The sequence below is a fragment of the Centrocercus urophasianus genome, unplaced genomic scaffold (genome assembly GCF_019232065.1).
Source record: "Centrocercus urophasianus isolate 14NV4802_14NV808 unplaced genomic scaffold, USGS_Curo_1.0 seq_28, whole genome shotgun sequence".
Lineage (NCBI taxonomy): Eukaryota > Metazoa > Chordata > Aves > Galliformes > Phasianidae > Centrocercus > Centrocercus urophasianus.
This window is the reverse complement of record NW_024884844.1, coordinates 6096477-6166112: the sequence shown is the minus strand read 5'-3', so window position 1 is coordinate 6166112 and position 69636 is coordinate 6096477. Positions and strand designations below refer to the sequence as shown.

Genomic DNA, 69636 nt, shown 5'->3' with positions numbered 1-69636 from the left:
AAGATCCTTTGTTGTGCACAACTGGCTACACCATAGAGACAGACTTTTCTTTATTTCAAAGGATATTCCTTCACTAATTTTAAAATGGACATTCACTTCCACAGAAAACACTGCTATTGCATAGCACTAAACCACTAACATTCTGTAAATAAGCAGAGATGGCAGAACAAAGGAAGGGGATGTGGCAGGGAAAAAAACAAAGTGTGTCTGCTTCTCCAACATCGTGGTAAGAAAGTAAATAGCGGGAAAAAAATCAGTGCCTTCTTAACATGAAGAGTGGCAAAATTATCTACTGGTCATATTTGCTCGATTCATTACTCATTTGCAAATCCTTGCCCTGTAGTGCTATGAGAAGGAAATCCTGGAAGGAAGATCTGGTGCCAAGTGGTGCCAGACAGCAAGGCTGAGCTCAGTCCAACAAACTGTTCAATAAGCAGAAGTGTGCAAGTTGCCTTAAGCATTTTTAATGCCTCCAGCCAGCTGCCAGTGCCTCTAAAGCCAAGATCGTATCAGTCAAATGAGACCAAGAATGAGTATCAGATGTTCTGTTTTCTCATTCTAGTTCTTTGAACATTCAAGATTTCTTAGCTCCCAAGGACAGAGCCCACAAATGTCCTGTCATCACTGTGTCAAATGATGCACTGTGACCTGCAAGTTCATTTTTAAGTGAACGATCCATGGGGATGTGCTGAATACTCAGAATGAAAGAGAAACATCACAGCTTACAGCTTATCTCTGGATCAACTCTGAGAACGTTTTCATCAGATAAAGCAATTGCACAACTTTAATGGTGGTGATCTCTGAGGACTCTTCTGTGTCACTGGCAGCATTTCATTCAGCTGTGCCAAGTTCTTAACTCTCGCATCTTCAAGGAGCAACTTGAATATATGCAGACAGAAAACTACACCAAAGCAGCAGCATGCAGAAATATACCAGAGCCAGAAAAAAACCAGCACACATCATACATCCATTTCTGCATTCAATTCTAAAAAATGATTGAAATGCATAACGATACAAAAAAACCATTTTCATACCCTTACTGGTATAAAAATCAGCACTATTCCAGTGGCATATATAAGCCACTAGAGCTGTACATACAAGATTTTCTGTGTCTACTCACTCACAAATACCTCTTATCCCTCCTCATGGTAATTCCTTTCACCATTTCTTCTCCTTTAGCAGCTATTCACCCATGCCTCCTAACCAAAACTCCAATCTCTGAAGCAGTTTTCATTCTCTGAGAAGCATGGTAGTTCCCCAACTCCCAGTTTGACCACTTTTCCCTGCTACATTTCTATAACCAAGGAGAAGATGCCTCTTAGTTCAGCATCCACCCTGGATACTGCTCTTTTTGTTCATAATAAGGGTGGTGAAATGTTCCAAGGATGTCACATAGTGAAATGAATCCTTATTAACCCCACAATGTCAAAGAATAAGAGTAAAATTATACGATCTATCCCACTATACATTGAGCAGAAGTCACCTTTTATCAACAGTTATTGTGAACTAACACTGTTCATGGCCTTCTGCCAGGTTAACAAAGTTTGGTATCAACTATGTGGGTGGTTTCCTTTAATATACAGAGGATTTCATAACAACACATCTCAGACTTCAGTAATTTATTAGCCCATGTTCCCAGATTTCATTCAGTGTACAACAATCTTGGAATCAAACCAATTTTGAAACACGCATTGCTACACCATATCCCAACCAAAGTGTTGGAACAGAATCAATCTTTAAAAGTTCTCTGTTATTATCTATGGTTTCGTGGTGGCTTGAGGGTATTTTGGTTTTGTTTGTTTGTTTGTTTTGTAAAAAGTATTATTAAAAAAAGTAGAAACTCGCTTCAGGAAGAATCCAGATTACAAGTATGGTCATGGACAACATTACAAAAGGCTCTACTGTGCTGCTGCAGAAAGGAGCCAGCAAAGTGCCACTGCAAGGAAGAACAGAGCTCAGAGAGCACTGCTTTAACTCTTCCTTTGGAAAGAGAAACTCATCTAGAGCAACAGACACAATTCTTCATTTGCATTAAGACATTTACAGTTTTCTTGCTGATGTTGTAGAATTGCTCCTTCACTGCAACATGCTCAGTGACACGCTGAACTCCCGTACTGTACAAGCTGTAACTACAGAAAGGACATTGACATTTCTTTCAAACATCAGTTCTTTAAAGAGAAGGGATCACAAAACCAATCCAAATCTGTTTGAGAGGGTTGGAGACCAAATTAGAATTCCCACAACAGAAGCAAAGAGTTTCACTCAGTGAAGAGCTTCACTCAGTGAGCCTGGACATGCTGAAAGCTATCATCGAGATGCCGTGGTAGGACAGTCCAAGACACTGCTTTCTCTGGTATGCCATCTACTTCCCACACAGCTACAGTCAATACTGTAAATCTGTCAGACAAACCTCATTAGGGGAGCAGGGACCAGCAAGAGAAAGAGGCTTGGACTGAAAGATGATGGATGTGTTAAACGTTTTCCATAAATTCATCAGAGCATGCACATCAGCATTTAAATGTCAAGAGAACACAGTAACATAGGTGTGCTTACAAGATAAATACACTATCTCCTTTTTAATAGCAGACCTCTTTCACAGAAGAATAACACTGTTTGAAGCAACACTGTTGGCTAGTGGAAATGCTAAGTCACAGCCTGAACCAGTGATTGAGCACCTGGTGGGAAGGCAGGGCCAACCCAGGGGAACTCAGATGCACGCAATGTACCTGAGTGAGTGGAAGGGGCAGGTCCTGGCTCCATCCCTTCCCAGACATCATTTAAGGGTTGGCAGGGGGAAAGATAAGGACATTTTGTCTGAAGATCCCTGTCTGCTTGAGGACTTTACAGGCCTTGTGAAGGTAAGCAGCTTCTTTCTCTTATTTTCTGTTCCCCCTGCTGTCGTGTCTGAGTGCACTGTCACTTGCTGCGATCTGGGATCTTGTTGCTCTGCTGTCATGTTGCACTTTCCATTGCTTTAATGTAACTAATAGTAGCTACCTGAAAGGTCTCCAGTTTAAGCCACAGAGTTGTCAGGAAGGATGGAGAAAATGAGGTGGGAACAATGCATCAGCCCTACATCTAAAGCAAAAAGAACTTTTATTTAGAAGCTTTGGAAGTCATACATCTGTTTTCACTATCATGCCAATAAAAAATTAACAATCAAGGTTCTAGAAAACTGTAAGTTTACTTCTCTCGAGAGTCTCTAGTGGAAATGGTGCTGTCAGCTCTGACCCAGAACTGAGGGTAGATGTATGGGCCTAAAGCAATTGCACAAGATCTCATTTGATTTAGCAGAACAAAGGCAGAGAGCCAGAATCATTTCTATTTCAGTGAAGAAAGGCTTAAAGACACAGTCCCAACTTGGCAAGCCCCTAGAAAGCAGTTTTGTAACTGTCTTTCTAAACTAGATACATGATTGTTTCTTTCTTCTTGTTCTTAATTTATTGTTCTTAATTTGGTTAATTCCAGGAAAGTCTGGAAATACCAAGAACTACCAGATAGCAACAGAGCATTTGGTGCTTGGAAAGCAGGAAAGAATCAATCCCATCTGTTGTCAGACTAAGCCTCTCCTTGCAAAAATGCAATCACTTGGGTTTTATTCTTAAAACTGAAACCTTGATCCTTGAGACTACTTGTAACAATGCCCAACTCCCATTTCTGCACAGTGAAGCCCTGGCGTAACTCTGGTTTCTACCTTGGATGAGAAGGTATTCTCATAAAGCAGTGTAGTAACAAGCAAGCTTGTTCCTGGAACACAAATGCCTCTAAACAGTTATTTTCTGTTTCAGCATGCTAAGGAGGGCTGGAAGGAAGTATAAAGAAAAGCTTTCACCAGCAGAGAGCCTGAAACACTTGCCAGTCTGCACCATTCAAACAAAAGAACCTAAACAAAGTGAGTGGAGTAAATCTGTTACTTGAAATACAGAGTTTCTCTTGTCAAGCTCTCTGAAACAGTCACAAAAACATCAGTTTTCATTACAAGTTACTACTGAGAGGGGTTTTTACTGTGTGGTGTATATTCTCAATATGAAGCTGACATAATACTGCAGGATCGTACTGGGAATGTGTGCCACAGGTCAGAGCATTTGCACTGCCTCCATTGTGAAAGAAAAGCAAAGGGAAAAGAAATGTGAGAGGAAGGAGGCAAAAAACCCATGCACGTTCCCCAGCCTTCCCTCTCTAAGTCTCAGCATATTGGCAGAAATTAATTTCTATAGGAAGGGAATTGCACTGTTTGCAAAGCAATCCTCGAGGATTTATTGATCTTTTAAAGAAAAAGTCATTAAGCAGGGCAAGGAAGATTTACAACAAGTATGGGAAAACAAAACAATCTCTTGGGATCTTCACCAGGCCGAAACAGGATTAGCTTTGTAGTTTCTGTAATCTTCCTCACAGAAGAATGCTAATTCGGTCTCATTTGCTAGAACAAATAAAAAATTAAAGATTTAGCACACCAGGTAATGAACCACCACAAACAACAAGCAGCTACTTGGAGCCTTAGAAGACAACTGATGACTTGTTGGTCAAAGCCAATTATAAATCACCAAACATTTCCTTCCTCCCACCACCTCATATTTTTACTGAAGAGATTCCAGTACTAAATGCACAGCTTTACTGTGTTAGAAGAACAAGAACCTGAATACATACAAGCACATAAACGAGAAGATTTGTTTAATGTAGGCTACAGAATTGTCTGTTTTGCATTCAGCGAATTAAGTGATTGTATTTCTAATGCCTTCAAATGCCAGAAAAATAATGAAGTGTAACTTTTTCTTTTTTGTGCATTTGTCTTTTAGGGAAGAAAAAGAAACTATTTTCTTCCATGAAATTAGCCTGTAGGTATAATAATCTAATACTTAGAGGATCAGTAGAATATTTTACAGATCACTTTACGCTCTCCCTTATGACCCATCAAAATATGTGTCTGAAGAAGTCAATTTTTTGCCCTGCTGATGATTAATTCATGAGGCTTCAACAATATGCAAAGTGAAAGACACAAATTGGCTTCTCCAGCAATACCTTCAAATACCTCTAATTATTCACAGGGGATATGGCAGAGCTAAAGGACCCACAAAGGTTCAGAGCAGTCACAATTCTTTCAACCCAGTAGGTCAAGGACTTCCTCTTCTAAAACAATAAGTCAGCAACATTACTAATTCAGAACAGAGACAAATCTGATGGAAAGCCTTCACAATTATTAAACATGGACTTCTTTAAGCTGCTGAGCCAATAAGTTCCACACTCATTTTTCAAATTAAACCTGAAGTTAATGAAGACTGCTTGTCTTGTTAAAAAAAAAAAAAAGGGGGGGGGGGGAGGGGAAAATAGCAGAAGGGGTTTTAGAATCTCAACTAGAAAACAGACAAGACTGTTAGCAATGAATCCCGAATGCTTTATTTACATACACCCTACTTCAAAAAAAAGAGCACTAACTTTGCTGACTAGATCATAGCTGTAACAATAACCACAACCACAGAGGCTTTTACAAGGATACCTATCTAATGCCCTCAAACTTGCAATTTCCTAACCTAACCCTGTTAAGTGTCAAAGATGATCAAATGCAGCTTAGAAAAAAACATCTGCCAGTCTCCAAATTTCCCAGGTTTTCTAACAGAAATTGTTTTATTCTAGAAAATCTTATCCAGACTAAATAATGGAAAAAGACATAATATGCCCATAGGAGGTTTCAAGTCTTTCTGCTGTAAGTGTACAAAATGATAAGTAATGGTACTTGCTATCATGCTTCACTTTGTTGATTTCCTATCTTCTACTTCTCATGGAAGGATTGCTAGAAGATTTTACTACAAAGACTCCATGCCTAACTTGGCTAATTTTCTGGTCAATACATGCTGGAACATATCAAAATTGTAGAATACCCTAAATTGTTTCCTTCTCTTAATAAGCCACCAAACTCTTTATACATATGCACAGAGCAGTCGGCTCTTCTCTAGCCTCAATGTTCTGATACTTGTTTTGAGATCACATTGAACCATTTCAGCACTGTAGCTACAGTCTCAGTTGCAAAGATGTGTACAAATATTTGTTAATGCCTTTTTGAATGTGGACAGCTCTGGATACTACCAACTCCAGTGTAACACTCAGTGCTGTCATCAGTCTCTCTTCTGAGCTGTATTGCCTTTTGCATCTTAGGTAGATGAGAATCATGCTTAAACGAAGCTTCTGCTAGCTAAACTACAAATCTATAAGGCTTAAGTGCCAATAATCCTCCTTCCTGAGGAATTACTTTTCTCCTATCTGAAAAGCTCTGGGTTAGTTTAAAAAAAGCCAAAGATGACAATGACTTTTGGGAAAGGCATACTGAGGCAGCTGTGGTACGTCCCAGAGAAAAGCAATGAAGAAACCCCTTCCCCTCATGTCATCAAAAAGTAAATGGCCAAATGGCAGCAGCTCTACTTTTTGAAACCTTTCACACTAAATGAGATAAAAGAGCCAAGAAATCCATAAGGAAAAAAAATACATGTATTATTTCTGGGAAGCAATCAGAGGACTTCAGGAGCAGGAGGGAGCTTTCTTTGACACCTCTGCACTTAGAGTGCAGGGAGTTATGCACCACAGCTAGGCAAAGCACAATCAAACGAGTGTGTGTCCATATCAAGGTGGAATGTGACTACATTCCCTGAAGTGCCCTGCTGCCACAAAGCCATTCAGCCACATTTATGAGAAGCCCAAAGGACATCCAGGGACCATCAATTTCATCATGACAGACATTTCTTTACATTATTACCAAATGACATGCCCTATATGCAATCCCCTGTCAAAATGTGAGAAATCAGGTCAAGCTTCAACTTCATGCTACGTTCAGCACATTCTCTAAATGACATTACTTGAGTTTTCCATGCAATCTGACTATCAGGAACCGTACGTTGCACACTAAAACAAATCTAATCTTGTTTCATTATTCCATATTGGTTCCACTACTTACATTACTAACCAAAACATCAGTTTAAATGTTACTGGTAAGACTAAGCAGGCATGGTACTAATAACCTATCTGCCAATCATTTAAAATTGCTCTCTGCAGAATTATAAGCATACCTTCTAAAATCACAATTTGTATTCTGAACATTTGGAGTGCAGATACCCACTGCCCTCAGTTCAATGATTTGAATGTATATTATCCTGCCTTCTTCCCAGAATAATTATCAAGTAGTGTAAAGAGCATCAGGAATACCATTTACTTTTCAGCAGGCTATCCAAACAATCAGCCAGTTATCAGTTTAATGACAACCACAATGAACAGCACCTTCAGTCAATATAAGTGTCCTCATACCTACTCCAGCTGCTTTCAGTGTGCTGTCTTCTTTCAAAATCAGTTTGTCATCATCTTCCAAACTCACTACTAGATCACCAGTCTACAAATTAGAGAACAGGAACACAAAGATAAGAATTTACTGTCTTTGTTCCAGTCCTGTTTTACAGTGCAGAGGTCTGCCTGCATTAAAACGTGTAAAAAGGAAGAAAGCAGCAGATAGCCATACCTTAGATTTGTGAGCTTGGTGAATAATCTTCATTGTATCTGAAAGAAAATACAGTGTTTTCCTAAAATAAGGCTTATTATGCAGGCAATGCTGGAAGTTATACTTAGGGAAGAAAAAAGTAACAAAGGGCTATGATTGAAAAATTCTTTATTATTAACAATTGTCTGAAATTGTCTTTATTACTAACAATTCAGTCTGAAAGAGAAAACCTTTTGGTTTCCCAATCTTGCAGCCAGTCTTACACCAGTCATTCCAGCATTAAGGCACTACGACTTAAGGATCTTCTGTCTACTGCTTGAATTACAATAACTAAGTAGCCATCCCAACTGCCAGCAAAATATACGTATGTCAAAATACCAGTTAGGGTGTTCTAACCAAACAGGTTTTACACATGCAATGGGGCAGGACAAACAGTATTAATGTGCTTGCACCTACTGCAGCTCAGTGGATAAGAAGCAAGTGATGAAGGCACAGCAACCTGATCACTTCAGATCATTCCTCAAGATCTTCCTTCCCATGAAGAAAGTACCCATGGTAGAAATTGTTGAGCAAGCTCTTTCTCCATTAACGTGCACAATTTCTCTTTTCTTTCTACACTCTCTTTGTATCTCTGTGATATTTTTATGCAGTGTTGAATTAAAGTGTTGCAACCAGACCAAGTAATCATGGCAAAAACATATAGTGATCATGAAACCATTCTACCACAGCAAATGCAATCCTCCAAGTTTTAAGCTTCTAGGTGTACTTTGCCACATTTCCTCTTTCACTGTTTTTGGCACAGTTGTTCTCTGATCTATTGACTATATTTTATTTACATCTTTACCACTGGCATCCAGTAAGTTATTGTGTTCTCATTTGAGTTATTAAATGCTTTCTCTAACTGTCACTGAGATGAAACTGCACTTTCTTCTCATCATAGCTGCATCCTCTCAATTGTTTTTGTTGTTTCATCTCAATTTAGTTCCACTCTATTGTGTTCCCAGCTTTTTCTTCTTTTTTTTTTTTTTTTTTTTTTATCTTGTAGTGGATCCTTCATGGCAGTAAATATGAAGTGGCCTTCTGTGTCAGAAATATCACCCATACTGTTCCATATTTATGGGAGGAAAAAGTGGAGAAGCTGTCAATGGGACAAGATGGCACTCAGGCCAGCATCATCAGCAAAAAGGAGGTAATGTTGGGGTGGAAAGTTGAGAAGATGGCCTAGAATTCTTCTCAGTCTAATGATGTGTAACTTCTACTAGCACTGTTCATGCAGAAGTCTTCCTGCCCTTTCATCACCAAAATACAATAGAGATAATAGAACACACAAGAGATGCCAAAAATCAAGAACCTGGAGGTATGCTTCACAGCCTATGGGGAAGGTGAGGAACTCGGGCTTTTTTTTGTGAAAATTTCAGCATAGCTGGTACCATCCCACAGAAATAGGCCCTCTCCAACTTGCCTAACAGGTTGTGAAGTTCTGTGATGTTTTTTATCCACATTATGCACAGTCCTATGCAACACAATCAGGTGCTCAGCCACAACATTTGCTCTGGGCAAAACTAAAAGTGAAGAAAGAACAAACAGCAGGGACAGGCAGCATCAGGCATGTAACTGCAGTCCTAGATGGACTCCCTCATCCATGCAAAGCAAGAGATATCGGGGGGAGGAAGGGCACCTCCAAATTCAAGCTATTAGGACATCAAGTATTACATTAAAAACAATGATCTTCAATTCCTTGTTGCTGACAATTGCAAATCTTAATCCCTAACTTCTTCTGTTTCCATCTCACGCCATCAGCTATCAGAATGACATGCTTGGCTTTTTTTTTAATAGGCCAATAGAGTCAACTGCTATTTGCATGTATTAAGTTGGTTTCTCAGTCAGTTTTTAAAATCACTGAAGAGAAAGAAGCTTGTAACTCCAGAACATGGGAGACAGGTGATCACTTGTAACAAACCTCCAAGGGAACTTACAGAATTGTTGAACTGAGGAGAAGGTATGTGACTGACATCTGAGTTACCACGCTCCAAGATTTGAGATAATTTAGTTTATTTTGAAAGTATGTTCCATCCCAAATTGATGATAGCACACAATCATGCAAAACTTCATACAAAGAAACACAAACATTGTTTCACATTAGAAGATAGACTGAGCCTAAATTTGATACCAGGCTATTTCACTCTGCCAGCTGTTATTTAAGAGCTTTCTTATCTACTTTGAGTGATGTTCCCCTGCTCCTCTCATATTATGTAAATTATTTACGAATATGAGTTTTATGCATTTTCCTTCTACTGCCATAAGCTCCTGCTTCAGGATCCTTTTTGATCTCACAATTAGTAAAAACATACCCAAATACATATGCACAAATGGAACTACAGTTTCAAAGTGTTTGAGGTCACAAGCTGTTCTGTAAAGTAAAAATAGAGCTGAAAGGTGCTTATAAAAGTAATAAAAATATTAATATCAAAAAATATTGCTACCTATTAGCAAAGAACATACAGCATGCAGCCTAATTCAAAGATAAATACAGAAGCTCAAAACAATGGTCAGGTTCTTCAGATCCTGGAGGTATAATCATCCCAACTACAAGAGCTGCAAATATAGGCAGGCACTGCAACCAGCATGATTATGCTAAAATAGCAGTCTCCTAAACTGTCTAAATTGGTATGAAAGATTACAGCTGCATTTTGCTAGAGATAAATTAAGAAAAAATACCCACCGTATTTGTAAGCTTTAAAAGGAGGAGGAAGACCTGTTCTTGAAGGCACATCTGTTAAAGAAAATCACAAAGAATGAAGTTATCTTCCTATATTTCTAGTAATGCATGTGAGTGCATTGCATACACCCTGGACATCAAAATAAATCCTCGGCACAGGAGAGTCGTTAGAGTATTAAATACTGAAATATAGCCTTTGGCTCAGATTCTGCAGTTAGTCCGTATTGGCTTAACTTCACTCGAGCATGAAGTCCCTCTGAACTGAATGATCCATGCAGACAGCAATTCAGTGCAATTAGGTTGTGATCACAGGAGTCTGATCCTTCAGAAATCTCCCAGAAACATCCTGTTAATGGTTCGCATGGTTCAAAGTTCAGCATCTCTCACTATCTTACACTCCAGCATCCTAACAACTATCATTACTAACTGAATTGTTCAGGAAACACAGCTCTGCTAACCAGTCACAGCAAGGAAGCCAAACAGTAGAAAATAACTCTTTAGATACATACAATACACAGCCTCCCTGGTGCCAGTGTCCCCAGCGACATCTAGGTTTTTACCCAGGCCTTGTGAGGCCCAGCTGCTATCAGTTACTTGGCAACAATGCGGCTGAAAGCAAAAATCCAGTTTAGAAACTTATCTCAAACTCCTCCTTCAAAACAGATTACAGAAAAGGAAGGAAACATGGATTTTGGACCAGAAACAGTAATACCCATCTGTGAAACACAGCTGGCACCAGTTTTGTCTCAACAATGAATTACAATACCGCACACATCAAAAGCAAGAAGTTTTTGTGTGTGTGTGTGTTTTTTAATTTTCTTTTTCATAACTGCAGCTGTACCATATGCTCTGAAAGTGCTTGTCGTTCTCTAAAAGCATCCTAAGATCTAGCCATGCCAATCACTGTCTACTAGAAAGGAAGTTGCTGAAAACACAGTACAGCTGTGACGCTCAGGGCAATATCCCAGAAGTTGCTCAAATGCAATCAGTTGCAACAGTTCCAGACTTGTTTAAGCTGACATCATGCAAAATAAATAAATGAATCAAAGCCTGTTGATCTCCACACTTTGAATGTCTCAATTTAGATGTGAAGAAATATACCTGCAAGATTAGTTAACACCCTAACTAATGAGTTGCTACGTGGGCTGGTCTGCATCTATTACTCTTTAGATACACTGTCACTTTCAGACAGGCTCTGGAAACATAATGTCCATAGAGGAGTAAATCTGTACCACAAAGCTCAAGACGAGGACAGAAACTCAGAAGCGAGCAGGCAGATCTCACAGTGTCAAAAACAATTTTTCACAATCCCCTCTCCTTTCACAAATAGCAAACAGATTTTCATTCCCACATTCCACACAGTGGTGCAACTCCTATGGATCAAAAGCTCCTTAAAATCTATTTATTTCCCCCAGTTAATTTCTGAATAGCTGCCTGACAGCACCGCCCAAGGAGCCCGAGGCATGGAGCCAAGTGTAGCAATGCCCTTGTCTGGCAGTCAAAAAGGATGGAGCACTGGGAGGATTTAGGCAGACATAGCAGTGCACTCAAATGCAGGCATGGCACAGTGGAAGCTCTCATTAGGGGCAGACCTCTCATCCAAGGGAGGAGAGCACAGGGGACAAAATACAAATCTGGCATCTCTTCCAAAGCCACAGAATTCCCACATTTTTTTCCACTTTGCTTTCTAGTATAGGGTTGACAACAAAAAGGACAAGCAAATAAATAACAATCCCTTACCCTTCTGCACAAAAGCAATGAACTGCTTCACTGTCTGATCCAAGTTAACTCCATGATAAACCACAGGCCTGAAATTCCGGTGCTCAAAGGAGCGAACAAGGCGAACTGTGATGGTTGAGCTTTCTGCTGACATGAGAATTAATTTTAAATAACCTGGAAAACATCAAAGAGAGGAACTATTGACTTTCCTCTGTGCATGGGCACAGCTGGAAAACAAGGTGCAGGTAAGCCTCAGTGATAGACTCACACACATGAGGAGACTTTTCATAGCAGAGTGCCTCTCAGGGCTTTGTTTTCAGTAGTTCTACAGAAGCAGCAATGGAATCTCAAGCAGTTACCCAGGGTTTTATTGGCCCTGCAAGTGAAGCAGCCCATGTGTGCACTGTGTACTGCGGCACCCGACTCTGCTAAGCAGACAAGAATGTTATGGATAAATGCAAGTGATCAATTTGTCGTTTGGGTGATTTTACCTGCCGTACCCTTGTGCTCTAAAAGAACGTACTGGTGCGATCAAAAGCAAACCTTTTTAAATGTATTTATGTTGTACATTAATATCCCAAAAAGATCCCCGGGCTGTTACACAATGCTCCTTCTCACCTCCTTTCAGGGACTGAAAACTCCCCTCCACTTACATGCAAATAATTCTCATGGGATACTAGCAGAATTCTACTAGCAGAATTAATGGGGTTAATTCGTAATGACATGAATGGAGAACGGCTCCACGTGCTTCACACTCCTTTGATAGAGAGCAGAATTTTCAACTGCTCTGTTTTACCAGCCCAAGCCCCTCTTCAAACAAGCCCACCCCCAGCCTCCCCTCACGCACCCAGGGACAAATGGCGACTGCCCCACACCCCGGAAGAGGAGCGTGAGCAGCTCCCAACCTTACCGCAAGGCCGCAGCCGTTACTTCCGGGTTTCGCCCTCCGCCCCGCCCCCTTGCGCAGTCTCACCAATCACATCTGACGGGTGATACGGATCCTGAACAAACCGAGCCGCGGGATTGGCTGCGATGCGCCCCGTCCCCGCCCCTCAATCCTGGCCGCCTCGTTGTCGGGCAATGTCCAAGCCCCGTGCCGAGGTGGGCAGACTCCCCATAGCTCTCCCATGCGGCGCTGCTTTTCCATTGGTTCTTTCCCCGAATTTTCCCCTCCCCCCGCGAGCGCCGATTGGCGCGTTGTTAGCCGCGGCGCCGGGATTGGCCAGCGGGCTCGGTGGCGAGGGCTGAGGCGGCAGAGCGGCCGGGGCGGTGCGGCAGAGTTGCGGAGCGCGGTGTTAGGGGTTCGTCGCCATGTCTGAGGTAGGGGCGGCGGCGGCGGGGCCGCGGGGCCGCGGGGCGGGCGTCCCTTTCTTCCTTCTCGGTGCTGACCCACGTCCTGCTATGGGGCCTTTTCCCCCAGGCCGCGTTCCAGAAGGCAGCTGAGGAGGTGAAGCAGCTCAAGTCGCAGCCTACGGACCAGGAGATGCTCGACGTGTACAGCCATTACAAGCAGGCCACGGTGGGCGACGTGAACACGGGTACGTGCTGCGGGATTGCTGGGCACCTCCGTCAGTGGGGGGCTGCTAGGGCAGGGATGCTGCTCAGTGTGAGCACGTTTGGTCAGGTGTGGGCAGCACTAGGAAGAGTGATAAACTAGAGCGCTAAAAGTAGTACTGGAAAACTAAAGCAGGAAAATAACCCGGGATGCGTACAGGAGAAGGAATACTTAGAAAAGCTGCAGTCAAATATCAAGCTGCAATCAAATATCATGGAAGAACTGCAGCAGAAATACTTCTGCAGAAGCGCTGTGCCAAATCCCTGCTGCTGCTTGTGATGCCACTAAAGCTCAGACTGTGACCAGCATTTAGAATGAACCCTGTCTTTAGTGACCTTGTGTAGCACTTGAGAAACCAGAGCTAGGAAGAAAAGGGGTGTTGCGATGGGGCTCTGGCCTCCTGAACTGGTTGTTTCCGAAGGTTTCTGAGTGTTGACTGAATCCAGAGCAGGCAAGGAAATGTACTGGAAATGATAAGTGTGGGTGTATGTAGTTGTTTATTCCCCCTATGACAGACAGCACTGGGGGGTGAAAGAACTGAGCTTGATTTCAAGATGTAATCCTTTTGTCATGGTTGGAGCTCAGTGTTTTAGTTTACCAAAGTGAAGTGGTGCTGTAGAGCTGTTAATGTACCAGCATGTCTGTAAGTGGTTGCATTGCAGTGAAGCAATAAGCAATAGCTGAGTTGTCTGGGAAAGCAATCTAAGAGTAAGCTGATAGGTTTTTGTGCTGGAGAGAAGTACAGCTGCCAGCTATTTCTGTGCACAGCACAAAAGGACCTCTGTGGCTAATGGTTAGGCTACTTACCAGTGCTGTTTAATTGATAATCTCAGGAACTGTATTTATTGAGACAGAGGAAGTGAAAACAGAATAGATGTCAAATGAAGACTGATCATATACACATCCACACCTAACCCTGTTCTCTGTTTGGCTACAGTGTGGCTTGTAATGAGATGAGTTAGAATTCAGTGCCTATACTCATAGGATGACAGAACAAAAGGAAGTACTTCGTTAGAAACATACTATTAACTTGATGATAAGATGTTCTAAGCTTTATATTACTGGCTTTTGATTTCTTGTCTTTGGGCATTTCATGACCTAAGGACATTTCTGCTTCACTTTAGAGCTGATGTTCTTTAATCAGCTTGTTTTTATGCTGCAGTATTCTTTTCAAAAAGTGCAGTGAGAGACCAAATGGCACCATTTGATGCTCTTCTGTTCAGATGCTGCTGTCTTAAAGGAATTTGACAGAGAGCTTTTCTACTGCTACCAGTAGCATGTGTGCTTCTGACTGCAGGTTAGAAAGGGGTAGCTGCTAAGGTGAACCAGAGTATTTTATCATGGTTAAGAACTAAATAGGCTTCAGGAAAAGAGTCAGAATTATCTACAGCCAGGCCACGCAAACTAACTGTGCTGCTTATCCTTTCTCCTAGATCGCCCTGGTATGCTTGACTTCAAAGGCAAAGCAAAGTGGGATGCCTGGAATGCGTTGAAAGGTAAGTGTCTACTTAAAAATTAAAAGTGAATAAATAAAACTAAGGGAAACTACTCAGAGAACCACATGTGGTTCAGCAAGAAATCAAATGGTGTTGCCTTGTAGGAGCTTTAGGAGTATAAAATCATAATTCTTATTCTCTGCAAGGGAGAAATAGTTCTGAAAAATGTAGGCTGTCTATCAGAAGAAGATTTAAGATATAAGTTGCCCAGCTGGATGAAAATGTTACACAAAGGCAAACTGTAGCAGCAGCAGAAACTTAAATCTCCTTTCTGAGTCCCAGCCTAGCAGTACCTCACAGTGATCTGCTCCTCCAGTTCCTTCCAGTTGTTCTTTTTCTTCTAGAGTTTTTCTAATCAGAATATCTGGGATATTTGCTGAGGAGCATAACAAGGAGTCTAAGCTATGAAAATGTGGTTTTTCTAGTGTTTCAACCAAGCCAGCATACATCTAAATGCAGTCTGAGTTGTTTGAATAGCTTTCCTACAGTAAATGGGAACTGAGTTAATAGAGTTAAAGCACTGTCTAGTTGTTGTCCATACAAATATAGCTTTGCTGTAAAACCGTTGAGCAATTTTGTTCAAAACTTTGATACTGGATTCATAGCCAAGTGACCCTATTAAGCTTCTCTGCTATGCTGTGAAGTAGTATAGCAGGGAGCTGTGACTTGCATGTAAATACTATCCTAATGCTGAAGGCTGTTTTAATTCCTAACTCAGAACTGAGTGACTCTACGCTTGTGGCAGGTACTTTAACAAAGGCTCATGGATCTTTTATGTAATGCGATTGTACAGGTGCAGGCTGAGATACTGAAAAAGATGCCTGCTAAGGGAGTTATTCTATTGCTGATCATGTTTCTTCTGTCCAGCTACAGTAGGGAAATGTTTTATTGAATGTGGAGAACTTGGCAGTGATTCTAGCTGAGAGAAAGGCAAAACAGATGCGCTGCAGTAAGTAACACGTCAGAAAGTTGTTCCTTTAATAGTGACTTGAGAATGCATATGTAAATCAGCAACATCCATATAGAAGGGAGTCAAAACTGAAAAATGTTCAAAGATCTATCTCTGAATAGTCAACAGAACAGTGCATAAGGGAGCATTAAAATTGTCTGATCAGGCAAATAAACAGTGATGAATATAGCATGGATGTATTTGTAGATGAGCAGGCTCATGAATCTTGCAGGGTAGAGGAACAGGAAGAACAGCTGTTGTGAATCAAACTCTGAGTTGATGAAGCGGAGACACTGTTGTCACCAGGCTTCAGTTGTCTCTGCATTTATGTGTCCCTGCTCAAAGAAAAGCTGCCTCGGGGCATTTTGTTGAGCCACTGTATGTATTCTGACTGCTTCCTCTGTTTGTCTTTCAGGAATGTCCAAAGAAGATGCAATGAAAGCTTATGTAGCAAAAGTGGAAGAGCTAAAGGGCAAATATGGTATCTGAGGACTGGATAGAGCATCTGTTTGCACATCTGAAACATGCCTTATTTCTAATACTGTGGAAAACTATGATTTATGATGCTGATGGTTTTAAATATGAAGTATACTGTAGCCTGTTCTTGTGATGATTGTAGTTCAGGGGGAGGTCACATACCTGTGTAATGTACTGACACCATTTGAATTTTGAGAACAAAACAATCTGGAACTCATTAAAGTGCATTTGATACTTTAGCTGTTGTGATGGTCGTCCCCTAGGAATTATTCTGAGCTCATTCACGAGTGGCTGTGTCACAGCTTTTAAACGCTAAGGTTAAAGCGGTGGTTAGCGCTCACCTCTCCAGTCGTGCCGCCAGGGGGCCTTAGTAATCTGTTTCACTTGTATCCAAACCAAACCGGTGATGTTAGGTGCTGCTTTGGGAATTTCTTGTGGATAAATTGGAACTGACAAAAGCTGGAGCACAGAGATTACCACTGAGGCTGTGTCTGGTGCTTTGTATGCTTAGAACACGGTGCTTGGTCGTTGTTGCCTGAGGTGTTCAGATTGATTCAACAACTGCCAAATGATCTTCCATACAGTGCTTCTTGGAGATGTTATCCCTGAACAGCAGTGTTAGATATGGCAGATTCTCAGGATCTGAACACAAAGCGTCCTCTGTGAAAGAAAGAGTTCTGCAGACAGATGAGCTGTTGATACCCCCTATGCCTTACCACTGTAGATACAGAGCTTTGGTGTTGCCATGTACTGCAGCTACAGTGAGGGGTGAATCACTGGTTTAACACTTACATGGCTCTTCATGAAAAACTTGAAAGTCAGCAGAAGTTTACGAAGCCCACAGTTGTAACAATCTGAAATAGCTCCTTAGCTAGTCTGTCTGCATAGCATGACCTGGTGCAGTTGCAGCTGTCAGAAAGCGTGCTTAAAATGTGACACTGAACCAGCTTAGCATAGGGCATGTGAGAATGAAGTATCCACCTTGTACAGGAATAAGGCATACTAATTGCTGCTGTCCTGAATAACATCAGAATGGATGAAGATTTGAAATAATAGCACCTTCTGGAAAGCGACTGGGTTTGTTCTGTGTTCTCCTGAGGATCACTCACTTGAATTCCTGTTGTTGGTTTGCTTTTTTTTTTTCCCCTCGGTAAGTGGTATAAACGTTTTGGAGATTTCAACTTCCTCTTGCAGCCTCTGTTAGTTACTTGACATAAGTGAAATATTCACCTTGCAAAACACAGGTGAAAGCAGACATTCAGCAGAAGGGATTCTTAGCTCCTTGCCAACCCTGAATTTCACAGCAGGCTCTGTTTGCAGCTGCATTTTGTCATGCTGGCTAGCAGTGGAAGATTGTGCCAGCTTGTAGTAGAATGCAACTCTCAGTGGCAAATGCTTCCACTTCTGCTCGTTTGCTGGCAGCTTATGTACTTGAACATGCTTTGCCAACATGCTTTCTATCAAAACTAGGATTGATTTTTCAGAAACACCTGAGTTTTGAGGACAGTAACATCAGTGGTCTTCATATCTAGTCTGCCCATTGGTAATCAGCTGTACAACTCAGAAGCTGCAGAGTATGAGTTGTTACAGAAGCAAGAGCTCTGCAGTAAGAGGTGGAAGGTACTGATGACTGTAAGCAGTGTTGGGATGAGAAGCAGCACACAAATATTGATTGCGTGGCCTTTAACTGGAGAAATCGTTACTGAATGAAGCGCTGAGTGCTGTTTGTGAGCTGACCTCCTGCAGGCGCTCTCTCTCCAGGAATGCTGCATTGTTTACGGATGCTACAGCTTGAAAAAGGCTGTGAACTCAATCAAGGTGCTGGTGGTCTGGCAGCAGGGTGAATGTCTTGTAAACATGTGGGCTGTGTGGCTATTCTGAATATATTGCTGACTTATAGGCTGCACAGTGTGTGCTGGATGGGGGGGAGTGAGGTACAATGCCTTGGCAGTAGCAATGCCACAGCAGGAATGGTCTCAGGACATCTGAAGGCAAATTTGAAGGTAGAGGTAATTGCTTTTATTAATCTAAAACAGTGGTAAAAATAGACAACCGTAAAGGAATACAGCCCTTGATATTGAAACAGAAGCAGCAGCAAGTCTCAAACCAAAATATAATTTCAGAATCACTGCTCTGCCTCAAATAAGACATGCTTGGAGGAGCAGATGTTTCTGGGCAGTGATGCGAAACAGGAGGTTGTTCTGTACCCATTCAGGGAGTTGCTGCTATTTCATCTGTGTTAGATGAAAGAAAGGACAGCAACACCCCAATCCTTGCTGTGTTTGTGGAAGGAAAAGACATGCTCTGGAACAAGCCTAACACGCCACAGGTCAGAGGCCAGCTGGCATACATGCTCTCAGATCTGCTTTGCTGAGTTTGCAGTGCGTGCAGAACGGAATCTGGACTTTGGATAAGGCAATAATAAATGCTAACTTGCGTGTGTGATAAGACTTCTGTCTATTGCACTTCTACTGTTAGTTCTTGCATAGACTGGTACCCAGTGCAATTAAAGAAGCTATAGGGGGGTGTTTGTTTTCCACATTGTTTTTTTTCTCATGGGTTTTGCTTGCTCTTACCAAAAACTTGAAGGTGCAATCCTCCTTCTGTAGCTCTAACAAATCCCTATCATTATGCTGCTTTAGGTTCACAACAAATTGTTCCATACCAAGAAGCTGTTTCCTATTTGATTAAAAGGCAGTCTGAGGGGAACTGCAGAACGTGACCATCTTTCTATCAAAATTCTCCAGTCCTAATCTGGAGTGACCATGTTTCCTAATACCACTGTTTTAACCTTTCAACTTATTTCACCCCGATGATAGTGCTTGCTAAGAATAAGTGACAATTGTGTTTGCTGTTTAAAATACAGGCATCTATCTGCAATGCCAGTTTGAAGTGAGTGAGCATCTGAGCTGTGCAGTGCATGCTGGTGGGATTGATTATTAATGGAAGGCTTGGATATGTTTCTGAATGCCACAGCTAATTCCAGAAGTTACTCTGTCTTGCAAGTTGTCAGTGCTGTGAACTAAGACGAGTTGATATCACATAGACACAGCATGTTTGAAAGAGTCCAGTAATAAACTAGGAAGGGTAGAAGTTGATAGAACAGAAATACAGCAAAAGAAGACTGATTTTTTTTTTTTTCCCTCTCATTCACAAGTATAAGCACCTTTAAACTCAGATAAGTGCTCTATAGATTAACTAGTATTCAGCTGTTGACTTGAGCAAATAATGTCTCTCCACCCTAGGTGTGAGTCTGTCTCCTTTACAAAATGAGCTTATATTTCCACTGGAAGGGGCATATCTGTCAAAACTGAAACACAACATGGGTGGTTTTCTAGAATAGTAACATAGAGCTTTTGTGTGAAGCGTCACTGCAGTAGTATTTTAGCTTTCATTTCCTTTTCTGTCTGTGGCTTCAGGATGTTTGTTTGTTCCCAGTGCTTGTACATTTATTTGTCAAGGTCTGGCCCTCTTGCCACTCGGTAGAACTGATTCATCTCTTAACAACCATGTTGCCATCCAGTTTTAGAGCAATCCTTTGCTCTATCAAGAGTACATGACAGTGTACAGAGGGGTTTTGAAAACTTCAGTGTGTCCTGCCTCTGTTTGCAAACCTACCAATACGTGAGACTGTTCACAAAAATGGAGAAGCTGTTGAAAAGTTTGATGTGGTCAATAAGCATGGGCCTGAGGAGAAGACACCTTGCAGTCCTGGTACCTCTGGTCCAAATACTTGAGCTCAGTAAGTCTATGAAAGCAGTGATATGAAAAACAGCCTGAACACAGAATCGGTGGCTCAGCAGCTCCCTTCTGCAATAGTACTTGTGTTAGCAAAGATTATTGTAGCTCCAACTACTGCCACTGCAGTGAGAAGTTCCTCATTGTCGTGAAGCCCAAAGTCCTGACAAATTGGGATGTTGTATAATCTCTGCCCATTGGATTCTAAGTCGCACATTTTTTTCTGTTTGCAAGTCTGGATTGCCTCGGGCAGGTAATTCCACACCCTGACAAGCATCAAAATGACACTGCTTAGCTGCCATAGCCAGAGACACCTTGCTCATCTCCACCCAAGAGTGCAAGACATGGTGTTCCCCACATAGCAGTGCTGGGAGGAGAAGGCACGCTGCTTTTCTGAATTGAGCTCTGAATCAGAAACGTATGCCCACTACTTCAGTGTACTTGGCATTTATAACTTTGACTATGTAGCTGCAGTGAATTTGCAATGTGTCCTAAGCCAGCGAGTTCTTGGTGGTCACGAGAAAGAGCTGAGCCTTGATGTTGAGTCTCTGTAGTGCAATGCTGCAGTAGGTCCAATAACCAATGAAAATGAGAAAAACTTTTTTGTTCCAGAATACAAAATGTACTCCTTTAAGTCTGTCCTTCTCTTTAAAGTTTCTCCTCTCACTTTTAGATAGATTTAGTCTGGGAGGGATCTGGGAGTCGCTGTGACGGGCAGCACATTTACAACGTTTTTCTGCAAGTTACGAGAACCTCAACAGCTGCTGCATCATTTGGATGAACGATCCCAAAGCTCTGCAGCGGGATATCGGCGATGCGTGATGCCCCCGGCTGGCTGTGTGCAGTAAGGACGTTGGCAGCAGGGAGGCGCGCAGCCAAGAGGCAAAGCGAAACCATCTGGCCCAGGAGCCATCTCCTCTTTACACGCTTCACTACGTCCCTGTGCGTGTGAGGGCTGCCCTGTCAGCTGCAGGGATTTGCAGCCATGTGAGGAAAACCGTGAGCTGAAGCGTTTGTGACAAGGGGTTGGTGTGAGCTGTAGGGCCCTGGTACAGCCCCAAACCTCCTTCTGTTACATCCATCGCCTGGGGCACGTTTTGCTGAGTATAACTGCTGAGTTCTCTGAAGCTGCCAGACTCGAGAACTTCCTGCCAGCAACTAGCTGACTTGTTACCCCATTCCAGAAGCTGGTTTTGGGTAGAACCCAGCCTGAGCTGGACACAGCTTCTTGAGCTTGTATTTTCTATCTACTGGAAGGAAAAAAGAAAAAAAAAAAAACCAAAAACACAATGAGGCAAGACAACTTCTTCCTCCTCATAAAACTCCCTCTGTTCACATTTTTGGGCAGATGTGAAGGAAATCATCTTGTCTTTCATACAGCCCTTGGCATCTCCCAAAGGGCCAGCCCACAAAGTGCCGAGGATCAATTTGTCTCCAAGATCAGCTCTATTTCTGGCTGGGAGCTCACCTTGAGATAGCCATATGATAGAAACAAAGATAGAAATTCCCAGCCAGGTCAGTTGCCACCTCAAGAGTTATAAAGACATAATTGGAAAGAATTTCTCTTTTTAACAGACAAATGAAATCTTACAAGTAATTTTGAGCTTCAGTGTTTGTTCTTTTTTCTTCTGCAGGAGAAAAGCTGGAGAAGGCTCTTCGATGTTGAAGTTATTAAGCTAACGGAGCCAGATGAAGCTATTCCCATGTTTTACAGTGAGCTCTGGTAATTTCCATTATTTATGAACACGTTTCCCTGAAAATTTTCTCTCCAGGGAGAGGATGTGAAATACCCACTCGAACAATGGAGAAATGGGACTTTATAAACAGAATAATGAAACTGGCACTGTCCCAAGCCCAAGTGAATTAACACAGCTGCAACAAAAATACATTGGAAGAGTTTTAAAGGTCGTTTGCCATACTGTTGCGATGCAGTTAACATCTCTGCAGACAAAAATATCAATTTCTTGTTTTTTCCTTTTTAGGCATAGATCTCTTGTTATTGTAAAGCACTTTTCATACAGAGCTTTCCAAAATAATCGTCCTGAGACACTTTCCCACAATCTGTCTTTTGAGCAGCCCTGATGTTTTATCTGGAAAAGGCAGAAAGTAGAATTGGTTCCCTTTGTTCCAAGGGGAAATTTGTTCTGTGTGAGAAAGATGTGCGGTTCCGGCAGGTTTATAAATCCCACATCTCTACCAGCAGGAATCTCCGGCCCAGCAACAAGGAGAGACACTGCTGGTAACTAATTAACACACCACTATTATCTGCGTCCTCCTTTGGCAACTTCTGCAAAGAGCGAATCCAAAAGGACGAATTACATCCCAGTGTTAATTGCATTGCAATTTCTGGTTTGCAGTTTGTATTTGGGGGAAACCAAATTAAAGGCAGGACTTGAAACTGACTTTGGGTTTGCACAAATGCCACCTCCAGCCTGTCCTTTTCCCTGCTGAACCAGCACGGCACGTAACTTTGTGTCTGCTCAGGAACCCAAGCGTGCAATGGAGCATTTTGGTTTCCAAAATAGTCACTGTAAGTTCCTCCTTCTGCAGAGCTGATGCACATGTTTACTCACGTGTGCCTTCCCGCTGCTGCTCCCTGACGTGCCCTTGCTCAGCAGGAAGCGCCTCTCATCACAGAATAGGTGGCTGAAGCCATTAGGAAAACACAAGTGTTAAAGTTAGATCTACACTTAATTATTTTGTTAATTAGGAGTCCAAGTGCTTTGCAGAACCTATGGTACAGAAGCATCAGGCCTATGAGGTTTTTGCCACTGAGTGTGGATGCATTCTGTCTGGCTGCACCCTCATGTGCAAGCAGGGTTTGTCCATTTTGTGCAGCAAAGCATGCAATGTCCTGAGTCAGAGGGGCCCATAAGGGTCACTGAGTCCAACTTCAGGCTCCAGAATGGACCACCCAAAATTCAGGCCCTATGAAACAGCACAGCCTATGTGAGATTCCAAACCACAGTAAGTATTGTTAAATCTAGAACTCTAAAGCTGGAAATACAACAGCAACTGTACCAGCAAGTGTAGTCAGTGCAGCTGTGGAAATACTGTTCAACTTGTATAACAAATAGCACACTCATGGTGAACATGAAATGAAAGGGACATAGCAAGCATCAGCTTCGCTTGGAAACAAGTTCAGGAAGCAAAAACTGGCACAGAGCGCAAGGCCACATAGGAAGCTTTAACAGCAGACCCTGCACAAATCCACCACGTGTTGCAGAAAAAGAAAATCCCAAAGCAGAGTTTGATAAAAATATAATGCAATTATGTACATGGCTTGGAAGAGAAACAAGTAAGTAAAAGCTTTTGTAGGACAAGAGGTCAGAATTATCATTAAAATGTGAACTGCAAAACCCAACGTAAACATGTTTTTCAGAATGCCTTTCTCTAGAAGAAAAAATACTAGAAATAATGCTCCAGGAAACAGCCCAAGCCAAATCCCAGCAGCGAGAGATACCTATTGCCTGTGTCCAACCGCCATCAGTCTGCATGCAGACCATCAGCACAGGACGGCTGGCTTGCCCCAGCAAGGACCTGGAGCAGGGCTGCGGGCAGAGACACTCCTACACCCATGGAGCGGGCACAGCTGGTGCTACTGCTGCAGAAAGGGATCGGTAATTCAGAAGATAACAAACCACGCGTAAGAAAAAGAACCGGGGCATAAAACTTTACGAGCAGAGCCTTTTTGCTGACAGCACAGGTGGAGACAGGTAACGAGAAGTGCACCGGAATCTGATAAGAGCGAGCACAGCCCCAGGTTGCGCGTGGAGAGGCTCTCCGAGCGGGGACGCGGGGCACAGCCCGGATCCGAGGTCCCGGAGCGCTGAGCTGAGCTCCGCCCGCCGCTGCCGCGCTGACTCAGCCGCGGGAGGGCTTGGAGGGCGCCCCGGCCCCGCGGGCGTGGCGGAGCGGGCGGGCAGCTCACCGCCCCCGGGGCCATAAAGAGCCGCGGCCGCAGCCCGCCCCAGCGGCTTGGCGGCGAGCTGTGCCGGCAGCATGACGGCCATCGGGGCGCAGGTACGGCCGGGCGGGGGGAAGGCGGGAGGGGCCGCCAGGGTGCGGTACTCGTTGCCCCGACGGGGGGCTCTTGCTCCGGGCGGACTTCTCGGGTTTCCCCGTTGTCGGTACTGGTTCCCGTTGATGGGGCTGCTTGGGATCTTCAGCGGCACCGTGGACACCCTTGGTGGGATTCAGTGTGCAATGTTCTAGAGCAGAGCCCCAAACCCGGGGGTGCAGAGCCAGGCTTAGAGCTGCCAGCTCCCAGCCATCATCCTCTGTCCTCCTGGGGGCTCTTTGCTCACCCAGTCCTGCTAGGAGGCAGCTCAGTGTGGGACAAGCCATGCAAAGCTGGGTCCTGGCATGCAAGCACCCCTGATGATGCCAGGGAGCCTGAAGGCAGCGTCGCCTTCTTATGCCGTAGGTGCAACCTGTCACTACGTTGTGGCATGGTGTGGCCAACCTATGGCACTTTGACCACTGGCATCATTCCTATAAATTCCTGAACTTCATCCTTCTGGCCTCATTTCAGCTTAATGCAGCTCTCATAACTCTCATTTTGCTCCTTCCCTTCCTCCCCCTCAGGCACAGAGGCTGCTGGCACACAGGAGGCCCCAGAAAGCTTTCTTTGAGACCTTCATCCGGAGCCTGATCATCCTGTGCTTGGCCATCGCTGTGGTCCTCTCATCCATCTCTGTCTGTGACGGCCGCTGGCTCTTGACAAAGGGAGAGCTCTTTGGCCTGTGGCACTTCTGTGCCATCGGCAATGACAGCGCCCCACGGTGTGTCACTGATCTGCGCCTGGCCCATGTGGAAGGACTCAATGTGGGCATGATCCTCATCCGCAGCACGGTGTCCTCCGCAGTGGCCGTGGCTATCTTCGGCCTGGAGCTCCTCATGGTCTCCCAAGTCTGCGAAGATGCTAGCTCAAGAAGGAAGTGGTCCATGGGCTCGGTGCTCATCCTCGTCTCGTTTCTACTGTCAGCCACTGGGGTTCTGAGCTTCCTGATCCTCATGAAGGATCATCTCACCTTCACAGGCTTCACGCTGACGTACTGGTGTGAGTTCATTGCCGCCTTCCTCTTCTTCCTCAATGGGATCAGCGGGCTCCACATCAACAGCATAACGCACCCCCGAAACGGGGCAGGGAAGATTTAGGTGCAAAGGGTATGCTCTGCCATTGCATAATCAGCTTTGCCAATTAGACTGGAAGAAAAGGGAGCCTAATGAAGTTTGAAAAGGACACGGTGCCTTACGTTGCATGAGCAGCATGGCAGGCACGGACTAGGGCTGGCTGCCGGCGGCACGTGGCTCTCTGGAAGGGTGAACAGAGGAGGAAACCTCCACTGAGCATGCCGAGGACAGCAGGCTGTAGCCTACACCGGCGGGCACAGCCCTGGGCCTTACCCAGCCTGTGCTGCTGTGGTGCAGTACTGCTGGACTTTTCCCCACACTCTGGAGCTCACATGTGATCCAACTCCAGTGTACCTCATGGCTTTGTTATATCTCAGGGATGTGCTTGTGCCTGGCTGTGCGTACTGGCACAGCTTACTGAAAATCTTTGCTGGGTCCTGCTCCTTCTTTTCTATTCTGAAAGAGAAGGCGTGCAGACCTCAATCTGATCCCATGTTGCATGCTGCTGCATTCCTTGCATCTGTCCTATCTATAGATTGGTGGCCACCCCACAGCCCCATATATAGTTTGCTGTGATGGGACTTTGCTCATCCTGGGTTCTTTTCTAACTCCCTGGTTGGGTGGGCACTGTGGCTGGGCAGGTCACGTCCTGTCATACACCACTTTGCTGGGATGTTTCAATCATCAGACTCGATATGCAATGAGCTCATCCTCTAGGCGAGTCTTCTATCACATTTCTTCTGGGCAGAGAGAACTGTAGGTCCTCCTGGTCGGAACAAGCCCTTGATTAACCTTGGAGGAAGAGATGATTAGAGGAGCTCTGGCCTGCCGCAGCTGGTGGAAGTCCATGGAGGCTGGTTGCTCCCTGCCAGTGCCCCAGTTAATCCCTGAAACTTCTGCAGCTTTGAAGTTCCCCATGTTGTCTGATGAAGACCTCAGCAAAAGACCTCATCGGTTTTTTGCTCCAAATGCATTCAGCCCTTCCCAAGTACACTGCTGTTGATTCTGAGATAAATGTGCTCAGAGTATTTGAGGGGCTCTGATTGAATGACTTCTGTATCTGCTGCTAGAACAGCTTGTATTTCATTTTAGGACAAGTGATTCTATGTGTTTTCATCTCTGTAGTTTGATAGCTGTTGAGCAAGATTCTTACTTTCCATGCAATTGAACCCAATTTTATACCTGAGACAAAAACATTACAGCAGGAAGGCCATGGGAGGCACAAATGAGCAGCTTTGAGTTGGAACTGTTTGTAAGCAGTCTCAAGCCTTAGGACTTCTTCTGGGTTCTTGCCCCAGAGTTGGCAAGATCGAGTCCCAGGTGGCTGCACCCCGTGGTTATGGGGTGGCTGAATGGCTGAAGTCACTGTGCACCAGTTCTGGGGTGCCTGTGCTGGGCAGGATAATCCCCCCCTGTCCAGAATCCTGGGTGTGTCCTCACTGAATGCCTTCCTGGTGGCATTTGCTATTAGAACTGAACTGTCTGTGGGACGCTGCCTGCAGCCCTGGTCCTGGGGAAGGGTGAAGTGTGCCCCAGCTGGTGCCTTCTGCCTCATAGGGGGAGAAATGTCAATTGGCCTTTATGTTCTTGCAAGACTTTTTGCAATTGAGAGTGATTTGAAGATGTCCTCTGCTCCCTGCAGAAGAGCTCTTTTGTTGGGGGTAGGAATCCTCAAGGGAAAATACCAAAACTTTTTTTTCTGACTGTTTTTGTATAATACTGCTTGACTTAGCAGTGCAGGGTGAATGTGCATTTTGGTGGCAAAACGCTACGAAACAGGGCTGATTGTCTCACAGCTGTCCTTACACACAGGAACCTGCAGAGCAGTTGGTGACTGTTCATTTTCTGAAGCCTGTGGAAGTGCTGAGCAATAATCCTGAATTTTGTTTAATAAATGTCTTTGAAATAATGGAATTGTCATTCCCTCTTTATAGCTAGAGGTTGGAATGCAGGTTTAAGGGCTGGGAGGGGTGAGCAGGGCTAATGTAGCATCCAGGTACAGTTCTGTGTGTTTACTCAGGAAACATATCAGCCTGATGCTTTCCCAGAAGGAGATGTGGCTGCACAGCCATTGAACACCCCTTTCCATTCCCCTCCGTCTCAAACACCAACCCACGCAGCCTGCTTGCTTGTATTATGAAACGAGGAGAGGTTGGCTGTGTTTTGTGGGAGACAGAGATAACCTCACAGGCCTGAATGACTTCCTGCTGCATGTGGTATGTTTACCAGCTAAAGAGCTCCTTCCTGTGTCCTCTGTTTCCCTTTTCCCACACCGCACCCTGTGTCTAGAGCATCCTCCTTCTTTCTCCAGCTGTGCTCATTTGGCCCAGAGAAGTGGTAACTGAGTACAGATGTATTCACACAGGTTTTATTTAAGGTTTGCAGTGCTAATAGGTTTAGCTAAATGCAAGGAATATAAGTTTCCAGCATCATCACTGCATTGCTTTGTATAATCTCAAGCAAGTTAATTATCACCTGGTGCTGTCCTGATGGGAGAGGCCATTGATTTATCTTGTAAGGTTTAGTATCTCTTAAAAGCAAAGCAATGAACACTGCCTCCTTTTAATGAGCTGTTCTGACTTTCTGTGTTTCCAATTTTAATTGGAAACTTGTGCACAAAAAGTTGCTAGCAGATAAGAATGAAGAAATGATGGTCTAAGCCATACCAGCTAGGAATGTATCCTGGACTGCTAGTGCCACTTTTATTTTCAGCCCACATCAGCTCTGTGGGCTGTGCGTTGAGGGATGCCTGGTTTGTGGGCTGAGCATTGTTTGGCTTTGTGTTCTCTGGAGAACCCTTGCCTGAATTTCCCTTCCCAGTGCTGAGTAGGTAGAGGCCCTTCTAACCTGTCTCCTTCATGTGGTTTCACTTGTTTTCCAGCCAGGGCTCCAACCCCTGTGAACTGGCACAACCCCTCTTCTGAAACAGTTCACTGCAGCTCCCTCAGTGCTCAGCGAAACATTGTGCAACTCACTGCAAAGCAGTACTGCTTTTTGGCTTCTGACAGTTCTGTTGGGAACTTCCTTGTTGCTGTGTTGGGAGGAAAAAAAAGAATCATCAATCGCTTCCTCTTAAATTCAGCCTTACATTTCACTGTGCTGCTGTTAGGGCTGAAGGAGCTGCTGCCTGTGGTGCTGCACAGCCTCTTGAGTGACTTGGAGTGAATAGCCAGAAGTTGTTACAGGCTTTGCACCAGCATCCTAGGAGGATGTTAAACTGCTTGCCTGAAAGAGGGCACGCTGATAACAAATGCCTTCTGTGCACTGAATACTGAGGAGCAAGTATTGAGAAGGGGAAAATCAGTGAATGCAGAATATGGAGTTCATGCTCAGCCTTTGTGTTGGTAATTTCAGGGCATTGAAGCTGGAGTCTTTGTGCTCTGAACCCAAATGGTGGTTTTTATCTCTTGGTTTTTGCATTGCTCACTGAAATTTACTTCCCTGTTACTGTTCATTTATGTGCAGTCATCTCAGAGATCCCATAGATCAGTGTCTCTTCTTTCCTGTTCATAGAATTATGGAATGTGGAAGAGACCTCTAAAATCACCCAGTCCAACTGCTGACCCATTGTAGCAGAAATGCTAAGTCACAGCTTGAAGCAGTGATTGAGCACCTGGTGGGATTGCAGGGCCAACCCAGGGGAGCTCAGGTGCAAGCAGTGCACTGAGTGACCAGAAGGGGTGGAGCCAGGATCCTTCTTATCCCTTCATTTAAGGGTTGGCAGCAAAGGTGAGGGTATTTTGCTGTAGATCCCTGCCTACTAAAGGTCTTCTAGAGGTAAGCTAATTTTTCTTCGTTTGTTTTTGCTGCTGCTGCATTTGGGTTTGTCCCCACTGGCTGCAGCCTAAGACTGCCAACCTACTGTTATTGCTGTGCTTTCTATCACATTATAGCATTTCACACACTCCCACTATGCTCACTGACCACATTCCTCAGTGCCACATCTTCATGGTTCTTGAACACCTGCTGGGTCAGTCACTCCACCACCTCCCTGGGCAGCCTGTGCCAGTGCATCACCATTCTTTCTGAGAAGAAAGTTTTCCTAATAACCGACTTTGAGATTCTCTGGTACAACTTAAGACCATTACCACTCATCTATTAGTGCGGCTCATCACAGAGATCCCCAGTAGGGGAGAATACTTTTACGTTGTCCATGCAGAAGGTTGGTGAGGTGCCACCACCTACTATGCAGTGCCAGGGATGGGGCCACCCGCTTCTGGCTCCTGCCATTATGGATCTGCTCTTCCCAAAGCTCTGAGGACTGCCAACACCAGCTGATATCAGTGAGGTTTTATGGAGATGCAGTTCTCCATCTCCATCCAACCTTGTGCCATCACTGCTGGGCCAGGCTCTAGGATAGCAAATAATTGCATCAGAACTGCAAAATTACACCTGATTAGATCTCTGGATATGTATTTCTTCACTCCAGAAGACGGCACTTATGTTTAAAACAAGCAGCTGCTCTGGCTTGAGTTGCAAATATTCAATTCTCAGACAGGGAATGTAGAGGTTGTTTCACTCTGCTTGGTCATATTGCAGCTTTTCTGGGCTAGTCAGAAAATAAGGCTAATGGTTGTCCCTTTTTGGACACATCTGTCTTAGAAAATGACCTGGGACTGAGTAAAAGCCTCAGAACTAGAAGGGTTTACTTGACTTCAGAAAGTCAGTGAGAAGCAGGAGCTTTTACCTTTAAGTGGGGTCTCACTTCTCACTCACAGGACTGATCTAGTTTCTGCTGTTCCTTCCACTCATTTTGTCTGAGTTTTAAAGGACAAAGTTGACACAAATCCTTGCTGTTTTCAAGCTTAAAATTAATTCCTGGAAACCAGTTCACCCCTTTATATTTGATTCTTTTTTTTTTTTTCCCTTCTGCTTTTGAGGACACCCGGCTCTCCCATTGATGCAGGTGACCTGTTTTGGCAAAGCAGTTGGGGAATGCCTCTTGTCAGCACTTGGCAGAGCTGTGTCTGTTTTGATGATGTCTTATGTGTGACCACCAGCAGGGAGAAAGTGACAGATGGAATTTCGCTCATTCATCTTTGCCCTCAAGGAATGCCTGGTAAGGACTGCCTCAAAGGGGTAAAGATACAGAAACAAATAGCAGACCTGACTGCATTGGTAGCTGAATTCTTTTATCTTTTTGAGGTTCAAACAAGGGCAATTTTCATGGCCATTCTTGGTCTTTGCTAAAATAGCTCCTTCTATCTTAAAAAAAAAAAAAAATTAAAAAAAAAAAAAAAATCACAATTGTATAAAAAAACCACTGGTTTTTCTGGACCACTGTTATTTTTGAGATCTCCATTGTTAGACAAAGGAAGAAAACTCCATCACTGGAATGTACCCACGCAATGCACATGCAGTCACAGCTGAAGCAAAAGCCTGACTGTGGTTTGTATTCACTGTGTCTGTCACTGTCCACCACAACTGAAGGACTTGGGACTCTGGTAAATTCTAGGTGTAAATTGGCTTGCATATCAAACCCATGGGCTTTGTCAAAGAATGGTTTGTAACTACCATCTTGCAAAGCTGAATATCTTTCTAGCTTCAACAGCGGAAGAAGGGCAAAACATCTGAAACCCACCAGCCTGGCCTAGGATTGGAAGGGAGCCACACAGAAAACAAGGAGCTACATTTAAGGTACAAATAGTAACTTAAAAATATCAGTATGGACAGAAACATAAATGACTATGGTCAGAAACCCAAATAAGAGAATAACGTTTTGGCCCATTTTGCCTTGCAAAGTAACTCTGGTGCTACACAGGATATAGACAAACAGATGTGCTTCAAGAAGTGCTGTTCTACAGCCAAGTCGCACTGTGGGATATATACACAAGGCTCCCAGCACAGTCCATGAGGTTTAACCACATGTATCTGAGCATGGAGGTGTCCCTTAAGAATGCAGTGTTAAAGCATGCTTGATCTTTGGGGAGTTGCCTTCCTGTCCTTTGGTGGACTCACTTTGGTCACCTGCATCTCTTGAGTTAGGCCGCTTCCTCCGTTACTCGCTGAGGTGCTGAGCTGCTGACGCAGGTGTTTGTTTAAGTGCCACTGTCTCCATTTTCTCTGAACTTCCAGCTGAACCTAGGTAGAAAGACCACAAAATGCTTGGTTTGGCTGGTTTACCTTGGAGCCCTGCACCAAGAAGAGCAGTGTAACAGAAAAGGGAGAGACTGTCACCTTTGGCAAGGTCTGGATTTGTTTATGTAAGCCGCATTTAAGGGACGAGGGCAGGGCCTGTGTCTTGTCACTTCTGGAGATAATGCTGCTGTAGATACGTGATTTTCTGTCAACCTGTTTTTCTGTTTAATTATTGGTGAAGCTGTTTACCGAGACTAGCTGGCCTTAGTTAAGTGTCTGGTTTGGATTTGTCAAGGATTCTTGTATAATTTACAAAACAGGACGTTTTGACACTAAGGGTAAAAAATAAGTGCAGATTATCTTTTCTGAGCCACTTTTTCTGAAACCCTGTTAAAGCACCATTCAAAGCATTTCAAGCCTCGTTCCTTTCAAAGAGACTTTTCCTTCCGACCTTCTAGACACTAACAGTTTGGTTTTTCAATTCCCCTCCACTAACCTCTGGATCTCCCAGATCTGGATGACATTTTCCCCTGCCTCTACCAGCACCAGGAGCTGGGAATTATGCATCAACAAAGGCAACAGTCATCTTCCGAAGGCTTTGCTTTGTGAGAGTCCTAATAAATCTAGACCTGATACAGCTTTTTCTGAATTCCTTCCCCAAGGTTCAAGCAGAGAAAACACATGGTATGACAGATGATGACATCATACATGAGGACTGGGCTCTGATTTTCAGTGTGACAGTGTGTGGGGTAGTACTGCCATCTTGTACTGCCAGATGGTAATAATGCCATCTGGTTTAGGAAAGGGCTGCAGTAGTTAAGCAGTGAAGTTTGCATCTGGCATATGATGACCTAGGTTTGCCTGGGAGGCATTTTGGGGGTGATGTTAAGTATCTGGGAAGAAAATCCTCAAATAAAATGTGTAACTCATGGGGGAACATATCCTACTAATTCATGAGATATACTTGAGCAACAGAAAAGAATGTTATTTATACAAAACTCACCTCACCGTTAAGAAAACAATAAAGTACAGCCACGACAAAACCCTGAAAGATAAAAAGAACTGTGGTCACAGAATTAGAACTGCAGTTTCCGCTTTTAAATTTGGAGGAGATATCTGAAAGGAAATCAGGCAGCTTGTTGTTGCCACTAGGACTCTGTTCTGTGCAGAGCTTCACGTTATTCCTCTTACTGCCTTAAAAAGAGTAGCATGTCAAATATTACCTGGAATGATCCAAGAGCCAACTCAAAAAACAGCTGGATTTCCATTGTGCCACTACTTGCGTCTTCGGGGAAGAAAGCAAAGATGATGTAGTGAACCCCAAAGAGTGGGATGAGGAGAAGTGTTGACTTGGCAAGTCTCCTGAGAGTAGAAACAAAGGGGAAAGCTGGTGTAGAAGGGGCAGAAGGAGCCAAGGAGGGCTGACATGGTATAAAGTCGCAGTGTGCAGCACTAACTTGTACTGGTTGAAATCGCTGCTCCGTCCTTCAGGTGAGCTGAGCTTCCTCATCAAGATCCTTAAAATGTCGACAAAGAGAATGAAATTAACCTGGAGGAAAAAAAAAAAAAAATAGAAGAAGAAAATGAAAGATATTACTAAAAAATCAAGCCAACAGTAATGTCCCATGACTACAAACGCAGCTGCCAGGCCTCAGCAGAGCCACTGGGTTGTAGTTGAGCAGGGAGAATGGAGGGGCTGGGGCTGACATGTAGAATTAGTAGCTGTCACTGTGTCCATCCCTGTCTCACGTCTCCCAGCCTTCCCGGCCTCTAGGGGCTTCCCTAGTGTTTGCTAGCTGTGTCCACGAAGGAAAGGCAGGGAAATACAGTGGGGGTGTTGAGATAAATGGGGTTCAGGCCTGAGGATTCTGTGGTGTTGTTTGTTGGTGTTTTTGTTTTTTTTTTTAAACTCAGAAGATCAGATCTCAGCCGTATCAGCTTTTTACTGATGACAATCTGCTGGGAATAGGAGGATTCCCCCTGGAAGGAATTGCCAGTGAGTAGCGCAGTAACACTCATTAGTCAGGGAGCACAAAGGAGCTTATCAGTGTTGATTTTCTGCCCTTTGAACTGCTAAGGACCGTGTGCCAAGAGGAATAAAGAGATTAGATCTGAATTCTCAAGGTCTGGCTGTTTGTTTGCCTATGTGGCTTATGGGCTTGAGAAAAGCCTCTGCTAGGTGAGCAGGCAGGAGCATGCAGATGGCTCCGCCTGAGGCAGATTAGGGCTTCGAGGAGATGGAGGTGAACTCTCAGAGATGAACGAGGACTGGGGTTTCACCTTGCAGTCATTAGGAAAAATGAATGCCAGGGCTTCGTTGACCCTGAATCCCTGTGTGCTCCGCAGCTTTTGTGAGGGTGAAAGGACTGCTTAGTGGTAAATGAGCCCAGGGTTGAACCCACCACCTCTGACTTGGGTTTCTGTGAATGTGCAAGAGTTGCAGTTTATGTTTTGAAAACATAATGGCGCCTGCTGGCAACATGGAAACCTCCACAAACCTCTGGATTCTGGCTTGGAGTGCCAGAAGGCTGCTAGACTAGCAGCTCTCACCTTCCTCTACTGCAGCTTTACATTAATCATTGCAGACCCCCAGGGCACCACACTTGGATGAACAACTATCTCCAAGCAGCAGTTCCAGGGCCTCGGTACCCGAAGCTACAAAGGTGAGCACAAGCAATTGCTCACACTATAGACGTAAAGTATTATTTGTGCCAAAGTGTTCTTTACATCAGCTCTGCCTTTCACCCAGCAGGTTCACACTGGTTTTCAATGCCTATATCTCATTTCAGTGAGTAATGCCTTAACAGTTTAATTGCTGTCTACTGACCTACAGTGTGTGAAACCTGTGAGCTGCTTTCATTGCTGAAAACAAAAGTTAATGATCGTGTGTCAGGCAAGTTGTTTTTGGCTTTGCTAAAAGGGGCAGTGACCAGGAGACAGAAAAGCTATTGTACTGGAATGTATAGCATCTCGGTTTCTCCTCCAAAGCCTTCCTTGAAACAGTCCAAAACAAGCTTCCACAAGCCAGCCAAGTTCATATGAAATCAACAGGATGTGGAAACCTGATCTTCAGGCTCTTGCTTCTTGGGAGGACGCTCTAGCGTTCCCTTGCAACTTGGCTTCAGGGCATTGGTCATTGACTAATACCTGCTGTGCAGAAGTTGCTTAAGCAGTAATTCATGTGTCACACCAGTTCAGGCACATGTCTAAGACTGGTTCATTAACACACTTCTGAAGTATGTTGAGTAGATGATGTCTAACTTGACAATATTTGAAAATACAGTTTGAATGTGCTTGTTCCAGAAAAGACTTACAAAAATAGACAGAACTACAGGGCCTCTAATGATCCACCAGGTATTGGCATTTGTGTTAATGTCCCAACACCTGCAAAAATAGAAGAGAAGGTGCATTCGGTTATCAAAACACTGGTCTGTTTTCAAAGGGATTTGGTCTGTATTGCACTTCGGGTAGGTCCCTACTTCCTCTTCTACAATATGAATTTCCTGTTCCCACCTATCTGGTACAGCATTTTTGGGAAAGCAGAAAACTGTCCACCTGCACTGGACAAGAAGTATATCCTGCTCTTAAAGCAGGATGTTTTTCCTGCTTCAAAACTTTCCAAAACTTTGCAAGGGAGAAAAGAACAAAGCTTCACTGATCAAGTGCAGGTGTTTCAAACTTTACAAGATGAATACATACTTGAAAGTCATCTCCCACCCCTAGAAATGCTCAAATGAAATTTGAGTCTCTCAGCTTGCTTAGCTGGACTTTTCCTCTTCCCCTGTGCTTTGATCCAGTTGTGCACCACAATTAAGTGGCAATTGATTTGCTTGGCTGCCAGTGGTGTGGAATGAGCAAGAAATCCCCACAGCAATCTGCACAACTTGGCCCTTTCCAAGCAGCTTACCCAATATTTTCACTGAGCTGTCTTGCGGTTGCCCAAGCAGCAACAAAGATAGTTGGGGCACCTGCAATTGAAAAAGCCAGTCACTGCTCCACAAATCCACCCCAAAGGCAGAAAAGACTGACAATTATTCTTACTAAAAGGAGAACCATTACCCCATCCAAGGGTGATGAACCACCAAAGGAACTTCTTTTCTGAGAAGAAGGAAATGACCAGGAGAGAGTGGAGGTACAGTCCCTCCACAAGGAGCCAGCTGTAGTTAGACATGATGCAGTACTGAAAGAAGACCATGGTAAGCTTACAGCCAGCCTGAGGAAACAGAGGGTAATTAACTTTTTCTGTCATTTGTATCTGTTTTCAAGAAAGTTTAAAGCATTGAACATGTTTTCCAAGGCCCTGATCCCAAATATCTTCAAGATATTTTGTTGCCAATTAAAAGAAGAGGAAAAAAAGTTTCCAAATTTATGTGATTCTTTTCCAGAACCTGAGGCTGCAAACTTGCATCTTATTAACAGCTCTCAAACTGTAGTACAAGTCAGCAATATTTAATGTGTTCTCCTATTTTCCCTCTGAGCACCATTTACCAGGATCTATGATTCATGTAAGAATCTCCACCCTGGTTTATCTCATGTTTACAGGCCGTGGCAGCCATATTTATGTGCCTCTGTGTCCATGTACTGAACACTGGGTGCCTTCTGTGGACACCAGTCACTGCTGGCCAGCAGATGAATGCAGACATCTACTTCTGAGCAACTTGGATGCCCTCTGCTCCAATACTTGGTGGGATCATAGATACCTACAAATGGGCATCTGTAGCCATGAGAAAGCACGCCTGAGTTTCTGTGTGTTTGCTCCAGCTTGGGCTCCTTTATCATCCTCATACCTCTCTCAGTATGATAAATAGAAAGCTAGGACAGAGATTTCCTTCCCTGCATGCTAACTACAGATGAGATCCTGCTGGGAGGCTGAAGCATGGAGCAAGCTGGAAGGCAGAGGGTTACCGTGTATGCCTCACAGTAGTTTGTGTCTTCAGAGGAAAACAAAACATTATCTTTGATGAAATTTGATGAGGCTCGCAAAATGAACGATGTGAAGAGATGCATGTGGATGTAGTTCCTCGTACAGCGAAGTCTCCTGTAACAAAGACAGAACTCCTATGAAGTAACATTCCTGTGAAATAATATTCCTAGACAACGCATGTCAGTTTTTTAATGCTGAGCTGAGAAATTAAAACACAACTTTTTTTTGTCTCTGGAAAGAAGATTTGTGCATTTCCAAAGAAGGACACCCTAAAGAAGGCCTTAAAAAGCTAAAGTCACATCTGCTCCACTCAGGTACTAAAAAAAGGCAAACACTGCTAGAAGAACTAGGATTTCATGCCAATACGCTTGGTCTAGCGTACTGGTCACTGAATAAGGACTAAAGTGCAAATTCCAGGTTATAAAGATGCATTAAGATAAGCTGTCTGTCAGGTCACTGCTGTAAACATGCAATGCTTTCCCAGAATTCAACACAGCGGTGTTTAGAGCAAAGTTTTAGTCTCCAGTGAGGAGAAGAGCAGCAGGAGGAAAGAGAGCCTGCCCAGGGACACTGACACATGGCAAAATCTTATCATGGAAGTGGTGCAAACCTCAGCCTGCAAACTATGTTCAGCTACATTTTGGAGAAGGCAGGAGAACATAATATGAAGAAAATCTCTCACATTTTTTGGGGAAACAGAACTCAGCTCATTCCTATCACCGATTTATGTGAAGCTTTTCAGAAATATTTACAATGTTTAACTTGCTGTGAAAGACACCAGAAGTGTCTGTGTTTGCTGAGATGACCAGAGGTCCTGATCAAACCCAACCAGTGATGCTTCTCCTCACCTTAAAGAGGCCAGGACCACCAAGGCAATTGTCAGCGTCACCAGGGAGGTGCAGTACCCAACGGTGTACATGGTCTTCAGAGTCATGAAATAGGAGCGCTGCAGGGGAACAGATATTCTCATCTTCACCTTTGATCATCTGTTAGAAATCAGCCCGTAGCAAGAGAAGGCTGCCCTGGTTTCTTAACAAGTAGATTTTCTTGTAAAATCAGCTGCTGAAGTTTTAATCTCAGTGAGCCTTTGAAGAAACATTGGTGCTGAAGAAAACCTATACACAACCCTGCCTGGGGTAAATCACATTATTCAGTCTCTATTTATCAGATTGAGCACATCCCTCCCCCAGGGCTCTAAAGAAGCAATGCTAGATCACAGGCACTCAGACTCACTCTCGCCTCGTTTGTTGTGTCATTGACATTGTAGCCACAAGCAATATCTGGTCTTGGATATGGATGGGACCAACCTTCGCTGGTGCAGTTTCGATACACAAAACCTGTGTGTTAACAACAAAAAAAGGCAAAACCAGGTGTAACCATTTTAAATTGTACCTTTGTTAGTCAGTCACAAATGAGTAGGGTTGCTCCAAGAGCAATGGAACACTTTCTCCCCAGGCAGTGATCTCTGCATAGCTGGAGGTGAAATGCAGCTGAGCTGATTATGTTGATACTTGCCCAGTGTGTTTGTGTGGGTCATAATATTGTTTGCCAACTCAGGGATGACTGTGATGGATGTGTTTTTATTAATTGCAACATAAATAATACTGTTCAGTACATCTGGTGTTTCTTGGCCAGCGTTCCAAGATCAGCAAACATACGATTTGTTCAATCACGGATTCATATTCCATACAAATTACTCAGATGTTCCCAACTCAGGTTTGCACCATGTTTTGTCACAGTCTGAAAAGAATGCAAAATGTTAGACCAGCACAGTTTTTATTGATAGGATTTAAATGGAAAGCAAAAAGCTTGCCCTCACTGTCAGATCCAGGCATCATCTTGCACTTAATGGAAATCAGAGGCTAGGCTAACTCAGTTAAGTTAGACTTCGGAAAGGAAAACACTTAGGTTCATTGAGTCCTTCGTGTCTTCTCAGTCCATGGAGAAAAAGAGGCTTTCGCAGAATTCATCTCATTTTCAGACAGATGTCTGTAGAGGGCAGTTTTCTCACCTATTTGGGCATCCAACTCCCCAAGTCAAGTGTGACTTGAGCCACCAAGATGCACATGGTTAAGCAGGACAGGTGTGAATGTGCTCACATTCATGTCCTGCGCTAATCGTGGAAGCAGGCAGTCCTGCCCTAAACATCTCGTGATCTCACTGGCAGAGAATGGCCCTACCATGCAGGTATAGGCTATAGGCTGAAGAGAAGCTTTCACAAAGACATAACACCACTGCCTGCTGTCCTAATCACATGCATCTGTCCAGTAGGAGACACCCTTTACAGTGTCCTGTTTCACCGCTGTTTGGAATGAAAACCTGAAATCGGCAGCCCTTCTTAGTGGAAATCTTGACAGAAGACACTTTGAAAGTCTATTTTTGTGTACACAACTAGCCACAGGGACTCTGAGGCATCCAGTTTCTGCAAAACATCCCTGCAGTGTTCAGAGAACAGAGGGAGATATGCACACAGTGTTGTCTGACAGTGGTTTATGTTTTTTGGAGCCCTGCTGGGGCTGTCAGGACAGTCAGGGGCTCCTGCTGCCTAACTAATCCTGGTGACCTGAGAACGTGCCCTCACTTGCTTTGCACCCACCTCTGTACAACTGCAAAGCACTGCAAACATGCTGAGATCTCCATGTGGGAAGAGCTCAGGGTGTGTCAGTACTGACACAATTAGTACAGTACTGACACTACTACTCGCTTTTATGAACATCTTGTTCCAGCTTAAGATCACTGGAAAGGCCAGGATTGTTTTCAAACAGGTTTTTTGTATTCTGCTGCAGTATACAGCAACAACAAAAGCAAGAGAAAGAGCTCTCCCAAACATCTCTCCCCACTGTTCTGTCTTCATGGGGCCACAAAGATGAGCAAGACACAGGAGAACTTATATGAGAATGCTGGGACTGCTCAGCTTGGAGAACTTCTGTTTTGAATGCTGTCACTTTGATTAATGCTTATCAGAAGTAGCTCAGCTCTCAGCTTCTCAGTCAGGAGAGCAACTAAAGTTTAAAGCTGTTAGCCTATCTGTCTCCAAGATAATGCAATGCTCATTTAACATGTAGCTATGACCTTTGGATGTCCAAATTCCTGTTTTCCTCCCAAGCCGATTCTGGCTGCTTGGGCAGAGGCAGGGAGCGGATCCCTCTAGTGGCTGCACCAGCACGGATTGCACTGTACACATTTAAGGCTCACTATTGCTGTGCTGGAGATTTGTGAGCACGTGCCCGAGAGAAGACTGTGACTTTGTATAGTGTTTCCTCTGTCCCTATGCAAGATGACAGGATTCAGTGGGTAGCTGCTGTCTGTATGTACAGAAAGCAGCGTGGTATTTCTTTCGATGCAAACAGTTTGTGCCTGATTTTATTTAGAGTGCTAAATGCTTATCCTCCTAGTTATCTAATCCTTATTAGACAATCTGATATGTTGTCTCCTGTTTCTCCTTCCACAAAATCAATGCCTGCTTTTCTGTAAGCACTGGACCTCATTAATTCACATTCTATAACTAAAGCCGACCTCTCCTGATTTGAATCATTAACTCACAGAGAGAAATGGAAGCACATTTCTCAGACATTGTTCAAAAGCAGAAATGAGCAGAAAGCAGGTAGAAACTACTACTTACTGGCTTGCGATTACTGTACTGTACTGTACTGAGAATAAATTTCACTTGGTTTCTAACTGAAAAATACATTAAAAAAAAAAAAAATAGTTGCTTGAGCCCATCTCTTTTTGAGCAAGGAGTTTGGTGAGCCATGGGGATCATGAAACCTGAGTTCTGTGCACTTTTGCCACTTCTTTGTATGGAGACTGTCACAGCTAACAGGTGAACCCCAGAGCAGATTTCCTCTTGAGGGAGGCACAAAAGAGGACCTTTCCCCCTACCTGGCTGGTTGTTTCTGCCAAAGCTTGCATAAACTTAATGCTGTGCGAACTTTCGCTCTCGTCAAGCTTGGTTGAGACCAGCCAGAGTTATTTGGAAGAAAAGACAGACTGACTGAAGAAAGCTCCCTTCCCTTAAGAAATTAAGTGAAAAAGCTGCTTTACATGACAGCATTTATTTCCTCCACTTTTCTTTGACTGACTAAGAAAAACAAACTCTTGCAACATCTTACTACTTTCTCACCTTTAGCTTAGTGATGGAAATGGAGCTGCTAGGTGGCCATCCGGCTTTAAAAGGACAGAATTTCCTTCAAGTTCAGATCTGAGGGTGACATCTCTCTCAACACCACATTGAACAAAAAACACTCAGTGTACTTTTAGTGTTACCTTGTTTCCCAGTCAGCATCTGGAAGAATTTGGGGCAGTGAGCACTGACAGTGTATCCCACAGCAGACGAAGGCCAGCAGCTCATGTTATCCCACATCCCAGCACATCTGCCTGGGGGCAACAACAACACGCCATGGAACTTCTCCCAGCAATGAGACACCATACAATATTACACACCAATGAAACATCATGCAGCATCTCCCAGAAATGAAGCACCATACCACCTCCCTCAGCAAAGCACAGTGCAGCATCACCCAAGGGCTAAAGAAGCTATGGTAACAGGGATGCTCTGCTGAGTGAGACAGAGCGAGTCCTTCTGGGTAGTGCTGAGAACTGGATGGGACAGAGCAGGTCCTTCTGGTTTCAGACCAACCCCAGCATCCCATTCTGGTCTCTGAGAGCCAGACACAGAGCAAACTGGGCTGTGTTGAGCCTTACATCAGGACCTCCTCTGCTCCCTGTCCTCCCAGTTTGGGAACTATTGAATGGTGCTGGAAAGATAAAGGAAAGCAGAGGTGAAATATTTAGATCACATTTCAACTTTTCTAAAGCTCCCACTTTGAATCAGCCTGATGTTTTCTTTGCATAATCCTTGTGTAAACACAAAGAAGCACAACCTGACAAACAGTTTAAACAGCTTCAGAATTATACTGGGCAAAGCTGCTCTCTTTCCCTGTGTGGTACACTGAGGACAGCCACAGGGTCCCCAGAGCTTTATTCTTCTTCTTTAGATTAAAGTCCTGCAGGATTATCTCCACGCAGAACTCAGACATGCAGATAATTAAAGGATGAAGAAATCTGCAGACTAAAAGCATTATTTCCTGTAATAAAACCATTATTTTATAATTCACCAAGGTAACAGACCCTCATTGAATAAAGACCAGCAGAAGGAAATTCCTGTGCTCTCTCTTCAGAAACCATTACGTGAGGACAGCTGTGTACCCTGTCCTTGTTTATTTTGGGGGAGTTTCTCTGCCAGGAGAAGGTGTGTTTGCAGAGTTACGGTGACATACACGGGCTGAGTCACTCTGCCCATTTTCAGTTCAATGCTTTCTGCTACATGGGTAGCCCTGAACTCACACCACAGTGCCCTGTTTCGTCCCCTTTGCACAACAGTTTAAAGAGCTATTTTGATGGCCATTGGAAACGCATTCTCATAGATATAACACAGTCCTGTTCATTTAGCTTCTTTCTGTGTGGATCTAGGGAGGGGGTATTGAAATACCGAAGAGGATGCTCAAGATTTGGATACAACTGAAAACTAGATTAAGTCTCTTTTATATGCAATGAGACAGATCTGCATTTTGGAATATCTGCCAAACTCCTCTGAGTACTCCACTATCATCACGCCCCAAGGCAGAGCTCACACCCATCAGTCTGCATGGATCACAGGGATGGATAACACAGAGAAAAATGCAAGCTAAAAAATATGCTATGATCTTCCCTTTGAGTCCTGCCTGTGGGCCAGGCAACAGCGAAACTATCATGTGTCTTAACACCCTCAGCTAGAGAGGAAGGCTTTGAAACTAAGCAAAAGCCTCATGTCTTGCTCCAAACCCTTCACAGAGCACGACTCATGGAGCACCGTCACTTCTCGTGCTGATGAGGATCTTGCCACCTCATGGTTTACAGAAGTCATTCAGGATCAGTTCAGTCTGCAAGATTATGGATGACACAAACCCACCCCCAGCGGTGATGGCTAATCAGATACAACATCTGTTGCCTCCATCCTGATCCTGAGTGCTACCTGGGGCTGCCGACCCAGCTGCTGCCAGAGCTAACTCTCCAATCACAGGCAAGTTAAATAACTGCTTGTGTGCCTCCTATTGGAGGAACATGGGGGTATTGAGCTACCCACCCGACTCAAGAACAGCTTTCACCTTGCACATTCACCCACCTTCACCTGAGCTTAGGAGATCATTTTCAGTCGTCCTGTTCCTTGCCTCCAGGGACAAAATCTCAGCACAGTTTTCTTCCTCCTTTTTCAAGACACTCAGGAGGTCGCAGACAGGAGGGACAGCCCTGATCTGAAAACATAAAAGCAGCAGAATTACTTTTCCTCTTAAAACTTACTTAGCACGGCTTGTCTTCCTTATGCTCCTACTCTCCATCTGATGCAGTCAATTGGTTGTGGGCAATATTTCCTTGAAATGCTGTCAATTTTCTTAATTAAGTCTGCTCTTTTCTGATAGCAGTAGGCAAGTACAGACTCAGTTCCTGCTTTCTCCCATTTGTTGACGTTGTTATTGAGAGAAATGAGCCTGTTACTCTGCTAAACAAAGTGCCTGAGCAAGGTGATCCTCGTAAGGACTGCAGAAACATTCAGGGCACTGCTGGACCTTCCTGGAGTACTTAATCAGCCACTTCTGGCAGTGTTAAACCACAGACCTTCACAGTTCATTTTCCTAGGTGACATTCACTTGCACAACCAGCCCAAATATGTCCACTGGCTGCAGGCCACCCAAGCCTGTTCCCCTGCCACCGATCATGGAACTGTAGGAGCGAAGCCAACAGCAGCACTTCACTGAGATTTCTTGCAAGAGAACTGATTGTAAATCATCCTGAGCTCATTCTTTCACAGACCTCCTTCCCCATCCTCCTTTCTCACAAGGAAGGGTTAAAACATAAGTCTTAACTCAGTCCTGATGTAGTCACTGAATGTGCAGTTTATGTTACATGCAGCTGAGCCAAAATTAATGTACAAAACAGCTATCTGCCATTAAAATGGCATGTATTGAAAATAGTTGTAAGGTGATTTTTAGGACAAGATCCCAGTCCTTTCACCTTGCAGTATGCTCAATGATAACAAATCCTCCCACACAACATGATAGCCTGATTCCCATTTGTAACAGACCTGCTTGGTCCCCAGTGAGCAGGAAAATCTACTTGCACCACTTTTGGCTGTTTCCATCATTTTAAACAATGAAAATATTGGCTACACCCAGGTTCCCATTATGACAAATTGCATAGCTCCTTGTGAGCTATGAAATAAATAAAACTAAAATAAATCTTTTTTTTTGCATAATGAAATGAATTTTCTTGAATTGTTTGTGCAAAGAATTCAGGTTAAATAAACTGTTCTCTGGTACCAGGATTTAAAAGCATTAAATCCCTTCGATCCTGGAAAAAAACGAGAGACGTCCAAATGGAGTAACACATCCAAGGAAATGTAACTGCATTTAGCTGTTTCTGTTGTTGGCTGAAGGCTGAATTTGATCATTTCTAAGCACTGACAGATGATTTAAACATTATTTATCACTCTCTGTTGCTGAACATTTGTTTACCAATAGTAAAGCAATTAATGTTTTCATCACACACTAGAACAAATGCAACTGTTCAGACCTGAAGCTGACTTCTGTTGCATTATTTCCAGAAGCTACCTTGGAAATGTGTTAAAAACCATAGTGTTGAAGTGTTGAACATTTAAAAAGATCAACAGAACTGGCTTGGTCTCCATGAGGGTGGCTCGTTGCAGTATAAGCACATGTAAAACAAATGTTAGTCATCGTGTTAGCTACACTTCTTATTTCATCAAAGAAAATTTAAGATGCCAAAAGAAATCTAATCACATAAAATCCATTCCAAGCAGAAATAGTTGTTCTAACTCAATGTTCAAAGTGCATTTCTTAACCTGTGAAGGAGTGGATCTAAATGCTATTCAATACAAAGATTATTTGCATCCACTGAATTTCCACACAGTTTAATTTGAAAATAAGTGGTCCAAGCTTCACAAGTGGCTTAAGGGAAAACAAAGGATGCCAGGCTGTATGCCATAAACAAAATTTGTATTCTGAAGGACTGGAAAGAGAGCGAGCTGAAGGAGGTGCTCTCAGCAGCACCCTGAATAAAGACATCCATTTACAGAGCCTTTTGGTGGTACCTAAAAATAAGAAACCCAAATGGCAAGAAAACCAGCACAGTTGATGTTTTAGTACAAAACACAATGAAAGCAATGCAATCTGCATTTCCAGTGCAATTAAAACATGTAGGCAGGTTTTATCAGAGAGCGAGGCAGCTCCCTGCTGGGACAAAGAGCTATTTTGCCAATGCAGCAGTGATTCTTTATACAGACTGGGGGTTTGTCTCCTAACTTCTCACAACTGGGTGGACAGATTTTGGACTCAATTTTCTGTGCTTTTCAGAATTGGAAAGCACCTGAACAGCACTCAGAGATGACACTCCACGTTCAGCTGTGTTTCTGATGGTGTTGGGTGACTGGAGCACAGCAGCAATCTGCACATTAATTCCCAGAAAATGGGAAAAGCCAAAAGGAAAATCCAACGTGTGTGGGACAAATATCATTTGATATTCCTTCAGCCCCAATAAGGGGAGGCATTAGCAATGGTGGGCATTTCCCCTGAGGAGATTCCCTCCTGAGTTTACCAAAGCAGTAACACTTTCCCCTTTATACAGCTGGGGAAACAGAGGCAGCCAGCATCTGGCTGTCTGAATGCTGTCAATTAGTGTGGGAAGCAGCAGAAGCAAGAATAAAAATAAATAAATACCAGCTTACACACAGACCTTTAAAGGAAAGACACGGCGACTTCATGGGATAGAGGTGCATTTATTCATTCAACATTATTCCATGCAATCAGGAATAAATAGCTCCAAGCACCTACCAGAACAGCTGAAATCCCGAAGATGATCACCGAGATGGTCCACATGTTCAGCCAAAGCCCGCTTCCCGCATCCCTCATGCACCAGAGATCACCGGGCTGTCTCTGCTCTCCTGCCTGCCTCTCAGCTCCCCTCACTTTGTCCCTTTCCCTCCTCGCTTTTTCCTTTCCCAGCTTTGACCATCCTGAGCCAATGCTTCAGCTGCAGAACCCCAGCCAGCATCAGCAGTGACAGGACCCCCCCATCCACCCTCCGAGCTCTCCTCCTCCTCTGCAGCAGCCTCCTGTCCCAAGAATAACAGCACCTCTGTGGAGCATGTTCCTGCTATCGTCTGCCTGCCTTCCTGGCTTTTACTCACTGCTATTGATGGGTGTCGGTGGGGAACGATCATTCCTCATGCTCCCATGATAAGGGACCAAGCAGGGCTCCAGTGTAAGATGTCAACCCCACGATGGCGAGGGTAATTTATCAAGGGGAAATAGTCATTAGTGTAGAACGCAGCCAGGGGAGGACCCAGCCCTGGAATAAGTGCCCTGCTGGGAAACGGGGTTTGAGGAATGCGATCCAGGCTGGCTGTGCTGCTCTGGCTGCCAGCAGCTCTGCACATGCCTCCCACAGCCAGCATGCAGCACTCAGCAGTGGTGATTGAAGGGTGGCAGAAGTTGCTGTGGGGAAACTGGGGGGCTGGAGGTGAGCTAGGGCTTGGGGTTAGGCATGAGGGAAAGGGCAGGAGGACCTGGTTCTTCCACACCTTCTTCTTGAAGAGGACTCTAAATGCTCCACTCCACCCTCTTATATATCATCCAGAGAATCAGCCTATCTGCATTTGGTCCTGATGCTATGGAATGCAAGGTGCCACTGCGTCTGTATCCTTGTGGTACTTTGTGGTGGGATGTAGACTTCAGCTTCCCTATACGTGTACCTGAGCAGTCCCCTTCCCTCTCAACTGGCCACACTTTATTTTCACAGGTTTTGTTTCTTTAGCAAAACTATTGCAAAATTCTGCTTACCTTGGCTGTGAGCTGAGCCTTGGCTTGACATGTCTCCTTCTAGCACAGTAATGAGCATGGCCTCAAGAAGAGCCAAACTTTGTTCTGTGCAGCAGTGCTCAGCCTCAGTCAGCTGCAAACCTCAGCTATGGGGAAATGTCTCAAAACAACTTTTGTTACCTTTTCTGATTTGCCATCTCCCATCACCTAGGCACAAGTTAAATGTGATGAAGTGCTCCCAGGTTGCAGGGAGTGCTCTGGATCTTCCTGCCAATACACTGACTGTGACTATGACATACTTTGCTTGTTACTGTGCACTGAAAATCCAGTCACTGTGTTGAGCAAGCCACCCCCCTAAGCAGCATAATGGAGGAATAAGGGTTTCCTAAAGAGCATGGTGCCCTTCCCATGTCTGCTCTGACCACAGTAATTTCAGCTCATGCCTACATGTGCTCCCTAAGGCAGCCAAATTGCAATGCTCTCTGTTTCTCCTACATGCTACCCTCATCTCCCTTAGTGTCCCCAGGTTAGGAACTGGGCAAGAACCACCACGCTATAGCTGTCCTGCCCAACAGCTGCCCAGTGGGCAACACAACAGAAAGTTACCACATGCTCAGCATTTCCTTTGCAAAGGGCCACTATTTCTGCATTCCTTCCCACTGTCCACACAAAACTTGTAGGAACTTTTGCATAAGAAGTCTGCTTGCTCACAAAATTTGGTTAAAACTGGTCGAAGGGTTAAACAAGTTTTTAAAAGGGGGTCTGAGAGGCAGCCAAGCAATGTGGTTGCAGCAGTCTGCAGAAACCACATAGGCAGTGCTGTGTCACTTCAGTGGGAGCAAAGTCATTCTGCCTCTTCCCTTGGCTCAGAGAGTATTTTATTATTCTGTTCACATTGTCACAGCCTGTCCTGAAAGCCATTGCTCATACATTTGTGGCTGGGAGCTTTTTTTTTCACCCACTTCTGGGTGGGGGATATTTGCTGACACAGGCACTGGTTGCCCAGGGTTTTTGGGGAGCTGATGTTGGATTTAGACACTGGTGGGTGAATGAACACCCTCGCACTGTGTGACCCTGGCACTATGTGCAAGGTGAGGGCTCAACAGGAGATGGATGCAAGATAAGAACTGGGAAACCACCACCTGTGCAAACCTTTGCATCTGATAACCATAACAGAGCTATGAAACTGAGGTGAGAATCACCTGTTTAAATCTCAGTTCCCAATCCTTCTTTATGTCAACCATCCCAAGAAGCCCGCAGCTCTGCTGGCCAACAACCCTCGTTTCTGCCACCTTTTTGCGTTTATGTGCTGCCTCTGCGATAACCTTGCAGAGCTTTTTCCAGCCGTGTGTTGTACTCAGCCCCTCTGACATGGAGGCGGATGTGGACTCAGGTTTACGCTCCGTTAGGACCGTGCAAACAGAGACGCGCACACGAACCGCGTTTCCTTGGGAAGAGAACTATGTCAGCACACTGTTTGCTCCGCTATATTCCCACGGCCTTTTGCTTGGAAGCCCGACGTGGTTTGAGCCCTGCAACGGGCCGTTCCATTTTCGGCGCCAAAGGCGGGTTTTGCAGAAATCTCTCCTCCCGCCCAGCCGCCCCGACCCGCCGCCGTCCCCTCAGCGCGGCGCCCCGATGGAGGCGGACGCCCCCCTGCCGGGCGGAAGTGATGCAGCCCGCGTGGAGACCCGTTGCCCGGCAACCGGCGCGGGCTGCGCGGTGCGGAGGTGAGTGGGGCAGCGTCAGGGTGGGTGTACTTGTGTGCGTGGTTCATCTCGCAGGTTTCCTATGAGTGTGGAGAAGGACCTGGGGGTATTGGTTGGTGCTCGGCTGAACGTGAGCCGACAGTGTGCCCAGGTGGCCAAGAGGGCCAACGGCATCCTGGCCTGCATTAGAAATAGTGTGGCCACCAGGAGCAGGGAGGTGAGCATCCCCCTCTACTCAGCACTGGTGAGGCTGCACCTCGAGTACTGTGTTCAGTTCTGGGCTCCTCACTACAGGAAAGATGTTATGGTCCTGGAGCGTGTCCAGAGAAGGGCAACGAAACTGGTGAGGGGTCTGGAGCACAAGTCTTATGAGGAGCGGCTGAGGGAGCTGGGATTGTTCAGTCTGGAGAAGAGGAAGCTCAGGGGAGACCTCATTGCACTGTACAACATCCTGAAGGGAGGTTGTGGTGAAGAGGGATTTGGCCTCTTCCCCCAGGCAATGAGCAGAACACGGGGCAATGGCCGCAAGTTGTATCAGAGGAGGTTTAGATTAGACATAAGGAAGAACTTTTTCTCTCAGAGAGTGGTCAGGCACTGGAATGGCTGCCCAGAGAGGTGGTGGAGTCGCCGTCCCTGGCAGTGTTCAAGAGGCGTCTGGATGACGTGCTGCGTGATATGGTTTAGTGCTAGTGGTGGCAATGGTGATGAGGAGACGGTTGGACTAGATGATCTTGTAGGTCGTTTCCAACCTTGTGATTCTATGATTCTATGTTGCGTGTGGAAAGTGTGTGCTCAGGGTCGTGGAGTGGGAGATAATATTGAGGCTAGGGTAGTGGTAGTATGTGCTGTTAAGCCTCTGTCTTATTTGTTGATTAATGCCATGTGAGATTGTAAACCAGAACGACGTTATGAGCCTGCAAAACCACTCAACTTTTGTCTGCAAGACCTAAAGCATTCTAGAAAAACAAATGAAAGACATCTAGAAGGACAAATGCCAGGCTTGATCCCACAGAATGCAGTGTGGGACCTCATCAGCACTCAGAAGTGCTGGCCCAGGTGTGCAGGGCATTGCTTTGCCTCTGCCCTCCTTCCCTCACACCTGTATTGATCTGTGTTAATTACATATTGGAGCCCTTTAGGGCCATTCAAGCCTGCATGAGAGTGACAAAGCAAAACGAAAGCAATATTGCTCCTAGGCTTTGTTTTTCGGTACTAACAGTTCAGCTTTGGCAGCACTGGATCTTGAAGTACTGCTATAGTGTAGATTATATAACCAGCACAGTTGTTCAAGCAGCTAATCGAGCCTCTATTCCTGAATAAGTTCACAGACACATTAAGGTTGGAAAAGACCCCCAAGATCACCCACCCATGCCCACCGTGCCCACTGACCACATCCCTCAGAGCCACATCTCCACGCTTCTTTAATGCCTCCAGGGATGGTGACTCCACCACTCCCTGGGCATCTGTGCCACTGCATCACCACTCTTTCAGAGAAGAAAGTTGCCTCGTTACATGAGCCTGGCAGGAAGAGTGTCTGTTAGGTATAATACTGAGTGCGTTCAGGTGTGCACTGATAGTAATGTGGCATCATCCTGAGCTGGGCTCCCAGCTTCCCATTCATGAAGAGCAGACATAAAATGTAGCATCTCAAGAGGTGAAAAATCATAATGGCTGCTGTTGAACTCAGAAGTATCTTCTCAGGGAGGTGGTGGAGTCACCACCCCTGGTGGTGTTTAGAAATATGACACTGATGGACATGGTTAGTGGGTGTGGTGGGGATGGGTCAGCAGTTGGGCTTGTTTATCTTAGAGATCTTTTCCAAACTTTATGATTCTCTGATTCTCCTTCTCTCCCTGCAGCTGTTCATAGGAGAACCAATGACTGCGTGCTATATTTGGGAAGATAATTTCTTGTGGATGGGTAATATCTGGTGTTCTTATTGTGCAATGTTTGCTCTTTTCATTACGTAAGTTTATGTTCTGATAACTGTGCTTACTTAAAACAAGATTTATAATTTTCTTGGCCTTCTGGTTTTATAATTATCATCACTAAACAAATAACCCAACTGATGCTATCTAAACAAAAGATTCAAATGCCAATTTTCTTATCCCTCATATTAATATTTAAAACTTAAAAATGAATCTGCGAGTTAATAACCCAAACACTCAGGAGAGATTAGAAGAACATCCCTGCACAAACCGGTTTGGATAGTGGTATCATTAGAAGGAACCTTCTAATGTCCTACAGCCAGTGTCCCTTGTAAGCCTTAGAACAGATGAAGTTCTGGAGCTTGCCATGGGAGTGAGGCTTCTGGAATCACCTCATCCTGCACATCCTTAGTACATGGTATCTCTGCAGCAGACCTTTTGGGGTGTACTTTGGGAAGCTGGGATGAATCAAGTTTCTTTAAGTTCAGCTTACTAGCTCAAAGGTGTCCTTCCTTTTTTCCTGGTTTAGCCATGCTCTCTCCTGCAGTGGGATAGACTTTCTGGCTGTAAGCTTTCTTCAGAAGTAATTGCTGTCTGAAGCTACGATCCCTTGTACTGACTTGACTTCAGGAGTTTTGTAGACATGATCGAGCTTTGCGTATCTGGTAACAAGACCCATGCTTTGTGGCTGAGCATGGATGGATTCTCCAGTGTTCAGTAACCATGTAACACCAGTAGTAACACAGTGCTTGGCTTCTTGAGGAGCAAGCCCTTGTCTCTGTACCACTGTGGACCTAATGTGAATAATCTTAAAATGAATAGTGATGCAAATCTGTTTGATTATTTGACACTTAACTCTCTGAAGTGATAGGAAATTTGCTGTATATTTATGTCCACCTTGGAAGATATTTGGCAATTAGCTATCTGGTATTTATGCTTACCGGTTACAATCAAGAATGTTAGATAGTAAATCCGTTCCTCATGCGAGGGGAAGGATTTTAACTGGTCTTGGGATTTGTATTCTGTAATCTATTTCAGAAGGAAAATAAAAAAAAAATTCTAAATGGTTTTAGGAGATTTTAGCCAACAGATGTTATCAGTGGGAAGACAGTTTTATTGTTATGTTATTTTAATTTGACCCTAGGTGCTGATGAATTTTAGTACCATTCCGATTCCAACTGAGTCCTAACATGGACTTGGTTGAATCAGCCTCCACAGAAATCTTCAAGAAAATACCCAGTGTCCTGGATAGCCTGGTGGAGGAACCTAAAAAGAGACGTGCTATCCCCAATCACCTGCTAGAATCAAGTAAGTTTGTGTTCTCTGACCGTTCCCCAACCTTGGAGCAATCCTGTAAGTTACTTCGAGGATATTAGATTATTTTTCTCAACTTGTAGGCTAAGCTCCCATCCTATGTCTCCCTGAGAGTCCAAATCATGAGAGATGGAGTCAGGAAAAAAAATAGCAGCTGTAGTTATTCTGGCTGACCCGAAAGTTTTGTGGTGGCTTGTTGAAGAGACAGATGCCATGAGATAAACTGGTGAAAGAATCATGGATCTGCTGGGGTAGTAGATGTCACCTTAACCCTCAATTTAAAGAGTCATGCCTGCTTACCAAGGCAAATAAGCTGTTTCCTTTTTCTCTCTGTAGTACATTGAGTTCAACATAAATATACTTGCTAAATGTGTCAGTAGTGTGTGTGTGTTAGTTGGTTGCCTATTTTCCATGCTTTACTGTCTTTCTCTGTAGAGGTTTATTCAGAACATAAGAAGAGCAATGTTATACAGGCAGAGCCTGCTGTATTACACTATGGAGGGTATGAAGTTGGAAAACATCACCAGCAGACGCTGGTAAGTGTCAGGGCAGGGATCCTCTTGGGGCTTATAAAAGGATAACAGAAGCTGGGCTTATGGTCATGAAGCCATTTGCTCTACAAGTACTCTAAAAGGCAGCACTTAAAATCAGTGGTTTTGTGGTAACGAAACAGACAAGTACCATGCTGTATGCACCACCCTCCTTTAGGGTCTCTGTTTTACTTATTTGTTTCCATGTGCCTGTGTTAGAGTGGCATATGACCTGCAAGTCATGGACTCATGCTTTAACTATGGAAAGGACTGTTTTCAACATGTACTTGGACAGACCGTTGCTGAGTCTGTAACTGTGTTCTCTGGTGCATGGATGTTTAAAGCAGCCCTAGCCTTCTTCTAGGAGCAATAGAATTTAAGAAACAAAAGTCAGGGCATAGACGTATTTTTTCTTTCTTGTGAACGGTTTGAGTATTTCCTCTTCATCTCTCTGCTTTCCCTTTGTCTGCCTCCTTTATTAATGTGCCTGTGGGTGGTTTCATAAAACATACTGTTGGCTTTCTCAGTTGATCTCTTATGTTGTAACATCATTTTAGTATTTTTTTTTTGTTTTACAGAAGCTGATAAATATTTCTGGCAATGTAATAAACCCTCACATTATACCACCCCAGACAAAGTATTTTCAGATCAAATACAACAAAACAGTGAGTGTCAGAAAGCTTTAACATGGCTGTTTGCAGGCAGCACTGTTTGTTTGCAGCTTTTACATGACTTCTATCTTATTTTGGGTCATTTTCTAGCATCGACTCATCCCCGGCTTGTCATATGTGCTTACTGTTGATTTTTGTCCTGATGAGTGGCGTTATTACTATGACTGCATCCGAATTCACTGTCAGGTGAGGATTTATTATGAGAAAGTATACCTAAAGTTCTAGTGGAATGAAGTGACTATTCAAACTTTATGATTACAATAAAGGTACAGTTAATCACTTAGAACTTTGTGGGTTTTATTCCTAGTGAGTCAGGATTTTAGTATTTGGGTTTAAGCATCTTTTTTTTTTTTTTTTCATCTGTAAATATCCCAGAGCTGTGGATACAATATAGTCATTATTCTGTATTTTTTTTTTTTTTTTTTGCCCAGACTTTATGCCACACTTGTGCAATGTCTTAGCAGAGAAGCACTGGAGGTGCTTTAGATAGTTACTGAAAGTGTGGTAAAACAGATGGATACTGTGAACAAGTAGAATATCAAGATCCTAAGCAGCCACAGAGATGATATTGAATGTACGCTGTGCTCACTTACCTACCAGCTATTACAGAAACTTGTATTTGGCATAACATTTATTCATTACACTAAATAAATATTCACCCCCTTTCTTTTGCAGGGAGAAGATACCTTAGTCGTTCCTGTGCATGCTTACCCTACTGTGAATGTGTTGGAATTTCCATCATTTATAAATATGTCTGATGTATCGATTGGTCAGAGGTGTGTTAAGGACAGAAGTCCTTACAGATGTCCCACTTCTTATGGGACATGCACCAAACCCAGAAAAACTCATTTTCCCCTGTTTGTACATCTTAAGGTCTTATAAGCTTTAAGGAATTCAGCTACTGTCTGGACTGCAAAACAGTTCTGTGTATGAACTGTTTCAGGCACTCATTCACAGGAAAGTGGATGCTGTACTAACTAAACATACACATAGTTGAAACGAGGTTTAGCTGGTCTACGTTGGTGCTGATTCACTTCATTCATGGTGTGCTGAAGCAATATAACTGTTGTCTATAATCTGTACACTTTCAAGTGCTATGTCTTTTTAGCACTAGTAAACCCTAAAAAGAACAGGTCTTCCTTGTCGAGAAGAATGGTTCTGGAAATTAAAGTGTGAGCGGGTAATTGTAATTCAGAGATAGCAAATAGCTAACCTCAATCCAAAGATCAGTCAATCATTAGATTTGCTTCTTCTTTTTGAAAATATTTAACATGATCTTCTGGTAGCATAGACTTCATCTTACTCTGGCTCTTTGGTAGATGTGACACTGACTGCTCTCGTGAACAAATAAGTAATAACTGTTAACAGAAACTGGAAATGGGAAGGGGAGAAAGGAGAATCTGTTGATTAGTGTCTAGTTGTGCTGTGTTTAAAACTATATTGATTTGTACTAATGTAAAGCTCTCTGAAATACCTGTTACTGTGCAGAATTGCATGGTAACTGTTGAATCACAGCCTGAACCACTGATTGAGCACCTGGGGAAAGGATCAGGTCAGCCCTGGGAGCACAGGTGAAGGCAATTCAGCTCTGTGACTGGAAGGGTCGAGCCTGGCTGCACCTCTCTTAGACCTCTTTTAAGGGCTGACTGCCTCTGTAGAAAGGTCTTTGGTTGGAGATGTCTCCCTTGGGGAGCTTTCCCTGTGAATCTAGATCTTCAGAGATGGGTGAGCACTTCTCCTTTTTCTTTGTAACACCATTCCATTGTGCTTGTCCCTTTGTCGTTGTGCCTACTGTGTCACCATTGTGGTGTCACCATTCTGCGTTCCATCTTTCTGGTTGTTACAAGAATCCCTGTAACTGTGATCTACAACTCACTGATATCAATGGAAAAAATCTCTTTTACTTCCAGAAGTGTAGGATAAGTCCTACATTCTACCACCCAGCTTTCTCTTTAGGCCCAGAACATCCATTAGGCAACAAAAGGAATGATTGCCACGTTTTTAAGGCACTTTGGTTACTGATTTGAAAGCTTCACTACACCTTAAAACAAATTGCTTTCCTAATTTGCCATTACATCTTCATGAACAGGTTATATTAAGACAGGGAAAAAAAACCCTTGCTGCTATTGTTTATTTCCCTAGCCATTTCAAAATGCACTTTACAAAAGAACACTGTGTATAACATGCGTTCTTTGCTAATCAGCAGGGTAGGATTTCAGTCAAAAAGCAGGAATAAGCCTGGGTAAATTGGACTTGGTTCTTAGGTTGATGGATGGCACTACAACGATGTTTATGTGTTTCTGTTTGATACTTAAAAACAGATACACACAAAGGCAAGGCGGCTTGATAAGATATGTGGTAATACCTCTCCAACAACCACTGTGAAACGTAAAAGGCTTTAATGAAAATGAGGCCCTAGCATGATTATTTCTGGGGTGGTCCAGTCATTCTGATGTACTGGAATACTCAATCCTCTTGAAAACTGTGCAGAGTTTAGTATTTTTTTCATCTTCTTCCGCAAGCATGGTTATGGGATGAGGCTGATTTCTGGTTCTGTACTTATTGTGGCTCCAGTTTTGATTGTTTGTACTGACTAGATATTGCAGCATACAAGAATGTAAGTAAAGTAAAGTAAATTGTATGAAGTTTTATTTGATCAGATTCTGTGTGGGTCAGAGGAAGTAAGTCAGGATGCGAAATAACTAGCAGGTATATCAAGATGTATATAAACTGTAGTTTAACTTTTATTTCCTTGTTACTCTCTTTTCAGTAAGGAGTATGTTATCCCGTTGCAGTGCAGCTGCCCAATAGACTTTGAATTCCACATTGATTTTATTCAGCCTCACAGAGCGTTCACTGTCCAGCCGATATCTGGTAGATTGCACCTATTTAAAGTTGAAAATTATTTGAAATTACTGGTGATTAACTGACAAAGTGCTAAACAGCAGTGTTCCTGTCGATGCTGACAGCTAAATTGTTAACATTTAAATTAATGCAGTTGCTCAAATAGTCTTCTGAGATTATAAAGCTTCTAATCTATTTTTTTTTTTCCCCAGTGTGGAGAACTTATGACCTTAGGAAAAAACAAATCTTGCCTGTAGTTATGACAAGTTTGATGTGAACTCCGAATATTTTACGTTTTCTGATTTTTGGATGTGTCATCCCTCTTTAGAAGTAGTATTTATACTCTACTGGATATGTGGTTCACAAAGGTGAACTATGCTACTGCTTTGGTTTGGGTCATTCCTTCAGAATAATATTCCTTCTGACTGTATATTTTAAATAGTTGCAATATATCAAGGGAGGACAAGGGGTAGTGGTTTTAAGCTAACTGGTAGTAATGGAAAGACGCTTTGAGATCTGAAACATTTTCCAGGCTTACTGCCATCAACTTAAACACTACTATTGTTTTTAAAATGTAGTACAGAATTCATTTGAGCATACTTAAGTGGGCTCATGTTTAGATGAACTCTTACTGTTTTTCTTCCTTAATCATAGGAATTATTCCAGGAAATGGGAAAGAGGAAGTAATTGTGAAATACTCACCCCTTGAGTATGGAACAGCACAAATGAAAATGCAGTTACTGATTTCACAGTTCCACTCAGAACCCTATGTATGTGTGTTCACAGGAACATCAACACCCCATCTGGGTCAAATGTACGTGTGGCTGAGTGCTCTTTGCCCAGTTCTAAAAGATACCATGCAATAGTATTTAATGCTGTTGTGCTATGATCATTTTAGGCATTTGTATCTGTGGTGACTTAAAATGCACTGATGTCACTTACAAGCTAATGTTAACAAGTGTTAATACTTTTACCTGGTTTCTTACATCATTCACTGAGAATGCACTTCCTCTGAATGAGCTTGATCTGTTGCAAAATAATGTTAAATTCCTAAATCCTTGAATAATATAATACCCTATATCCTTGAATATCTTTAGCTTATGATGCCTGATGTGTGTTATTCTTATTGCTGAGGCCTTGCAAGATACGGTTTTTTTTGAGCTTTATCTAATTTTTTTTGTGAACTATGAAATTAGCCAGATTAGGAAGTTCGATTCCACTTGTAATTTGGAAAAGTATTTCCAGTATCCTTGTATGTCTAGAAGGGATATAAATTCATGCAATAAGATTAGATACCATTTACAGAGTACTTAGCAATGTTTTTCCTTCTGCTGCCTAGAAAAGAACCATTTGAAAAACAACAAAAGCGTCCAGAGAAAAAAGCAGTGTCTGTTGGAAAATCACTGGTGTGGAAAAGAGACAAATTCAGCCTACCACGATCCAAGGCTATTCAAAAAGTAAAGGTGTGAGGAAATAAGTGCAAGTTCTTTCCTGGGCTGAAAATCTTTCTTGCTTCTGTTTCTTGTTATTAATTTATATCTCTTAGGAAATTGAATACCAGAACCTGAAATTCCCCACAGACTTGTCAAATCCATATGCTGTAGCTACTGTTTTGAATCAGGAACCAGGCAAATTGAAGATTAAGAACTTAAAAGAAGGTAACATAGTTAAGCAGCATAAGCTCAGTTTTATCAGTATTTCTAGATTTCTGTTTAGAAACTTTGCATTAGAATTGCTGAGATTATGTGATTGTTATTTCTGTAAGAAATTCACTTTACCTGAAGTAGCCTGTGCATTAATGAATTCAGTTATCACCATGGGTGTTATTTCCCAATTAAAAATTCAATCTAGTATGTGGCTTTCTGATATTCTTGCAGTCCTTTGCCAAGGCAATGAAGGAATAAAAATAAGGCAGATGAAGGAAGCACTGTTTGAGCTAAAAGTCAAACAAAACATTAAGGAAGAGGAAGCAAATAATCTGAAGTGGTAAGTGTTAATTAAAACACTGAGATTTGCTTGACTAAGGCCTCTGTGAATGATGTATGCAATATGCACTGGTTCGTAATGCGGCCATTTTGTGTCCTGATAGACCTGTTTTACAGTTAAGAAACCGTTGTTTTGTTTTTCTTTTCATCCCTCCTGCCTAAAAGCAACACGAGTGTACCCAATGATACCTTTAATTGTATTACAGTTGCATTCAGGAACTTCCTGAAAACCTTATTCATCTAACCTCGCACATTTCACCCTGCTTTGTGCCTTTTTGTTATGGTTGTCAGTAAGTCAAGGCTAAAATGTGTAATGGTGTGAATAAAGTTGCACATCAAAAGGTGGAAAGCAAAATTCATAACCATGCGTCAGCATACTGGGGTTTCACTTGTGGTCAGAATTGCTCTTTAGCTGAATACAACAGACTCCTAAATGCCTTAGGAACAGGAGAGTCAGCCTTTCAAACTTTCAATGAAACAAACAGTACATTAAGTAAAATGTTTTTCTTACTTCTACTGCAAATACAGGCAAGTTCGTAAAGGCAAAAATCCACTATCTGCAGAATTTAAAAGGGAGGTTATTGAAAATCGACAAAGGGAAGAAGAGCAATATAAGGTTAGTCTTTGTTGTTTTTTCTATAAATTCAAAATTGAACTCATAATTTCAGACTACATGCAGTGCACTAGTGAATTGTATTATGCTCTTCACATATTCAGTTTTTCTTAGTGCACTGATACAAACCCGTGTTAGTTGAATTTCCTCATGCATTTATATCTTTATTATTTCTTTGTATCAGTGTTACTGAGAGAGTTTTTTCTTGGAGGTGGACAGAGGGAAGGATAAGCTACTAAGTTATTAATGGAACTGTAATTAGATATTTGCTCAACCTGTAGGTTTCCATCTAGCTACATCACAGTGCAGCGTTGCAGCAGTCCTTTCAGTGCTGTGGATGCAGTCAGCCTTCTGTTTATGCTGTACCTTTCTGAATGACTCACTATTGAAGAGCTAAACCCAGTCAGTACTCTCATACAGTCCATAGGAAGATAATTCAGCATGTTCTGCTATACCTTTGCTCTCATGGCCTTTTGATTTCTTTCATTCACCCCAGACTGCAGTTTGTCTTCTGTGGAGGTGACAGCAACAATAGGTAGTGACAGAAAATATTTGTCCACATATGGCACAGCCCTCAGGGACTTCTTCCTCCTATCTTACCTTGTAGACATACAGCCAGCTTCTGATTCCCACTGAGTTCCAAGGCATTGTTTATGGCAGTAAAATTATTTGTAGACAGGATCAAGGCTAAATGAATAATTATTTTTAAACATTATTTTTAATAATAGCAAAGGAGGAAATAAGTTTAAAAAAAAAAAAAAAAAAAAAAAAACCCACAATCTAGAATGTTAGCTTGTTATATCATTGAATTAAATGTATAATCACGTTGTTTAGAAACATTTACATACTTATCTGTTGGTTGTAGTATCTGTGGATATCTCTTGGTCCAAAAAGAACATCATTTTACTTCCTTTAAGTTACTACAAGGTTGTAATAATCACTCACTGAAAGGGATTGGAGTCTGTGTTTTGTGAAGTGTTTGTAGAGTGTTACATGGTGAATTTCCACTAATTGTAAATGAGGAAAAAAAGAAATCAATGAATACTTTGCACTAATGAGATTATTTTTCCTGTTGACAAATTAGATCCAAAGAGGAGATCCTATCATAGAAGAGGAGTTTCAAAGGAGCAAAGTAGAGATTTCTTCCAGACGTGTTTTCCGGCTTGTTGAGCAGGTTTGTTTCTTTGCTTTTATCTCTTGCTAAGCTAAAAAACAGCCGTAAATATTTGTCACTCAGTGCTTTTCCTCCTAGTATGGCCATTTCTGAATCAATGTCCTTTTCCCCATTTTACTGCCATAAAGCCAGCAGTGAGCTGCATGCACAGCTCATCTTCTCATTCTGGTATTCTAATAGCAATACTAATGTGAGAGACAACTAGAAATATAACCTGAGGTTCATACTGCTCGTTCCTGAGAGCTTTCACAGGAGTAGCATTCTCATACTTTAACATAAAATTAAGCAAATCACAAGTTTTGTGACCTTTATCTTGCAGGTTGAATTGACAAGAGTTCTGGTAACTAGGGTTGTTTTTGTCTCTGTGGTAATTGCTAGGATTCATTTCCTGGAATAATTGGGAACTTTGTTTAATAAATAGTCTGCTATTGAAGGAATAATGGATGAATCATTTCTGCTTGCTTCTTACAGAACATCATAGCTGTGGTAGCTGGTCTGTTTCTGTTCTCTTATGCCTGTTAAGTGTTGAAAATTGTTTGGCGAGTACAGCATGGGGTTGTGTGTAATTCTGAGCACCTTCCTAATCTAAATTTTGGTTGAGTGGCTATTCTCTTGTGGAGAAGTACTGTACTATAGCATCGATGGAGTCCCTTTTGGTGCTATGTTTTTCTGTCACATCAATCTAAAACTGAAGAGATTCGAGGTGTTAAATGTAAATATTGCCTCTATCTCAAGTATGTCCAAAGCAAGAAGTAATTAGATGTTGGGGGGGTTATTCTGGTGAATTGTTTCTCTAGTTTTACTGTGATCTTTAACCCTCCTGTAAGTTTTTATTCCAAGCTATTACTGGAGAGAAATGCTGAATTTGCTTGGCCTTCATTCTGAGCCCTTACTGTTATTCTGACTTCACGTTTGTGCAGGATGAAGTATGTACTCACTGGAGTCCTGGTCCATTCTTCCCAAATGTTTGTCTGCCCACGTATTGGGCTCCACTCTTAGTAGGTGGCTGTCCTTTATTTGTGAATGCAGACCGTGCTACGTTACCTCTGCGCTCACCATTTTGCATCTGCAGTATTTGATTACCTTCCTTTAGGACTTGTAGTGAAAAATTCTGCTTACATGCAAGTAGGGTGACAGGGACCTGGAATGAAGTAATTTGATGGAACATTTTTTTGCTTAACTTAATTTCAGAATTAGGAAATAACATAGGGATTCTGCCAAGGATGGAAGAAATCCATCCCTTGATCCTTTTTTTTTTTTTTTTTTTTCTCCTTTTAAATACCATGCAGCATCCAAGTATTCATCCCACATTTGACTTGCTCTGTAATGACCCTTGGGCAAACAGAAAAAGGATGTTGAGGAAATTCCAACAAGCAGCATACAAGGTAATGTGATCACCTGGAATGCAGTGTGACAGCGTAGCGCCTTGGAAACAGCACAAAAGAGCATGCAGACTAGCACATAACAAGACTTCTTAGCTAGCTAGGGATTTGATGGTTCATTAGTTGTCTCTGCTTCACCAGAAATTAAGGATCTGGAGTGATTATTGTCCTTAGGTGTTGGTTAAAGATTAAAACAAAAACAAAAACAAAAAAAAAAACCCATGAAACTAAAACAATCAATCAAAACTAACAAAGTGTGGAAGAATTTAGGTTTGTTTTTTTTTTGTTTTTTTTTTTTTTAAGTAAAAAATACTTTTGAACAAAAAGGGAAGACTTCAAAATGCATATAGAATGCTATGCCCAGTTTTAGGACCTCAGTATAAAAAAATATATCAGTAAAATGGATTTACTTCAGTGTAAGTCTGTCGAGGTACCCGGAGTCTGGGTAGTGGGGAGACACTGAGATAACTGGACTTACTCTGCTGAAGATGAAAAGTGGTGGGAGTGGACAGCAACTTTCAACTCCTTTGAGGAGGTTATTGAAGCCAGCCTCTCTGCTGTGGTGTATGGTGGGAACACAGGAAACAATGGGCATAAATTCTAATAAAATAGTTATGGTCTGTTTATAAGGAAAGCCTTTTTTCACAGGGAGAAGCTCTTAGAAGTAAATGGCCCAGATAGTTTGTACAGTCCATTTCTTTTGTGTAATGTTGCTGTGGAGTTAAATTTCTTTCAAAAGCAATTTTTCTCCATTTTATCCCTTCTGAACAGAAAACTGTAGCAAAAATTCTGAAACAGGTGGTCTGGGTGACCTTTGTAGTATACAGCTGTCACGTATGCATATTGCTATGACTGTAAATCTTAGGATGTTAAGCTTAATATTATACTTAAATATAAAATAATTCCTTCAGATTGTGATTCAGTCTCGTCTAAATCATTTACTGCTTCTGTTCCGTGGGCTGACAAGGGAAGACAGAGATTTGGAGGAAGGCTCTATATCTGGTAAGGAGCAGAAGAAGCAGTTGATAGGTAGATTGACAATGAGTTATTGATAATTTGTGTTAAGCTATGGTAGGTCTGGTGCATCAAATACATGTTGATATATATGCATAAATAGTCCCTACAGAGGGGTCTTCAAGCAAAAAACAGATGTGTGACACAGTGGAAATGGCTGTTGTAAAAAGACATGTTTTTATACATGCGTGTTATACGCATTATTCATGATATTTATAGAGCAGCCACAATTGGTAGTAGTGGAGACTGAAGAGGATTTGTGTTTCTTATTGTATGTCACCTCATACATGCACTGTTTAACAACTGTTGGAACACCTTTCCATATCAGCCCGTCTGCCTGTGTGAACAGGCACTCTTTAGTTCCCCATATGCAGGAGTTGCAGGGGTGCTTGAAGTAGAAGGTGTAGTAGAGGTGTTCTGACTTATTTCTGCCTTGTTGAATGAAAATAGAGCACCTTACTTGAGTGGGTGGGCTGTAATGTGGAAATCAGATCTGTTTATTAGTTGAAGGTTTTGTGCTACCTTCTACTAACTTTTACACTACCTTACAGATGGACTTTAGGAAGGATTACCTTGCTTTTTCTATTAAAATGCATAAACCTGTCCTGTGTTAGGAAGATATTTAAATATGTTTTGTGTCTTGATTCTATTTCTGAAGCAGTGTGTTGAATTGTATTACAAAATCTTAATATTTGCTTTCCATTCCTGACAGAAAATGGGAGTTTCAGCCAAATAGAGAAGAGAGAAGAATGCAAATGCATTTCTTCCAGCATATCTGAAGATCTAATGTTACCTTCTCAATTCCCCTTTAACAGTTCCCACAAATTACACCGTGATTTGGTAGGTATAGTAACCAAAATGGTGGCCACTACTAAAAAAATTTGTTGGTGACGTTGGCCCTAGGCCCAGTACAGTTTGTTTTTTTTTTTTTATCCTTTACAACATAACTGGTGTTGTGGAGTTCCAACGAGTTAGTTCAGGACTTCAGATTTATTTAGAGTGCTGCTGAAAGCAGTTAAAATATCTGCATTCTCTCAATTTCATTCTGAAATTATATTTAATATATTAATGGCTGAAGTTAGTTAAAATCTGTGATTTTTGCCCAGGAAAACAAATTTTAAAAGCAACTGAAGTGCCCTAGGAAGGGCAGAGGAAGTATTAAAATGTTTGCATAATTATCTAGTATGTTTTCAGATAGCCATGCTGATGAACTACTGTCAGTGCAAAACAAAATGTCCACCACATTAAGGGGTTAAAATACCGTACTCTTTCAGGAACCTGATGCCCCTGGCCCAATTCCTGTCAAACGTATAGATGTGAAAATGAAACGCTTCCTTCCCTCTTACAGCTTGAAGGTGAGTCAGTACAGCTCCCTGTTTTTCTCTTTCACCAGTCCAGTTAGATGTGTTTTCTATCTGATTCAGTGACATCAATGGGCATCAAGTCTTGAAATGTGTAATACTGTGGGTTTTTCTAACTTTGAGTTCAGAAATAGTTTTTTTTTCTCCTGACTTCTAAAGCCTTCCCTCTCAGACTTTTGAATAACATAAATCCAAATTCCACTCCCTATCAAAGTGAGAATACTTCCTCAGGTTCAAATCAGTGAAGGTTTTGGCTCAGTTTCTTCTTCCTTTGTTATTTTTTTTTTTTCCACAGTTGTTATAACAAGTATAGAAACTTTCTATTAATGTCCTTATTCTTCACCTACCAGTGTTAAATTATATTGCTTGATAGAGCTTTTCTCCACCTCATTAAGTTCAGTATATTTGATCACAAAAGTGCTAATCCCACAGTCTTTCATAGAGAAGAAATGTTCCTTAATGCACTCATTCCATTTGCCCCGGTTAAGTACGGCTTCTCAAAATTTTGGTCGTATTCTGCATAGTAGAATGGCAATCTGAATATCTTTTCCCACAGATATGTGATGTGTCTGTGACAAAGCTGGAAAGTTCCATTCCATCTGAGAGTTTATAAAGAATGATTATTGTCATCTCCTGCAGCATGTTTTTCTCCTTTGTGCTTAGGTTCCTCAGCATATCAGCATCATAAAGTATCAGCCATTCCGTGCACACCGTACAGCTGCAAGTTATAGAACTCAAAAACTTTGCCGAGCTCTGAGACAGGGAGCCCAGGTAACAGATCATTTCTAATACAAACTTGCCTTGATGAAGTCATTCCCGCTTCTGTATTTCTACAATTGATTAATTTTGTTCCAACATTTTACAACAAAAGACTCCACGTGCTCTGAAAACCTTTGATGTCTGTGTTTTTTCAAGGATGAGTTGGTTCAAGTAGTTGCTTCTACTAAGGATTATCACAAGCCATCATCTGAAGAAGTAGCAGAAAGAGATATCAGCCTTTTAAAATTGGTTCCTCCCCGAGCTTTAGTCTACCCTACAGAGAGCAACCCTCTTCGCATTTTTGTAAGTAGAAGTTGGCTTTTACAAAGTGGAAAGGGAGGTGAAAGGGTGTTTGTTTATTAGTAGTCAGTTCTCTTATTCAGAGTGGTATTTAAAACTACCTGCCAGTGTGAGTAATCCCTTATGGTGCAAACTCTGGTAGGTGGGAACTACAGAGCTCATCCTGCAGAGAATGACACCATTTCATTTTGAGGTGGAATTGGATCAGGTTAGAGGGGAGGGCTGGTAATACAAAATTGCCCGTGAGGGCAGTGAACTGGTCCTAGACTCCAAAAATGCTCACTAATCCCAGGATTCCCTGATACACCTTGGGGCCTCTCCCTTCTCCATTTGTTTCTTCATCTGCACAGTAAAAAAGAAGCCATAATCTCAGCATCTCAGCCCTTCTATGACTTCATACTCTTGCCCAAGTTAGTAGGACAGATTCAGTCTTATCTTCAGCCAGGACGCTGTGCTTCTGCCTGATCCTGAAGTAGACTGAGAAAAGTGAAGGTAGGCAATTTGTTAGCATTGCATCATGCTGCCTTAGTTTCCATTAGTTTTCCTAGCATATCATAGCCACATTTCCAATTATTAGGCACAGAGATTAAAAAAAATCATAGCCAGGTGTGTGGGAGGGTTTTCTCTTACTTGCTTTTCACATAGATTGTGCTACTTGGCACCAACTGCAGAAAGTATTTTCCACACAGTGCAGCACAGCCTTAGAGGGTCCCTAGGTGATTGTGAGAGGGCAGAGACAGCTGTATGGCTCAGTGAAGTGCTGTACATGGGTACAGGCAGCATTTCCATGGCAGCATGGTGCTGTGCCTGAGTTGGGTGGCTGTCTTTCAGTGTTAGCTGAAATGGCCCAAAGCATAGTGTGCTGGTCTGGTGGTCTTAGCATAACACTTATAACTTGTTCCCACTGAATGCAGCCAGGACTCCAATGGACTTACTGATGAAATCTTCTGTGTATCCCTCATCCCTTTGTCATGTGAGTGTAAGATCCAGGCCTGATCCCATGTTACCCAGCATTGAACTAAATGCAGAAACAGATGCTAGTGCAGTGAAATAGATGGTAAAATGCTCACTTCCACTACAGCAAGATCAGTTCCATCCCTTGGATTCTGAACTGTTCAGAGAACCAACATTAGATTTGGGAGTAAATAAGTTGTTGGATTTTTGTCAGCAGAACATGAATAAACAAGGCAGATTATGGGTCTGTGATGCAGAGAAGAGACAGTAGATCAAGGGTCACACTGAACCATGAAATCATAATGAGAATAAGTGTGAGTTTAGGAAGACTATATTAATGTAAGACCTGAATTTTCATCAGTTAGTTCTTTGTTGTGCTCAGAATTTTTTTTACAATAACCTTCTGTTTTTAGAACCCCACTCCAGGATTGTTTCCACTTTTACCTCCTTTAACTTACTGTGAAACAAATATTGAGTATCATCTTTGTCCTCATCCAAAATATACCTTTACCAAGGAGTGCCCCAAAGGATCCAGTATTCCAATCACACAAAAAAAGTTTCTGCATCACAAGGTATGGCCTTTGTAGTTTATTGTGTGAGTAAAAATTGTGTGCACCTAAATAATCAGTGCATGGGTCAGAATAACTTGTTATTATTAGACTTGAATTATCTCTGAGTGTTTCTCTGCTCTTTCTTTCTTTTCGCCGTCTATTGCATTTTCATGACCTTGCAGTGGAGGTAGTATCTTTTAAATACGGAGAAATGTAGCTCTCCAGATTTGCTTCTCAACCAAGAAGTTAGATGCTCTGTCCTGCAAGCTTCTTTTTCCACTGCATGATGTTTTAGAAGGCTAATAGCACTTGCAATTTCAGGAAGTGATTTGTGGAGTAATGGACTGGAGACGATTCTTACCAGTGGTGTATTTGACATTTCCTAACACTCCCATATCAACAAGTACAACATCTAGGTAAGAAAAACCCTAAGTAGACAGGGCCTCTCACCTGCAATTTCTGCTGCTTGAAACTACATGACTGGTGACCAGTCCCAGAGGTAGAAGTGGGCCTATGGGTTGACTTGCTTGCTTCTCAGCAATCTAAAATGAATGATAACCCCTACTCACTCTCCTTGGAGGGTGGGTTAAGTGTAATGCCTAGCCCTGGATTCAGTCTGGACTTTTGGTAACATCTGCACTGAATGCATTTTGATTCAGTACCAGAAGGCTCCAGGAAGTACGAACTGTGTTTGTCCTGCAGAACTATGAATAATAAAACCTTTTAACATGTGGGCACCTGAATGCATGTTGGTAGCCAGCATCTCTCAGGCTCATTCTGCATTCATTTCTGGTGTAATATTTTTGTTCCAGGATAATTTAAAAATAATAATCTTCTCTATAACTACAGTTATTTCTGTGAAGCTTCACAATGTAAACGTTAACTGCAGTTACTCTTTGCTCATCTTAAATACCATTTCCATCACAGGGATCCTTACAGCTTAGATATGCTTCCAAGAGATGTACCATCAGTGCTGTATAACTTGCCTGAGAGAGACAGAGAGAATATAATTGACCTGTAAGTTTCTCCTCTTTTATGTTCAATGTGATTTATTGTCTTAATTGCTTGTGTGGATGTGTCTAAGCATTTTCTGAAAGATTATTGAAGGCAAAAGCACAAAGTGTGTCTGGAACAAGATATATTTTTGGTTTTGTTGTCTACAAAATTTTAAGTACTGATTGTTCTTCATATTAATGGTTTTAGTGGGACAGATGAAAATGAATTTGAAGTGCTTCTTACTCCAGAGATGCTGAGTGCTGAATTTCCACAAATTGAGCAGATGATCTCAGAAGAAGGCAAAATAAAATCAGCGAAAGAAGAAAGGTAAGTAGAATTTGAAATTAGAGAAGAGGAATGGGAAGGACTCTGAAGACATCTCCTTCAGAATTATGGAGAAAGCTATACTGAGATGCTGTAGGGCGTCTGTCACTGAGTGGGTTGCAGAGCTGGCTCTTTGAGCAAATCAGAAGACTCCTGTATTAAATTTTGCACTGTAAGTATGATCTCAGAATTGGAGTTATGAAAACAGATTTTAAAATGACACCTGGCCTGCATGTCTTTAACTTCAGTTTTATCATGAAGCTAACCTCTCATAGAGACAAATTCTGCCAGCTGCCTCCAGTACTGTCAGGCTGATGTACTCAGTTTGTAGTTCAGCACAGAAATCTTGAGGATTAGGAAAGCTGAGAAAAAGAGGATCTGTAAGGAAGTTGATTATTACCACAGTGGTTTTAGAAAGGTACGAGGCTGCCCAGCAGTGCTGTGGGGCTGGAATCAGAAGTGGATGAAGTATGTGAAATTTGGGGGTATGTGATGTTACAGGAAGGATGCAAGGAGGCATATCAGCTGGTAAGTGGAACACTGGGGGCAGTGGACTTGAGTGGTAGGCAGTATAGGTGAAATAACTGATTTCAGAGGAACACAGGAGAAATTGCTCTAATTGAAGTAGAACCTGGTGTTTTCACAGATACCTTGTGTGTCTTTGTGGAATTGATGTTTCCGTCCAACCGATGCAGTCTCTTTAAAGTGGTCATGACAATGCTTAGATGCTTATCTACTCAGGATGCATGTAACTGCCTGAAACAGAGTTCTCACCAAGAGATTCCGAAGTCTCTTTTTTCTTTGATTTTAGAGGGAATGACTGACATCCAGATTTTCTGCATCTGTCAGCTGTTAAACTTTAAAACAGTGCTGAGTATGAGATCTCTGACAGAACACTGATGGCTGTATTGTGATTACCTCAGCATTGATTGAAAGTAATTCACTGTAAAAACACGTGTGTCTGACCCTGCTGCTTTTTGCATCTTACGACACTTTGCTTATCAGAACATGGGGATTTGATATAGCCTATGTAACAAAATAATCACCCTTTTCCTGCACAGTTGTACACTGTTGGGTGGATGGGTACAGTGTACCTTTTCTGGGGAAGTAGTTCTAAAATCATAAGGTTTATTCTTTTGGTGTTTTCTTCAAAACTGAAAATATTTTTCCATATTAAACACCTCTAGGTATTTATATTTCAGATACTCATTTCATTCAAATTTGTCTGTGTCTGAATCATTTGAGCAGTCTCTTTTAGTTGAGGTTTTTCAGTATATGTTACGTCTAATAGGACACGCACCAAAATGTTACTAGCAAGCAGTGAAGTCCAAGTCCTTTCTTTTGTCACTGGAAGGTTCTTCACTGTTACTGATGGGGTGGTGTTTCACTGTGCTCCTCTGCAGCAGTTTCCACACTTTATCCTTTAGGCAAATAATTTTTTTGTTCTGGCCATTGCAATATGCCTCTTCATAGACAAAAACAAAACAAAAACTCAACTTATTTGTGTTTATTTATCAGATGGTTAATTTTTTTAACTGGCCAAATAGAGTGAATGCTTTTTTTTTTTTTTTTTTTCATAACTTGACTCTTTGCAGATCTGCGTAAGTAATGGAAAACTGTCTGTGGTCAATATTAAAAAAAGAGAGAAAATGTGTGTCCCTTCCTTTGTTTTTGCCCACACTGCTAAGTAGCTTCCCTGGCTATTATAAATACAAATAATCTTTTAAACTTCTTGCAGAGACCCACACAAACATCCTGATGGAAATTTTCAACCCCAAGACAACGGACTCAGAGAAAGGGTTCAAAAACAGATGGAGAAGATGAAGATGAAAGCACTAAATAAAACCCTTATTCTCGAATAAAAATAATTCTATGAAATCTGTGGTTTGCGACAGTTTACCCTGTAAATATGTGAGGCCTCCTTTGTCACAGTTATATCTACTTGTATTCAGTGAGTTCAGCAGCTACTTATGCAAATAAAAGAGAACCACCAGCAACGTTACTTCTATCAAGAACTCTGTGTGATAACTTCCCCAAACACAGTAACTGCTCCTATGACAACCCTCAGCCATGGGCCTGCTTGTTTTTTTAATGGTGTGAAGGATCAGAGAACCACAGTATTACCTTGTAAATAACTTGGTGATTAATCTACAGCTCATTATTTTTAAATAAAATTTGAGAAGCCCTAATGAGCAAATTCTTCAGATTGTTGTTTTTATTGCCTATCCTTAAATTTCTGCAGGTATGTCAGTCTTGACTCTAAATAATAAACTTGAGATTCTTAATGAAACGGAAGACTTGAACACTGTTACTATCCATAAAGATGATGTCCAAGGAGATTTAATTAGCTGTTCAGGTGTTTGATTGAATGCACAGGTTTCTTGACAAAAGGGGGTGTGGATTGGAATGATGAAATCCAGAGCTTAAGGAGAGAATTCTGATGCTCCGGATGTATTCTTTAGGAAAGCAGATTTCTCAGTATATATATATGTAACTTTTCAACCGAGGTGACTCCTACTTTCTTGTGGGCAAGCTGAACATAGGATAAAATTGTTGTTTGGGTTTTTTTTCCAGTTAATGGCTCATTTTGAAGAGTGGTCCAGGCTATTTGGTCAAAAAATTATATAACTTCTGTACTAGGAGGGATGGAAAATACAGCAATACTTACACTTTTCTAGGAAGTATACTTCTTCCCAGAGCCCCTAGGAGAAGAAATTTGTTTCAGAGAGATCAGTGTAGACAAACTAAAAAGCTAAAGGAAATAGAAAATAAGGAAAATGTGTGAAAATAAAGCTGCAAGCTGGCTTACTACAAATATAGTATATCTTTAAAGCCTGTTAGAGTAAATGTTTAGAAACAAAGATGATCAGAGTAACCAGAGTTGGTCCTTTTTTTTTTTTTTTTTTTTTTTTTTAAATACAGTAGTCTCTCCACTGAGTTTCATTGTCATCCCAGTGGAAATTAGTCAAGCTTCTCTGTTCTCCACTGTTGGATGCCAGCCCTTCAAAGAAATGAAATTCCATTTTATGTAAGTGATTCTCCTTTCTATGTGTTAGTGCTTTTATGGGCCAGGGTTCAGTGTACGTA

The 69636-nt window shown here is 42.6% G+C and overlaps 5 protein-coding genes across 7 annotated transcripts; 3 read left to right on the top strand and 2 right to left on the bottom strand.

The window, feature by feature from the left end:
- Window positions 1-4233: 4233 nt before the first annotated feature.
- On the bottom strand, window positions 4234-12895 carry CUNH2orf76 (chromosome unknown C2orf76 homolog). Of its 3 annotated transcripts, none has more exons than XM_042827390.1 (6): window positions 12826-12895; window positions 11937-12089; window positions 10200-10250; window positions 7499-7536; window positions 7291-7372; window positions 4234-4420 (listed from the first exon to the last, which is right to left on the bottom strand). In XM_042827390.1, the coding sequence occupies exons 2-6, from the start codon at window positions 12067-12069 to the stop codon at window positions 4344-4346; spliced, it is 381 nt and encodes a 126-aa protein (XP_042683324.1). In that variant the 5' UTR covers window positions 12070-12089; window positions 12826-12895; the 3' UTR covers window positions 4234-4343. The 3 variants fall into 3 exon arrangements, with proteins under 3 accessions (XP_042683324.1, XP_042683325.1, XP_042683326.1); XM_042827391.1 differs by having other exon boundaries at window positions 12763-12835; XM_042827392.1 differs by lacking the exon at window positions 12826-12895 and adding an exon at window positions 12184-12320.
- Window positions 12896-13127: 232 nt separating this feature from the next.
- Window positions 13128-16631, top strand: DBI (diazepam binding inhibitor, acyl-CoA binding protein). Its single transcript, XM_042827377.1, has 4 exons — window positions 13128-13235; window positions 13336-13453; window positions 14904-14966; window positions 16331-16631. Exons 1-4 carry the CDS (start codon window positions 13227-13229, stop codon window positions 16402-16404), a joined length of 264 nt encoding a protein of 87 aa, XP_042683311.1. The 5' UTR covers window positions 13128-13226; the 3' UTR covers window positions 16405-16631.
- Window positions 16632-24099: 7468 nt separating this feature from the next.
- On the top strand, window positions 24100-27175 carry TMEM37 (transmembrane protein 37). Its single transcript, XM_042827434.1, has 2 exons — window positions 24100-24153; window positions 24718-27175. Exons 1-2 carry the CDS (start codon window positions 24133-24135, stop codon window positions 25288-25290), a joined length of 594 nt encoding a protein of 197 aa, XP_042683368.1. The 5' UTR covers window positions 24100-24132; the 3' UTR covers window positions 25291-27175.
- Window positions 27176-30549: 3374 nt separating this feature from the next.
- Window positions 30550-45373, bottom strand: SCTR (secretin receptor). Its single transcript, XM_042827218.1, is given in 14 exon segments — window positions 30550-31347; window positions 32348-32389; window positions 32568-32706; window positions 32802-32893; window positions 34659-34728; window positions 35252-35312; window positions 35404-35524; window positions 36250-36382; window positions 37117-37214; window positions 37502-37605; window positions 40535-40645; window positions 42438-42561; window positions 45154-45346; window positions 45348-45373. Coding segments are annotated over 14 exon segments (1491 nt in total). The 3' UTR covers window positions 30550-31170.
- A 2437-nt stretch (window positions 45374-47810) lies between these two features.
- Window positions 47811-68738, top strand: CFAP221 (cilia and flagella associated protein 221). Its single transcript, XM_042827287.1, has 25 exons — window positions 47811-47870; window positions 49709-49769; window positions 50922-51085; window positions 51527-51627; window positions 52200-52286; window positions 52383-52478; window positions 52968-53068; window positions 55063-55166; window positions 55791-55950; window positions 56476-56599; window positions 56683-56794; window positions 57014-57122; window positions 57650-57737; window positions 58819-58908; window positions 60198-60293; window positions 61202-61292; window positions 62017-62144; window positions 62579-62659; window positions 63329-63436; window positions 63581-63727; window positions 65092-65250; window positions 65551-65645; window positions 66157-66246; window positions 66433-66552; window positions 68288-68738. The coding sequence occupies exons 3-25, from the start codon at window positions 50968-50970 to the stop codon at window positions 68409-68411; spliced, it is 2529 nt and encodes an 842-aa protein (XP_042683221.1). The 5' UTR covers window positions 47811-47870; window positions 49709-49769; window positions 50922-50967; the 3' UTR covers window positions 68412-68738.
- Window positions 68739-69636: the final 898 nt, after the last annotated feature.

Excerpts from the sequence above, each read along its gene's own strand:
- CUNH2orf76 (XM_042827390.1), bottom strand. The coding sequence starts at position 12,069 with ATGTCAGCAGAAAGCTCAACCATCACAGTTCGCCTTGTTCGCTCCTTT. Across the intron at positions 10,251-11,936 it reads CATTGCTTTTGTGCAGAAGG|ATGTGCCTTCAAGAACAGGT; the intron begins GTAAGGGATTGT and ends TTTCTTTAACAG. Across the intron at positions 7,373-7,498 it reads ACCAAGCTCACAAATCTAAG|ACTGGTGATCTAGTAGTGAG; the intron begins GTATGGCTATCT and ends TCTAATTTGTAG.
- DBI (XM_042827377.1), top strand. Across the intron at positions 13,454-14,903 it reads GGTGGGCGACGTGAACACGG|ATCGCCCTGGTATGCTTGAC; the intron begins GTACGTGCTGCG and ends CCTTTCTCCTAG. Across the intron at positions 14,967-16,330 it reads TGCCTGGAATGCGTTGAAAG|GAATGTCCAAAGAAGATGCA; the intron begins GTAAGTGTCTAC and ends TTTGTCTTTCAG.
- TMEM37 (XM_042827434.1), top strand. The coding sequence starts at position 24,133 with ATGACGGCCATCGGGGCGCAG. Across the intron at positions 24,154-24,717 it reads TGACGGCCATCGGGGCGCAG|GCACAGAGGCTGCTGGCACA; the intron begins GTACGGCCGGGC and ends CCTCCCCCTCAG.
- CFAP221 (XM_042827287.1), top strand. The coding sequence starts at position 50,968 with ATGGACTTGGTTGAATCAGCCTCCACAGAAATCTTCAAGAAAATACCC. Across the intron at positions 53,069-55,062 it reads GATGTATCGATTGGTCAGAG|TAAGGAGTATGTTATCCCGT; the intron begins GTGTGTTAAGGA and ends CTCTCTTTTCAG. Across the intron at positions 55,167-55,790 it reads CACTGTCCAGCCGATATCTG|GAATTATTCCAGGAAATGGG; the intron begins GTAGATTGCACC and ends CCTTAATCATAG.